General features: G+C 33.4%; 15 pseudogenes; all 15 read right to left on the bottom strand.

Annotated features, from left to right (window-relative positions):
- Positions 1-3,925: 3,925 nt before the first annotated feature.
- Positions 3,926-4,061, bottom strand: LOC146006168 (U2 spliceosomal RNA; annotated as a pseudogene).
- A 4,973-nt stretch (positions 4,062-9,034) lies between these two features.
- On the bottom strand, positions 9,035-9,170 carry LOC146006169 (U2 spliceosomal RNA; annotated as a pseudogene).
- Positions 9,171-13,549: 4,379 nt separating this feature from the next.
- Positions 13,550-13,685, bottom strand: LOC146005880 (U2 spliceosomal RNA; annotated as a pseudogene).
- Positions 13,686-18,327: 4,642 nt separating this feature from the next.
- On the bottom strand, positions 18,328-18,463 carry LOC146006140 (U2 spliceosomal RNA; annotated as a pseudogene).
- Positions 18,464-23,028: 4,565 nt separating this feature from the next.
- Positions 23,029-23,164, bottom strand: LOC146006122 (U2 spliceosomal RNA; annotated as a pseudogene).
- A 4,813-nt stretch (positions 23,165-27,977) lies between these two features.
- LOC146006170 (U2 spliceosomal RNA) lies at positions 27,978-28,113 on the bottom strand (annotated as a pseudogene).
- Positions 28,114-31,465: 3,352 nt separating this feature from the next.
- Positions 31,466-31,601, bottom strand: LOC146005841 (U2 spliceosomal RNA; annotated as a pseudogene).
- A 4,973-nt stretch (positions 31,602-36,574) lies between these two features.
- LOC146006171 (U2 spliceosomal RNA) lies at positions 36,575-36,710 on the bottom strand (annotated as a pseudogene).
- Positions 36,711-41,099: 4,389 nt separating this feature from the next.
- Positions 41,100-41,235, bottom strand: LOC146005882 (U2 spliceosomal RNA; annotated as a pseudogene).
- Positions 41,236-45,886: 4,651 nt separating this feature from the next.
- On the bottom strand, positions 45,887-46,022 carry LOC146006172 (U2 spliceosomal RNA; annotated as a pseudogene).
- A 4,380-nt stretch (positions 46,023-50,402) lies between these two features.
- On the bottom strand, positions 50,403-50,538 carry LOC146006173 (U2 spliceosomal RNA; annotated as a pseudogene).
- Positions 50,539-55,984: 5,446 nt separating this feature from the next.
- Positions 55,985-56,120, bottom strand: LOC146006127 (U2 spliceosomal RNA; annotated as a pseudogene).
- Positions 56,121-60,499: 4,379 nt separating this feature from the next.
- LOC146006174 (U2 spliceosomal RNA) lies at positions 60,500-60,635 on the bottom strand (annotated as a pseudogene).
- A 3,305-nt stretch (positions 60,636-63,940) lies between these two features.
- LOC146006175 (U2 spliceosomal RNA) lies at positions 63,941-64,076 on the bottom strand (annotated as a pseudogene).
- Positions 64,077-67,186: 3,110 nt separating this feature from the next.
- LOC146006141 (U2 spliceosomal RNA) lies at positions 67,187-67,322 on the bottom strand (annotated as a pseudogene).
- Positions 67,323-72,089: the final 4,767 nt, after the last annotated feature.

The raw sequence follows: 72,089 nt of genomic DNA on the forward strand, positions 1-72,089 counted from the left end.
AAGCAACACAAACAACATAAAAATATGAAACCACATAAATTATCATAAATTTACATAAATTAACATACATTAACATAAATTAACATAAATTGTAGGAAGTTTAATGAAAGCCAAAGGACCAACATAACACCACATAAAGCAAAATAAAACAACATTAGCAACATAAAACTACATAACCTGCATAAAAAAAACATAAATCAACACAAAAACCATAACAAAACATAAACAACATAAAAATTTGCAACCGCATAAATTATCATAAATTATCATAAATTAACATAAATTAACATAAATTATAGTAATTTCAATGAAAGCAAAATGACCTAAATAACACCACATAAAGTCACATAAGCAACATAAAACTACATAAACTGTATAAAAATACATGAAGCAACACAAAATAACATAAAGCAACACAAACAACATAAAAATCTGAAACCACATACATTATCATAAATTTACGTAAATTAACATACATTAACATAAATTAACAAAAATTGTAGGAAGTTTAATGAAAGCAAAAGGACCAACATAACACCACATAAAGCAAAATAAAACAACATTAGCAACATAAAACTACATAACCTGCATAAAAAAAACATAAATCAACACAAAAACCATAACACAACATAAACAACATAAAAGTCTTTAACCGCATAAATTATCATAAATTATCATAAATTAACATAAATGAACATAAATTATAGTAATTTCAATAAAAGCAAAATGACCTAAATAACACCACATAAAGTCACATAAGCAACATAAAACTACATAAACTGCATAAAAATACATAAAGCAACACAAAATAACATAAAGCAACACAAACAACATAAAAATCTGAAACCACATAAATTATCATAAATTTACATAAATTAACATACATTAACATAAATTAACATAAATTGTAGGAAGTTTAATGAAAGCCAAAGGACCAACATAACACCACATAAAGCAAAATAAAACAACATTAGCAACATAAAACTACATAACCTGCATAAAAAAACATAAATCAACACAAAAACCATAACAAAACATAAACAACATAAAAATCTGCAACCGCATAAATTATCATAAATTATCATAAATTAACATAAATTAACATAAATTAACATAAATTATAGTAATTTCAATGAAAGCAAAATGACCTAAATAACACCACATAAAGTCACATAAGCAACATAAAACTACGTAAACTGTATAAAAATACATGAAGCAACACAAAATAACATAAAGCAACACAAACAACATAAAAATCTGAAACCACATAAATTATCATAAATTTACGTAAATTAACATACATTAACATAAATTAACAAAAATTGTAGGAAGTTTAATGAAAGCAAAAGGACCAACATAACACCACATAAAGCAAAATAAAACAACATTAGCAACATAAAACTACATAACCTGCATAAAAAAAACATAAATCAACACAAAAACCATAACACAACATAAACAACATAAAAATCTGTTACCGAATAAATTATCACAAATTATCATAAATTAACATAAATTAACATAAATTAACATAAATTAACATAAATTATAGTAATTTCAATTAAAGCAAAATGACCTAAATAACACCACATAAAGTCACATAAGCAACATAAAACTACGTAAACTGCATAAAAATACATGAAGCAACACAAAATAACATAAAGCAACACAAACAACATAAAAATCTGAAACCACATAAATTATCATAAATTTACGTAAATTAACATACATTAACATAAATTAACAAAAATTGTAGGAAGTTTAATGAAAGCAAAAGGACCAACATAACACCACATAAAGCAAAATAAAACAACATTAGCAACATAAAACTACATAACCTGCATAAAAAAACATAAATCAACACAAAAACCATAACACAACATAAACAACATAAAAATCTGCAACCGAATAAATTATCACAAATTATCATAAATTAACATAAATTAACATAAATTAACATAAATTATAGTAATTTCAATTAAAGCAAAATGACCTAAATAACACCACATAAAGTCACATAAGCAACATAAAACTACGTAAACTGCATAAAAATACATGAAGCAACACAAAATAACATAAAGCAACACAAACAACATAAAAATCTGAAACCGCATTAATTATCACAAATTTACATAATTTTACATAAATTTACATAAATTTACATACATTAACATAGATTAACATAGATTAACATAGATTGTACTAGTTTTCTGAAAGCAAAAGGACCTAAATAACACCACATAAAGCCACATAAGCAACATAAAACTACATAAACTGCATAAAAACACATGAAGCTACACAAAATAACATAAAGCAACACAAACAACATAAAAATCGGAAACCGCATAGATGATCATAAATTTACATAAATTAACACAAATTAACATACATTAACATAAATTGTAGTAATTTTTCTGAAAGCAAAAGGACCAACATAACACCACATAAAGCAACATAAGCAACATAAACAACCTAAAACTACATAAACTGCATAAAAAAACTTGAAGCAACACAAAATAACATAAAGCAAAACAAACAACATAAAAATCTGAAACCGCATAAATTATCATAAATTAACATATATTATCATAAATTAACATACATAATAGTAACTTCAATGAAAGCAAAATGACCAAAATAACACCACAGAAAGCAACATAAAACAACATTAGCAACATAAAAATACATAACCTGCATAAAAAACATAAAGCAACACAAAGGCCCTTATTCAGATATTATCGCAGTACAAATTTGTTCTCAAAATAGGCAAAACCATATGCACTGCATGTGGGGCAGATGAGTTTGAAGAAACTCAGGAGACCGAGGTGTGCTCCCTACCACCAGTGCTGTGCCTAAACATGTGCAAAGGGGGCCGTGCTATCGAATGGGCTTATCTCCCGAAGGAGACGGGCCCCGTTTTTTCCTTAACCCCTCTCAACCATAAGGCCGAAGAGGGGAAAATAGGGAACGGTGGGTCCTCTTCACCGAAGCTTAGAGAGAACCTCTTTCCTCAACCCCCGGAAGGGTTAGGACGGTGGGTCCTCCGCACCCGAAGGTTTGGAGAGACCCTCAGTGGACTTCCTTCCACCTTGCGGCTCAGGGTCGGCCTCGGGGGGACCGCAGCTCTCCCCAAAAGGTGAGAGCTTTGGCACGTTGGGGAAATGGAAGGCCCGTAAGGGTCGACCACACAACCCAAAAAAACGTAACAAACTACAGAAAACAGAAAATGTGAAAAGTGCATGAACGTGAGAAGAAGAGAAATAAATAATAAAGAGGACCCCAGCCAGAAGGCCGGGGTGGGGGTGTGAAAAATTGTCCTACCCCATCCAAAATGACGAGGTAAGGACGTGAAGCACTAACCTAGAGGGAAGTTCGCAGTGCTAGTGCCATACTAGTGCATGGTGATTTTGGGATCACCCGTGCATGTTCGGCACCCCCGAGTTTCCCAGGGGGCACAGTGCAGCCTCGGACTCCAAGCAGCCGACCGATCAGCGTCCGACCAAGTCTTTCTCTGCTCCCATCATAGGGCACTTTCCAGCCCCTGGCATGGGAATGGGTACTCCACTGGGCTTTTCGAAAGACTCCCTTAGGGGCTGCACCCCCCTCAGAAGAGCAATCTACTCAGTCTCAGTGTTTCTCCGATCCCAAGCTGGGCCTTTCGCGGTCTCCCCATCAGAGGCTACGAACCTCTAGAACAGGAGCCATCTACTCAGTCCCAGCCTTTCTCCGCTCCTTGGGAATGGATACTAGACTGAGCCTTTCGCTAGCTCATCCTTCCGGGGCTACGAACCCCGTCAAGAGAGTCAAACTACTAGGCTTAGTGTTTCTCCCCCCTCTTACCAGTGGATTTAAGGAAACAACACCTCCTACCAAAGGCAGAGGTGAAGGTACTCAGCCAGACTTTTCACCACTCCCAGGCAAAAAAGAGGGGTCCCACACCCTCCGCCCATCAGAGCAGCTACTCAGTCCAGCCTTTCTCTATTCTCTGCCAGAGGCCAGTCCATACCCACTGATTAGAACAGATACTACACTTGATCTTAGCCAAAAGGCTGAGATAACATGTGCAGAGAGAGTTACATTTGGGTGGGGTGTGTTGAAACTGAAATCTAAATTGCAGTGTAAACATAATGCAGCCAGTATTTATCCTGCACAGAAACAAAATAACTCACACAAATCTAACTCTCTCTTTACAAGTTACATCTGCCCCACCTGCTGTGCACATGGTTTTTCCCATTTTGAGAACAAATTTGTACTGTGATCAGATCTGAATAAGGGCCAAAAAAACATACAGTAACACAAACAACATAAAAATCTGAAACCGCATAAATTATAATAAATTATCATAAATTGTCAGAAATTAACATAAATGAACATACATTAACATAAATTAACATAAATTAACATAAATTGTAGTAAGTTTAATGAAAGCAAAAGGAGCAACATAACACCACATAAAGCAACATAAAACAACATTAGCAACATAAAACTACATAACCTGCATAAAAAACATAAAGCAACACAAAAACCATAACACAACATAAACCACATAAAAATATGCAACCGCATAAATTATCATAAATTATCATAAATGATCATAAATTAACATAAATTATAGTAATTTCAATGAAAGCAAAATGACCTAAATAACACCACATAAAGTCACATAAGCAACATAAAACTACATAAACTGTATAAAAATACATGAAGCAACACAAAATAACATAAAGCAACACAAACAACATAAAAATCTGAAACCACATACATTATCATAAATTTACATAAATTAACATACATTAACATAAATTAACAGAAATTGTAGGAAGTTTAATGAAAGCAAAAGGACCAACATAACACCACATAAAGCAAAATAAAACAACATTAGCAACATAAAACTACATAACCTGCATAAAAAACATAAATCAACACAAAAACCATAACACAACATAAACAACATAAAAGTCTTTAACCGCATAAATTATCATAAATTATCATAAATTAACATAAATGAACATAAATTATAGTAATTTCAATGAAAGCAAAATGACCTAAATAACACCACATAAAGTCACATAAGCAACATAAAACTACATAAACTGCATAAAAATACATAAAGCAACACAAAATAACATAAAGCAACACAAACAACATAAAAATATGAAACCACATAAATTATCATAAATTTACATAAATTAACATACATTAACATAAATTAACATAAATTGTAGGAAGTTTAATGAAAGCCAAAGGACCAACATAACACCACATAAAGCAAAATAAAACAACATTAGCAACATAAAACTACATAACCTGCATAAAAAAAACATAAATCAACACAAAAACCATAACAAAACATAAACAACATAAAAATTTGCAACCGCATAAATTATCATAAATTATCATAAATTAACATAAATTAACATAAATTATAGTAATTTCAATGAAAGCAAAATGACCTAAATAACACCACATAAAGTCACATAAGCAACATAAAACTACATAAACTGTATAAAAATACATGAAGCAACACAAAATAACATAAAGCAACACAAACAACATAAAAATCTGAAACCACATACATTATCATAAATTTACGTAAATTAACATACATTAACATAAATTAACAAAAATTGTAGGAAGTTTAATGAAAGCAAAAGGACCAACATAACACCACATAAAGCAAAATAAAACAACATTAGCAACATAAAACTACATAACCTGCATAAAAAAAACATAAATCAACACAAAAACCATAACACAACATAAACAACATAAAAGTCTTTAACCGCATAAATTATCATAAATTATCATAAATTAACATAAATGAACATAAATTATAGTAATTTCAATAAAAGCAAAATGACCTAAATAACACCACATAAAGTCACATAAGCAACATAAAACTACATAAACTGCATAAAAATACATAAAGCAACACAAAATAACATAAAGCAACACAAACAACATAAAAATCTGAAACCACATAAATTATCGTAAATTTACATAAATTAACATACATTAACATAAATTAACATAAATTGTAGGAAGTTTAATGAAAGCCAAAGGACCAACATAACACCACATAAAGCAAAATAAAACAACATTAGCAACATAAAACTACATAACCTGCATAAAAAAACATAAATCAACACAAAAACCATAACAAAACATAAACAACATAAAAATCTGCAACCGCATAAATTATCATAAATTATCATAAATTAACATAAATTAACATAAATTATAGTAATTTCAATGAAAGCAAAATGACCTAAATAACACCACATAAAGTCACATAAGCAACATAAAACTACGTAAACTGTATAAAAATACATGAAGCAACACAAAATAACATAAAGCAACACAAACAACATAAAAATCTGAAACCACATAAATTATCATAAATTTACGTAAATTAACATACATTAACATAAATTAACAAAAATTGTAGGAAGTTTAATGAAAGCAAAAGGACCAACATAACACCACATAAAGCAAAATAAAACAACATTAGCAACATAAAACTACATAACCTGCATAAAAAAACATAAATCAACACAAAAACCATAACACAACATAAACAACATAAAAATCTGCAACCGAATAAATTATCACAAATTATCATAAATTAACATAAATTAACATAAATTAACATAAATTATAGTAATTTCAATTAAAGCAAAATGACCTAAATAACACCACATAAAGTCACATAAGCAACATAAAACTACGTAAACTGCATAAAAATACATGAAGCAACACAAAATAACATAAAGCAACACAAACAACATAAAAATCTGAAACCACATAAATTATCATAAATTTACGTAAATTAACATACATTAACTTAAATTAACAAAAATTGTAGGAAGTTTAATGAAAGCAAAAGGACCAACATAACACCACATAAAGCAAAATAAAACAACATTAGCAACATAAAACTACATAACCTGCATAAAAAAACATAAATCAACACAAAAACCATAACACAACATAAACAACATAAAAATCTGCAACCGAATAAATTATCACAAATTAACATAAATTAAAATAAATTAACATAAATTAACATAAATTATAGTAATTTCAATTAAAGCAAAATGACCTAAATAACACCACATAAAGTCACATAAGCAACATAAAACTACGTAAACTGCATAAAAATACATGAAGCAACACAAAATAACATAAAGCAACACAAACAACATAAAAATCTGAAACCGCATTAATTATCACAAATTTACATAATTTAACATAAATTTACATAAATTTACATAAATTAACATAGATTAACATAGATTAACATAGATTGTAGTAGTTTTCTGAAAGCAAAAGGACCTAAATAACACCACATAAAGCCACATAAGCAACATAAAACTACATAAACTGCATAAAAACACATGAAGCTACACAAAATAACATAAAGCAACACAAACAACATAAAAATCGGAAACCGCATAGATGATCATAAATTTACATAAATTAACACAAATTAACATACATTAACATAAATTGTAGTAATTTTTCTGAAAGCAAAAGGACCAACATAACACCACATAAAGCAACATAAGCAACATAAACAACCTAAAACTACATAAACTGCATAAAAAAACTTGAAGCAACACAAAATAACATAAAGCAAAACAAACAACATAAAAATCTGAAACCGCATAAATTATCATAAATTAACATATATTATCATAAATTAACATACATAATAGTAACTTCAATGAAAGCAAAATGACCAAAATAACACCACAGAAAGCAACATAAAACAACATTAGCAACATAAAAATACATAACCTGCATAAAAAACATAAAGCAACACAAAGGCCCTTATTCAGATATTATCGCAGTACAAATTTGTTCTCAAAATAGGCAAAACCATATGCACTGCATGTGGGGCAGATGAGTTTGAAGAAACTCAGGAGACCGAGGTGTGCTCCCTACCACCAGTGCTGTGCCGAAACATGTGCAAAGGGGGCCGTGCTATCGAATGGGCTTATCTCCCGAAGGAGACGGGCCCCGTTTTTTCCTTAACCCCTCTCAACCATAAGGCCGAAGAGGGGAAAATAGGGAACGGTGGGTCCTCTTCACCGAAGCTTAGAGAGAACCTCTTTCCTCAACCCCCGGAAGGGTTAGGACGGTGGGTCCTCCGCACCCGAAGGTTTGGAGAGACCCTCAGTGGACTTCCTTCCACCTTGCGGCTCAGGGTCGGCCTCGGGGGGACCGCAGCTCTCCCCAAAAGGCGAGAGCTTTGGCACGTTGGGGAAATGGAAGGCCCGTAAGGGTCGACCACACAACCCAAAAAAACGTAACAAACTACAGAAAACAGAAAACGTGAAAAGTGCATGAATGTGAGAAGAAGAGAAATAAATAATAAAGAGGACCCCAGCCAGATGGCCGGGGTGGGGGTGTGAAAAATTGTCCTACCCCATCCAAAATGACGAGGTAAGGATGTGAAGCACTAACCTAGAGGGAAGTGCGCAGTGCTAGTGCCATACTAGTGCATGGTGATTTTGGGATCACCCGTGCATGTTCGGCACCCCCGAGTTTCCCAGGGGGCACAGTGCAGCCTCGGACTCCAAGCAGCCGACCGATCAGCGTCCGACCAAGTCTTTCTCTGCTCCCATCATAGGGCACTTTCCAGCCCCTGGCATGGGAATGGGTACTCCACTGGGCTTTTCGAAAGACTCCCTTAGGGGCTGCACCCCCCTCAGAAGAGCAATCTACTCAGTCTCAGTGTTTCTCCGATCCCAAGCTGGGCCTTTCGCGGTCTCCCCATCAGAGGCTACGAACCTCTAGAACAGGAGCCATCTACTCAGTCCCAGCCTTTCTCCGCTCCTTGGGAATGGATACTAGACTGAGCCTTTCGCTAGCTCATCCTTCCGGGGCTACGAACACCGTCAAGAGAGTCAAACTACTAGGCTTAGTGTTTCTCCCCCCTCTTACCAGTGGATTTAAGGAAACAACACCTCCTACCAAAGGCAGAGGTGAAGGTACTCAGCCAGACTTTTCACCACTCCCAGGCAAAAAAGAGGGGTCCCACACCCTCCGCCCATCAGAGCAGCTACTCAGTCCAGCCTTTCTCTATTCTCTGCCAGAGGCCAGTCCATACCCACTGATTAGAACAGATACTACACTTGATCTTAGCCAAAAGGCTGAGATAACATGTGCAGAGAGAGTTACATTTGGGTGGGGTGTGTTGAAACTGAAATCTAAATTGCAGTGTAAACATAATGCAGCCAGTATTTATCCTGCACAGAAACAAAATAACTCACACAAATCTAACTCTCTCTTTACAAGTTACATCTGCCCCACCTGCTGTGCACATGGTTTTTCCCATTTTGAGAACAAATTTGTACTGTGATCAGATCTGAATAAGGGCCAAAAAAACATACAGTAACACAAACAACATAAAAATCTGAAACCGCATAAATTATAATAAATTATCATAAATTGTCATAAATTAACATAAATGAACATACATTAACATAAATTAACATAAATTAACATAAATTGTAGTAAGTTTAATGAAAGCAAAAGGACCAACATAACACCACATAAAGCAACATAAAACAACATTAGCAACATAAAACTACATAACCTGCATAAAAAACATAAAGCAACACAAAAACCATAACACAACATAAACCACATAAAAATCTGCAACCGCATAAATTATCATAAATTATCATAAATTATCATAAATTAACATAAATTATAGTAATTTCAATGAAAGCAAAATGACCTAAATAACACCACATAAAGTCACATAAGCAACATAAAACTACGTAAACTGTATAAAAATACATGAAGCAACACAAAATAACATAAAGCAACACAAACAACATAAAAATCTGAAACCACATAAATTATCATAAATTATCATAAATTATCATAAATTACCATAAATTAACATAAATTATAGTAATTTCAATGAAAGCAAAATGACCTAAATAACACCACATAAAGTCACATAAGCAACATAAAACTACATAAACTGCATAAAAATACATAAAGCAACACAAAATAACATAAAGCAACACAAACAACATAAAAATCTGAAACCACATAAAGTATCATAAATTTACATAAATTAACATACATTAACATAAATTGTAGGAAGTTTAATGAAAGCAAAAGGACCAACATAACACCACATAAAGCAAAATAAAACAACATTAGCAACATAAAACTACATAACCTGCATAAAAAACATAAATCAACACAAAAACCATAACACAACATAAACAACATAAAAGTCTTTAACTGCATAAATTATCATAAATTATCATACATTTTCATAAATTAACATAAATTAACATAAATTATAGTAATTTCAATGAAAGCAAAATGACCTAAATAACACCACATAAAGTCACATAAGCAACATAAAACTACGTAAACTGCATACAAATACATGAAGCAACACAAAATAACATAAAGCAACACAAACAACATAAAAATCTGAAACCGCATTAATTATCACAAATTTACATAATTTTACATAAATTTACATAAATTTACACACATTAACATAGATTAACATAGATTAACATAGATTGTAGTAGTTTTCTGAAAGCAAAAGGACCTAAATAACACCACATAAAGCCACATAAGCAACATAAAACTACATAAACTGCATAAAAACACATGAAGCTACACAAAATAACATAAAGCAACACAAACAACATAAAAATCGGAAACCACATAGATGATCATAAATTTACATAAATTAACACAAATTAACATACATTAACATAAATTGTAGTAATTTTTCTGAAAGCAAAAGGACCAACATAACACCACATAAAGCAACATAAGCAACATAAACAACCTAAAACTACATAAACTGCATAAAAAAACTTGAAGCAACACAAAATAACATAAAGCAACACAAACAACATAAAAATCTGAAACCACATAAATTATCATAAATTAACATAAATTTACATAAATTAACATACATTAACATAAATTGTAGGAAGTTTAATGAAAGCAAAAGGACCAACATAACACCACATAAAGCAAAATAAAACAACATTAGCAACATAAAACTACATAACCTGCATAAAAAACATAAATCAACACAAAAACCATAACACAACATAAACAACATAAAAGTCTTTAACCGCATAAATTATCATAAATTATCATAAATTAACATAAATGAACATAAATTATAGTAATTTCAATGAAAGCAAAATGACCTAAATAACACCACATAAAGTCACATAAGCAACATAAAACTACATAAACTGCATAAAAATACATAAAGCAACACAAAATAACATAAAGCAACACAAACAACATAAAAATCTGAAACCACATAAATTATCATAAATTTACATAAATTAACATACATTAACATAAATTAACATAAATTGTAGGAAGTTTAATGAAAGCCAAAGGACCAACATAACACCACATAAAGCAAAATAAAACAACATTAGCAACATAAAACTACATAACCTGCATAAAAAAACATAAATCAACACAAAAACCATAACACAACATAAACAACATAAAAATCTGCAACCGAATAAATTATCACAAATTATCATAAATTAACATAAATTAACATAAATTATAGTAATTTCAATTAAAGCAAAATGACCTAAATAACACCACATAAAGTCACATAAGCAACATAAAACTACGTAAACTGCATAAAAATACATGAAGCAACACAAAATAACATAAAGCAACACAAACAACATAAAAATCTGAAACCGCATTAATTATCACAAATTTACATAATTTTACATAAATTTACATAAATTTACATACATTAACATAGATTAACATAGATTAACATAGATTGTAGTAGTTTTCTGAAAGCAAAAGGACCTAAATAACACCACATAAAGCCACATAAGCAACATAAAACTACATAAACTGCATAAAAACACATGAACCTACACAAAATAACATAAAGCAACACAAACAACATAAAAATCGGAAACCGCATAGATGATCATAAATTTACATAAATTAACACAAATTAACATACATTAACATAAATTGTAGTAATTTTTCTGAAAGCAAAAGGACCAACATAACACCACATAAAGCAACATAAGCAACATAAACAACCTAAAACTACATAAACTGCATAAAAAAACTTGAAGCAACACAAAATAACATAAAGCAAAACAAACAACATAAAAATCTGAAACCGCATAAATTATCATAAATTAACATATATTATCATAAATTAACATACATAATAGTAACTTCAATGAAAGCAAAATGACCAAAATAACACCACAGAAAGCAACATAAAACAACATTAGCAACATAAAAATACATAACCTGCATAAAAAACATAAAGCAACACAAAGGCCCTTATTCAGATATTATCGCAGTACAAATTTGTTCTCAAAATAGGCAAAACCATATGCACTGCATGTGGGGCAGATGAGTTTGAAGAAACTCAGGAGACCGAGGTGTGCTCCCTACCACCAGTGCTGTGCCTAAACATGTGCAAAGGGGGCCGTGCTATCGAATGGGCTTATCTCCCGAAGGAGACGGGCCCCGTTTTTTCCTTAACCCCTCTCAACCATAAGGCCGAAGAGGGGAAAATAGGGAACGGTGGGTCCTCTTCACCGAAGCTTAGAGAGAACCTCTTTCCTCAACCCCCGGAAGGGTTAGGACGGTGGGTCCTCCGCACCCGAAGGTTTGGAGAGACCCTCAGTGGACTTCCTTCCACCTTACGGCTCAGGGTCGGCCTCGGGGGGACCGCAGCTCTCCCCAAAAGGTGAGAGCTTTGGCACGTTGGGGAAATGGAAGGCCCGTAAGGGTCGACCACACAACCCAAAAAAACGTAACAAACTACAGAAAACAGAAAACGTGAAAAGTGCATGAACGTGAGAAGAAGAGAAATAAATAATAAAGAGGACCCCAGCCAGAGGGCCGGGGTGGGGGTGTGAAAAATTGTCCTACCCCATCCAAAATGACGAGGTAAGGACGTGAAGCACTAACCTAGAGGGAAGTGCGCAGTGCTAGTGCCATACTAGTGCATGGTGATTTTGGGATCACCCGTGCATGTTCGGCACCCCCGAGTTTCCCAGGGGGCACAGTGCAGCCTCGGACTCCAAGCAGCCGACCGATCAGCGTCCGACCAAGTCTTTCTCTGCTCCCATCATAGGGCACTTTCCAGCCCCTGGCATGGGAATGGGTACTCCACTGGGCTTTTCGAAAGACTCCCTTAGGGGCTGCACCCCCCTCAGAAGAGCAATCTACTCAGTCTCAGTGTTTCTCCGATCCCAAGCTGGGCCTTTCGCGGTCTCCCCATCAGAGGCTACGAACCTCTAGAACAGGAGCCATCTACTCAGTCCCAGCCTTTCTCCGCTCCTTGGGAATGGATACTAGACTGAGCCTTTCGCTAGCTCATCCTTCCGGGGCTACGAACCCCGTCAAGAGAGTCAAACTACTAGGCTTAGTGTTTCTCCCCCCTCTTACCAGTGGATTTAAGGAAACAACACCTCCTACCAAAGGCAGAGGTGAAGGTACTCAGCCAGACTTTTCACCACTCCCAGGCAAAAAAGAGGGGTCCCACACCCTCCGCCCATCAGAGCAGCTACTCAGTCCAGCCTTTCTCTATTCTCTGCCAGAGGCCAGTCCATACCCACTGATTATAACAGATACTACACTTGATCTTAGCCAAAAGGCTGAGATAACATGTGCAGAGAGAGTTACATTTGGGTGGGGTGTGTTGAAACTGAAATCTAAATTGCAGTGTAAACATAATGCAGCCAGTATTTATCCTGCACAGAAACAAAATAACTCACACAAATCTAACTCTCTCTTTACAAGTTACATCTGCCCCACCTGCTGTGCACATGGTTTTTCCCATTTTGAGAACAAATTTGTACTGTGATCAGATCTGAATAAGGGCCAAAAAAACATACAGTAACACAAACAACATAAAAATCTGAAACCGCATAAATTATAATAAATTATCATAAATTGTCAGAAATTAACATAAATGAACATACATTAACATAAATTAACATAAATTAACATAAATTGTAGTAAGTTTAATGAAAGCAAAAGGAGCAACATAACACCACATAAAGCAACATAAAACAACATTAGCAACATAAAACTACATAACCTGCATAAAAAACATAAAGCAACACAAAAACCATAACACAACATAAACCACATAAAAATATGCAACCGCATAAATTATCAGAAATTATCATAAATTATCATAAATTAACATAAATTATAGTAATTTCAATGAAAGCAAAATGACCTAAATAACACCACATAAAGTCACATAAGCAACATAAAACTACATAAACTGTATAAAAATACATGAAGCAACACAAAATAACATAAAGCAACACAAACAACATAAAAATCTGAAACCACATACATTATCATAAATTTACATAAATTAACATACATTAACATAAATTAACAGAAATTGTAGGAAGTTTAATGAAAGCAAAAGGACCAACATAACACCACATAAAGCAAAATAAAACAACATTAGCAACATAAAACTACATAACCTGCATAAAAAAACATAAAGCAACACAAAGGCCCTTATTCGGATATTATCGCAGTACAAATTTGTTCTCAAAATAGGCAAAACCATATGCACTGCATGTGGGGCAGATGAGTTTGAAGAAACTCAGGAGCCCGAGGTGTGCTCCCTACCACCAGTGCTGTGCCTAAACACGTGCATAGTAATTTCAATGAAAGCAAAATGACCTTAATAACACCACATAAAGTCACATAAGCAACATAAAACTACATAAACTGCATAAAAATACATGAAGCAACACAAAATAACATAAAGCAACACAAACAACATAAAAATCTGAAACCGCATAAATTAGCATAAATTTACATAAATTAACATACATTAACATAAATTAACATACATTAACATAAATTGTAGGAAGTTTAATGAAAGCAAAAGGACCAACATAACACCACATAAAGCAAAATAAAACAACATTAGCAACATAAAACTACATAACCTGCATAAAAAACATAAATCAACACAAAAACCATAACACAACATAAACAACATAAAAGTCTTTAACCGCATAAATTATCATAAATTATCATAAATTAACATAAATGAACATAAATTATAGTAATTTCAATGAAAGCAAAATGACCTAAATAACACCACATAAAGTCACATAAGCAACATAAAACTACATAAACTGCATAAAAATACATAAAGCAACACAAAATAACATAAAGCAACACAAACAACATAAAAATATGAAACCACATAAATTATCATAAATTTACATAAATTAACATACATTAACATAAATTAACATAAATTGTAAAAAGTTTAATGAAAGCCAAAGGACCAACATAACACCACATAAAGCAAAATAAAACAACATTAGCAACATAAAACTACATAACCTGCATAAAAAAAACATAAATCAACACAAAAACCATAACAAAACATAAACAACATAAAAATCTGCAACCGCATAAATTATCATAAATTATCATAAATTAACATAAATTAACATAAATTAACATAAATTATAGTAATTTCAATGAAAGCAAAATGACCTAAATAACACCACATAAAGTCACATAAGCAACATAAAACTACGTAAACTGTATAAAAATACATGAAGCAACACAAAATAACATAAAGCAACACAAACAACATAAAAATCTGAAACCACATAAATTATCATAAATTTACGTAAATTAACATACATTAACATAAATTAACAAAAATTGTAGGAAGTTTAATGAAAGCAAAAGGACCAACATAACACCACATAAAGCAAAATAAAACAACATTAGCAACATAAAACTACATAACCTGCATAAAAAAACATAAATCAACACAAAAACCATAACACAACATAAACAACATAAAAATCTGCAACCGAATAAATTATCACAAATTATCATAAATTAACATAAATTAACATAAATTAACATAAATTATAGTAATTTCAATTAAAGCAAAATGACCTAAATAACACCACATAAAGTCACATAAGCAACATAAAACTACGTAAACTGCATAAAAATACATGAAGCAACACAAAATAACATAAAGCAACACAAACAACATAAAAATCTGAAACCACATAAATTATCATAAATTTACGTAAATTAACATACATTAACTTAAATTAACAAAAATTGTAGGAAGTTTAATGAAAGCAAAAGGACCAACATAACACCACATAAAGCAAAATAAAACAACATTAGCAACATAAAACTACATAACCTGCATAAAAAAACATAAATCAACACAAAAACCATAACACAACATAAACAACATAAAAATCTGCAACCGAATAAATTATCACAAATTAACATAAATTAACATAAATTAACATAAATTAACATAAATTATAGTAATTTCAATTAAAGCAAAATGACCTAAATAACACCACATAAAGTCACATAAGCAACATAAAACTACGTAAACTGCATAAAAATACATGAAGCAACACAAAATAACATAAAGCAACACAAACAACATAAAAATCTGAAACCGCATTAATTATCACAAATTTACATAATTTAACATAAATTTACATAAATTTACATAAATTAACATAGATTAACATAGATTAACATAGATTGTAGTAGTTTTCTGAAAGCAAAAGGACCTAAATAACACCACATAAAGCCACATAAGCAACATAAAACTACATAAACTGCATAAAAACACATGAAGCTACACAAAATAACATAAAGCAACACAAACAACATAAAAATCGGAAACCGCATAGATGATCATAAATTTACATAAATTAACACAAATTAACATACATTAACATAAATTGTAGTAATTTTTCTGAAAGCAAAAGGACCAACATAACACCACATAAAGCAACATAAGCAACATAAACAACCTAAAACTACATAAACTGCATAAAAAAACTTGAAGCAACACAAAATAACATAAAGCAAAACAAACAACATAAAAATCTGAAACCGCATAAATTATCATAAATTAACATATATTATCATAAATTAACATACATAATAGTAACTTCAATGAAAGCAAAATGACCAAAATAACACCACAGAAAGCAACATAAAACAACATTAGCAACATAAAAATACATAACCTGCATAAAAAACATAAAGCAACACAAAGGCCCTTATTCAGATATTATCGCAGTACAAATTTGTTCTCAAAATAGGCAAAACCATATGCACTGCATGTGGGGCAGATGAGTTTGAAGAAACTCAGGAGACCGAGGTGTGCTCCCTACCACCAGTGCTGTGCCTAAACATGTGCAAAGGGGGCCGTGCTATCGAATGGGCTTATCTCCCGAAGGAGACGGGCCCCGTTTTTTCCTTAACCCCTCTCAACCATAAGGCCGAAGAGGGGAAAATAGGGAACGGTGGGTCCTCTTCACCGAAGCTTAGAGAGAACCTCTTTCCTCAACCCCCGGAAGGGTTAGGACGGTGGGTCCTCCGCACCCGAAGGTTTGGAGAGACCCTCAGTGGACTTCCTTCCACCTTGCGGCTCAGGGTCGGCCTCGGGGGGACCGCAGCTCTCCCCAAAAGGTGAGAGCTTTGGCACGTTGGGGAAATGGAAGGCCCGTAAGGGTCGACCACACAACCCAAAAAAACGTAACAAACTACAGAAAACAGAAAATGTGAAAAGTGCATGAACGTGAGAAGAAGAGAAATAAATAATAAAGAGGACCCCAGCCAGAGGGCCGGGGTGGGGGTGTGAAAAATTGTCCTACCCCATCCAAAATGACGAGGTAAGGACGTGAAGCACTAACCTAGAGGGAAGTTCGCAGTGCTAGTGCCATACTAGTGCATGGTGATTTTGGGATCACCCGTGCATGTTCGGCACCCCCGAGTTTCCCAGGGGGCACAGTGCAGCCTCGGACTCCAAGCAGCCGACCGATCAGCGTCCGACCAAGTCTTTCTCTGCTCCCATCATAGGGCACTTTCCAGCCCCTGGCATGGGAATGGGTACTCCACTGGGCTTTTCGAAAGACTCCCTTAGGGGCTGCACCCCCCTCAGAAGAGCAATCTACTCAGTCTCAGTGTTTCTCCGATCCCAAGCTGGGCCTTTCGCGGTCTCCCCATCAGAGGCTACGAACCTCTAGAACAGGAGCCATCTACTCAGTCCCAGCCTTTCTCCGCTCCTTGGGAATGGATACTAGACTGAGCCTTTCGCTAGCTCATCCTTCCGGGGCTACGAACCCCGTCAAGAGAGTCAAACTACTAGGCTTAGTGTTTCTCCCCCCTCTTACCAGTGGATTTAAGGAAACAACACCTCCTACCAAAGGCAGAGGTGAAGGTACTCAGCCAGACTTTTCACCACTCCCAGGCAAAAAAGAGGGGTCCCACACCCTCCGCCCATCAGAGCAGCTACTCAGTCCAGCCTTTCTCTATTCTCTGCCAGAGGCCAGTCCATACCCACTGATTAGAACAGATACTACACTTGATCTTAGCCAAAAGGCTGAGATAACATGTGCAGAAAGAGTTACATTTGGGTGGGGTGTGTTGAAACTGAAATCTAAATTGCAGTGTAAACATAATGCAGCCAGTATTTATCCTGCACAGAAACAAAATAACTCACACAAATCTAACTCTCTCTTTACAAGTTACATCTGCCCCACCTGCTGTGCACATGGTTTTTCCCATTTTGAGAACAAATTTGTACTGTGATCAGATCTGAATAAGGGCCAAAAAAACATACAGTAACACAAACAACATAAAAATCTGAAACCGCATAAATTATAATAAATTAACATAAATTGTCAGAAATTAACATAAATGAACATACATTAACATAAATTAACATAAATTAACATAAATTGTAGTAAGTTTAATGAAAGCAAAAGGAGCAACATAACACCACATAAAGCAACATAAAACAACATTAGCAACATAAAACTACATAACCTGCATAAAAAACATAAAGCAACACAAAAACCATAACACAACATAAACCACATAAAAATATGCAACCGCATAAATTATCATAAATTATCATAAATGATCATAAATTAACATAAATTATAGTAATTTCAATGAAAGCAAAATGACCTAAATAACACCACATAAAGTCACATAAGCAACATAAAACTACATAAACTGTATAAAAATACATGAAGCAACACAAAATAACATAAAGCAACACAAACAACATAAAAATCTGAAACCACATACATTATCATAAATTTACATAAATTAACATACATTAACATAAATTAACAGAAATTGTAGGAAGTTTAATGAAAGCAAAAGGACCAACATAACACCACATAAAGCAAAATAAAACAACATTAGCAACATAAAACTACATAACCTGCATAAAAAACATAAATCAACACAAAAACCATAACACAACATAAACAACATAAAAGTCTTTAACCGCATAAATTATCATAAATTATCATAAATTAACATAAATTAACATAAATTATAGTAATTTCAATGAAAGCAAAATGACCTAAATAACACCACATAAAGTCACATAAGCAACATAAAACTACATAAACTGTATAAAAATACATGAAGCAACACAAAATAACATAAAGCAACACAAACAACATAAAAATCTGAAACCACATACATTATCATAAATTTACGTAAATTAACATACATTAACATAAATTAACAAAAATTGTAGGAAGTTTAATGAAAGCAAAAGGACCAACATAACACCACATAAAGCAAAATAAAACAACATTAGCAACATAAAACTACATAACCTGCATAAAAAAAACATAAATCAACACAAAAACCATAACACAACATAAACAACATAAAAGTCTTTAACCGCATAAATTATCATAAATTATCATAAATTAACATAAATGAACATAAATTATAGTAATTTCAATAAAAGCAAAATGACCTAAATAACACCACATAAAGTCACATAAGCAACATAAAACTACATAAACTGCATAAAAATACATAAAGCAACACAAAATAACATAAAGCAACACAAACAACATAAAAATCTGAAACCACATAAATTATCATAAATTTACATAAATTAACATACATTAACATAAATTAACATAAATTGTAGGAAGTTTAATGAAAGCCAAAGGACCAACATAACACCACATAAAGCAAAATAAAACAACATTAGCAACATAAAACTACATAACCTGCATAAAAAAACATAAATCAACACAAAAACCATAACAAAACATAAACAACATAAAAATCTGCAACCGCATAAATTATCATAAATTATCATAAATTAACATAAATTAACATAAATTATAGTAATTTCAATGAAAGCAAAATGACCTAAATAACACCACATAAAGTCACATAAGCAACATAAAACTACGTAAACTGTATAAAAATACATGAAGCAACACAAAATAACATAAAGCAACACAAACAACATAAAAATCTGAAACCACATAAATTATCATAAATTTACGTAAATTAACATACATTAACATAAATTAACAAAAATTGTAGGAAGTTTAATGAAAGCAAAAGGACCAACATAACACCACATAAAGCAAAATAAAACAACATTAGCAACATAAAACTACATAACCTGCATAAAAAAACATAAATCAACACAAAAACCATAACACAACATAAACAACATAAAAATCTGCAACCGAATAAATTATCACAAATTATCATAAATTAACATAAATTAACATAAATTAACATAAATTATAGTAATTTCAATTAAAGCAAAATGACCTAAATAACACCACATAAAGTCACATAAGCAACATAAAACTACGTAAACTGCATAAAAATACATGAAGCAACACAAAATAACATAAAGCAACACAAACAACATAAAAATCTGAAACCACATAAATTATCATAAATTTACGTAAATTAACATACATTAACTTAAATTAACAAAAATTGTAGGAAGTTTAATGAAAGCAAAAGGACCAACATAACACCACATAAAGCAAAATAAAACAACATTAGCAACATAAAACTACATAACCTGCATAAAAAAACATAAATCAACACAAAAACCATAACACAACATAAACAACATAAAAATCTGCAACCGAATAAATTATCACAAATTAACATAAATTAACATAAATTAACATAAATTAACATAAATTATAGTAATTTCAATTAAAGCAAAATGACCTAAATAACACCACATAAAGTCACATAAGCAACATAAAACTACGTAAACTGCATAAAAATACATGAAGCAACACAAAATAACATAAAGCAACACAAACAACATAAAAATCTGAAACCGCATTAATTATCACAAATTTACATAATTTAACATAAATTTACATAAATTTACATAAATTAACATAGATTAACATAGATTAACATAGATTGTAGTAGTTTTCTGAAAGCAAAAGGACCTAAATAACACCACATAAAGCCACATAAGCAACATAAAACTACATAAACTGCATAAAAACACATGAAGCTACACAAAATAACATAAAGCAACACAAACAACATAAAAATCGGAAACCGCATAGATGATCATAAATTTACATAAATTAACACAAATTAACATACATTAACATAAATTGTAGTAATTTTTCTGAAAGCAAAAGGACCAACATAACACCACATAAAGCAACATAAGCAACATAAACAACCTAAAACTACATAAACTGCATAAAAAAACTTGAAGCAACACAAAATAACATAAAGCAAAACAAACAACATAAAAATCTGAAACCGCATAAATTATCATAAATTAACATATATTATCATAAATTAACATACATAATAGTAACTTCAATGAAAGCAAAATGACCAAAATAACACCACAGAAAGCAACATAAAACAACATTAGCAACATAAAAATACATAACCTGCATAAAAAACATAAAGCAACACAAAGGCCCTTATTCAGATATTATCGCAGTACAAATTTGTTCTCAAAATAGGCAAAACCATATGCACTGCATGTGGGGCAGATGAGTTTGAAGAAACTCAGGAGACCGAGGTGTGCTCCCTACCACCAGTGCTGTGCCGAAACATGTGCAAAGGGGGCCGTGCTATCGAATGGGCTTATCTCCCGAAGGAGACGGGCCCCGTTTTTTCCTTAACCCCTCTCAACCATAAGGCCGAAGAGGGGAAAATAGGGAACGGTGGGTCCTCTTCACCGAAGCTTAGAGAGAACCTCTTTCCTCAACCCCCGGAAGGGTTAGGACGGTGGGTCCTCCGCACCCGAAGGTTTGGAGAGACCCTCAGTGGACTTCCTTCCACCTTGCGGCTCAGGGTCGGCCTCGGGGGGACCGCAGCTCTCCCCAAAAGGCGAGAGCTTTGGCACGTTGGGGAAATGGAAGGCCCGTAAGGGTCGACCACACAACCCAAAAAAACGTAACAAACTACAGAAAACAGAAAACGTGAAAAGTGCATGAATGTGAGAAGAAGAGAAATAAATAATAAAGAGGACCCCAGCCAGATGGCCGGGGTGGGGGTGTGAAAAATTGTCCTACCCCATCCAAAATGACGAGGTAAGGATGTGAAGCACTAACCTAGAGGGAAGTGCGCAGTGCTAGTGCCATACTAGTGCATGGTGATTTTGGGATCACCCGTGCATGTTCGGCACCCCCGAGTTTCCCAGGGGGCACAGTGCAGCCTCGGACTCCAAGCAGCCGACCGATCAGCGTCCGACCAAGTCTTTCTCTGCTCCCATCATAGGGCACTTTCCAGCCCCTGGCATGGGAATGGGTACTCCACTGGGCTTTTCGAAAGACTCCCTTAGGGGCTGCACCCCCCTCAGAAGAGCAATCTACTCAGTCTCAGTGTTTCTCCGATCCCAAGCTGGGCCTTTCGCGGTCTCCCCATCAGAGGCTACGAACCTCTAGAACAGGAGCCATCTACTCAGTCCCAGCCTTTCTCCGCTCCTTGGGAATGGATACTAGACTGAGCCTTTCGCTAGCTCATCCTTCCGGGGCTACGAACACCGTCAAGAGAGTCAAACTACTAGGCTTAGTGTTTCTCCCCCCTCTTACCAGTGGATTTAAGGAAACAACACCTCCTACCAAAGGCAGAGGTGAAGGTACTCAGCCAGACTTTTCACCACTCCCAGGCAAAAAAGAGGGGTCCCACACTCTCCGCCCATCAGAGCAGCTACTCAGTCCAGCCTTTCTCTATTCTCTGCCAGAGGCCAGTCCATACCCACTGATTAGAACAGATACTACACTTGATCTTAGCCAAAAGGCTGAGATAACATGTGCAGAGAGAGTTACATTTGGGTGGGGTGTGTTGAAACTGAAATCTAAATTGCAGTGTAAACATAATGCAGCCAGTATTTATCCTGCACAGAAACAAAATAACTCACACAAATCTAACTCTCTCTTTACAAGTTACATCTGCCCCACCTGCTGTGCACATGGTTTTTCCCATTTTGAGAACAAATTTGTACTGTGATCAGATCTGAATAAGGGCCAAAAAAACATACAGTAACACAAACAACATAAAAATCTGAAACCGCATAAATTATAATAAATTATCATAAATTGTCATAAATTAACATAAATGAACATACATTAACATAAATTAACATAAATTAACATAAATTGTAGTAAGTTTAATGAAAGCAAAAGGACCAACATAACACCACATAAAGCAACATAAAACAACATTAGCAACATAAAACTACATAACCTGCATAAAAAACATAAAGCAACACAAAAACCATAACACAACATAAACCACATAAAAATCTGCAACCGCATAAATTATCATAAATTATCATAAATTATCATAAATTAACATAAATTATAGTAATTTCAATGAAAGCAAAATGACCTAAATAACACCACATAAAGTCACATAAGCAACATAAAACTACGTAAACTGTATAAAAATACATGAAGCAACACAAAATAACATAAAGCAACACAAACAACATAAAAATCTGAAACCACATAAATTATCATAAATTATCATAAATTATCATAAATTACCATAAATTAACATAAATTATAGTAATTTCAATGAAAGCAAAATGACCTAAATAACACCACATAAAGTCACATAAGCAACATAAAACTACATAAACTGCATAAAAATACATAAAGCAACACAAAATAACATAAAGCAACACAAACAACATAAAAATCTGAAACCACATAAAGTATCATAAATTTACATAAATTAACATACATTAACATAAATTGTAGGAAGTTTAATGAAAGCAAAAGGACCAACATAACACCACATAAAGCAAAATAAAACAACATTAGCAACATAAAACTACATAACCTGCATAAAAAACATAAATCAACACAAAAACCATAACACAACATAAACAACATAAAAGTCTTTAACTGCATAAATTATCATAAATTATCATACATTTTCATAAATTAACATAAATTAACATAAATTATAGTAATTTCAATGAAAGCAAAATGACCTAAATAACACCACATAAAGTCACATAAGCAACATAAAACTACATAAACTGTATAAAAATACATGAAGCAACACAAAATAACATAAAGCAACACAAACAACATAAAAATCTGAAACCACATACATTATCATAAATTTACATAAATTAACATACATTAACATAAATTAACAGAAATTGTAGGAAGTTTAATGAAAGCAAAAGGACCAACATAACACCACATAAAGCAAAATAAAACAACATTAGCAACATAAAACTACATAACCTGCATAAAAAAACATAAAGCAACACAAAGGCCCTTATTCGGATATTATCGCAGTACAAATTTGTTCTCAAAATAGGCAAAACCATATGCACTGCATGTGGGGCAGATGAGTTTGAAGAAACTCAGGAGCCCGAGGTGTGCTCCCTACCACCAGTGCTGTGCCTAAACACGTGCATAGTAATTTCAATGAAAGCAAAATGACCTTAATAACACCACATAAAGTCACATAAGCAACATAAAACTACATAAACTGCATAAAAATACATAAAGCAACACAAAATAACATAAAGCAACACAAACAACATAAAAATCTGAAACCGCATAAATTAGCATAAATTTACATAAATTAACATACATTAACATAAATTAACAGAAATTGTAGGAAGTTTAATGAAAGCAAAAGGACCAACATAACCACATAAAGCAAAATAAAACAACATTAGCAACATAAAACTACATAACCTGCATAAAAAAAACATAAATCAACACAAAAACCATAACAAAACATAAACAACATAAAAATCTGCAACCGCATAAATTATCATAAATTATCATAAATTAACATACATGAACATAAATTATAGTAATTTCAATGAAAGCAAAATGACCTAAATAACACCAAATAAAGTCACATAAGCAACATAAAACTACATAAACTGCATAAAAATATATAAAGCAACACAAAATAACATAAAGCAACACAAACAACATAAAAATCTGAAACCACATAAATTATCATAAATTTACATAAATTAACATACATTAACATAAATTAACATAAATTGAAGGAAGTTTAATGAAAGCCAAAGGACCAACATAACACCACATAAAGCAAAATAAAACAACATTAGCAACATAAAACTACATAACCTGCATAAAAAAACATAAATCAACACAAAAACCATAACAAAACATAAACAACATAAAAATCTGCAACCGCATAAATTATCATAAATTATCATAAATTAACATAAATTAACATAAATTATAGTAATTTCAATGAAAGCAAAATGACCTAAATAACACCACATAAAGTCACATAAGCAACATAAAACTACGTAAACTGTATAAAAATACATGAAGCAACACAAAATAACATAAAGCAACACAAACAACATAAAAATCTGAAACCACATAAATTATCATAAATTTACGTAAATTAACATACATTAACATAAATTAACAAAAATTGTAGGAAGTTTAATGAAAGCAAAAGGACCAACATAACACCACATAAAGCAAAATAAAACAACATTAGCAACATAAAACTACATAACCTGCATAAAAAACATAAATCAACACAAAAACCATAACACAACATAAACAACATAAAAATCTGCAACCGAATTAATTATCACAAATTATCATAAATTAACATAAATTAACATAAATTAACATAAATTATAGTAATTTCGATTAAAGCAAAATGACCTAAATAACACCACATAAAGTCACATAAGCAACATAAAACTACGTAAACTGCATAAAAATACATGAAGCAACACAAAATAACATAAAGCAACACAAACAACATAAAAATCTGAAACCGCATTAATTATCACAAATTTACATAATTTTACATAAATTTACATAAATTTACATACATTAACATAGATTAACATAGATTAACATAGATTGTAGTAGTTTTCTGAAAGCAAAAGGACCTAAATAACACCACATAAAGCCACATAAGCAACATAAAACTACATAAACTGCATAAAAACACATGAAGCTACACAAAATAACATAAAGCAACACAAACAACATAAAAATCGGAAACCGCATAGATGATCATAAATTTACATAAATTAACACAAATTAACATACATTAACATAAATTGTAGTCATTTTTCTGAAAGCAAAAGGACCAACATAACACCACATAAAGCAACATAAGCAACATAAACAACCTAAAACTACATAAACTGCATAAAAAAACTTGAAGCAACACAAAATAACATAAAGCAAAACAAACAACATAAAAATCTGAAACCGCATAAATTATCATAAATTAACATATATTATCATAAATTAACATACATAATAGTAACTTCAATGAAAGCAAAATGACCAAAATAACACCACAGAAAGCAACATAAAACAACATTAGCAACATAAAAATACATAACCTGCATAAAAAACATAAAGCAACACAAAGGCCCTTATTCAGATATTATCGCAGTACAAATTTGTTCTCAAAATAGGCAAAACCATATGCACTGCATGTGGGGCAGATGAGTTTGAAGAAACTCAGGAGACCGAGGTGTGCTCCCTACCACCAGTGTTGTGCCTAAACATGTGCAAAGGGGGCCGTGCTATCGAATGGGCTTATCTCCCGAAGGAGACGGGCCCCGTTTTTCCCTTAACCCCTCTCAACCATAAGGCCGAAGAGGGGAAAATAGGGAACGGTGGGTCCTCTTCACCGAAGCTTAGAGAGAACCTCTTTCCTCAACCCCCGGAAGGGTTAGGACGGTGGGTCCTCCGCACCCGAAGGTTTGGAGAGACCCTCAGTGGACTTCCTTCCACCTTGCGGCTCAGGGTCGGCCTCGGGGGGACCGCAGCTCTCCCCAAAAGGCGAGAGCTTTGGCACGTTGGGGAAATGGAAGGCCCGTAAGGGTCGACCACACAACCCAAAAAAACGTAACAAACTACAGAAAACAGAAAACGTGAAAAGTGCATGAACGTGAGAAGAAGAGAAATAAATAATAAAGAGGACCCCAGCCAGAGGGCCGGGGTGGGGGTGTGAAAAATTGTCCTACCCCATCCAAAATGACGAGGTAAGGACGTGAAGCACTAACCTAGAGGGAAGTGCGCAGTGCTAGTGCCATACTAGTGCATGGTGATTTTGGGATCACCCGTGCATGTTCGGCACCCCCGAGTTTCCCAGGGGGCACAGTGCAGCCTCGGACTCCAAGCAGCCGACCGATCAAGGTCCGACCAAGTCTTTCTCTGCTCCCATCATAGGGCACTTTCCAGCCCCTGGCATGGGAATGGGTACTCCACTGGGCTTTTCGAAAGACTCCCTTAGGGGCTGCACCCCCCTCAGAAGAGCAATCTAGTCAGTCTCAGTGTTTCTCCGATCCCAAGCTGGGCCTTTCGCGGTCTCCCCATCAGAGGCTACGAACCTCTAGAACAGGAGCCATCTACTCAGTCCCAGCCTTTCTCCGCTCCTTGGGAATGGATACTAGACTGAGCCTTTCGCTGGCTCATCCTTCCGGGGCTACGAACCCCGTCAAGAGAGTCAAACTACTAGGCTTAGTGTTTCTCCCCCCTCTTACCAGTGGATTTAAGGAAACAACACCTCCTACCAAAGGCAGAGGTGAAGGTACTCAGCCAGACTTTTCACCACTCCCAGGCAAAAAAGAGGGGTCCCACACCCTCCGCCCATCAGAGCAGCTACTCAGTCCAGCCTTTCTCTATTCTCTGCCAGAGGCCAGTCCATACCCACTGATTAGAACAGATACTACACTTGATCTTAGCCAAAAGGCTGAGATAACATGTGCAGAGAGAGTTACATTTGGGTGGGGTGTGTTGAAACTGAAATCTAAATTGCAGTGTACACATAATGCAGCCAGTATTTATCCTGCACAGAAACAAAATAACTCACACAAATCTAACTCTCTCTTTACAAGTTACATCTGCCCCACCTGCTGTGCACATGGTTTTCCCATTTTGAGAACAAATTTGTACTGTGATCAGATCTGAATAAGGGCCAAAAAAAATACAGTAACACAAACAACATAAAAATCTGAAACCGCATAAATTATAATAAATTGTCATAAATTAACATAAATTAACATAAATTAACATAAATTAACATACATTGTAGTTTGTTTAATGAAAGCAAAAGGACCAACATAACACCACATAAAGCAACATAAAACAACATTAGCAACATAAATCTACATAACCTGCATAAAAAACATAAAGCAACACAAAAACCATAACACAACATAAACCACATAAAAATATGCAACCGCATAAATTATCATAAATTATCATAAATTATCATAAATTATCATAAATTAACATAAATTATAGTAATTTCAATGAAAGCAAAATGACCTAAATAACACCACATAAAGTCACATAAGCAACATAAAACTACATAAACTGCATAAAAATACATAAAGCAACACAAAATAACATAAAGCAACACAAACAACATAAAAATCTGAAACCACATAAATTATCATAAATTTACATAAATTAACATACATTAACATAAATTAACATAAATTGAAGGAAGTTTAATGAAAGCCAAAGGACCAACATAACACCACATAAAGCAAAATAAAACAACATTAGCAACATAAAACTACATAACCTGCATAAAAAAAACATAAATCAACACAAAAACCATAACAAAACATAAACAACATAAAAATCTGCAACCGCATAAATTATCATAAATTATCATAAATTAACATAAATTAACATAAATTAACATAAATTAACATAAATTATAGTAATTTCAATGAAAGCAAAATGACCTAAATAACACCACATAAAGTCACATAAGCAACATAAAACTACGTAAACTGTATAAAAATACATGAAGCAACACAAAATAACATAAAGCAACACAAACAACATAAAAATCTGAAACCACATAAATTATCATAAATTTACGTAAATTAACATACATTAACATAAATTAACAAAAATTGTAGGAAGTTTAATGAAAGCAAAAGGACCAACATAACACCACATAAAGCAAAATAAAACAACATTAGCAACATAAAACTACATAACCTGCATAAAAAACATAAATCAACACAAAAACCATAACACAACATAAACAACATAAAAATCTGCAACCGAATTAATTATAACAAATTATCATAAATTAACATAAATTAACATAAATTAACATAAATTAACATAAATTATAGTAATTTCGATTAAAGCAAAATGACCTAAATAACACCACATAAAGTCACATAAGCAACATAAAACTACGTAAACTGCATAAAAATACATGAAGCAACACAAAATAACATAAAGCAACACAAACAACATAAAAATCTGAAACCGCATTAATTATCACAAATTTACATAATTTTACATAAATTTACATAAATTTACATACATTAACATAGATTAACATAGATTAACATAGATTGTAGTAGTTTTCTGAAAGCAAAAGGACCTAAATAACACCACATAAAGCCACATAAGCAACATAAAACTACATAAACTGCATAAAAACACATGAAGCTACACAAAATAACATAAAGCAACACAAACAACATAAAAATCGGAAACCGCATAGATGATCATAAATTTACATAAATTAACACAAATTAACATACATTAACATAAATTGTAGTCATTTTTCTGAAAGCAAAAGGACCAACATAACACCACATAAAGCAACATAAGCAACATAAACAACCTAAAACTACATAAACTGCATAAAAAAACTTGAAGCAACACAAAATAACATAAAGCAAAACAAACAACATAAAAATCTGAAACCACATAAATTATCATAAATTAACATATATTATCATAAATTAACATACATAATAGTAACTTCAATGAAAGCAAAATGACCAAAATAACACCACAGAAAGCAACATAAAACAACATTAGCAACATAAAAATACATAACCTGCATAAAAAACATAAAGCAACACAAAGGCCCTTATTCAGATATTATCGCAGTACAAATTTGTTCTCAAAATAGGCAAAACCATATGCACTGCATGTGGGGCAGATGAGTTTGAAGAAACTCAGGAGACCGAGGTGTGCTCCCTACCACCAGTGCTGTGCCTAAACATGTGCAAAGGGGGCCATGCTATCGAATGGGCTTATCTCCCGAAGGAGACGGGCCCCGTTTTTCCCTTAACCCCTCTCAACCATAAGGCCGAAGAGGGGAAAATAGGGAACAGTGGGTCCTCTTTACCGAAGCTTAGAGAGAACCTCTTTCCTCAACCCCCGGAAGGGTTAGGACGGTGGGTCCTCCGCACCCGAAGGTTTGGAGAGACCCTCAGTGGACTTCCTTCCACCTTGCGGCTCAGGGTCGGCCTCGGGGGGACCGCAGCTCTCCCCAAAAGGCGAGAGCTTTGGCACGTTGGGGAAATGGAAGGCCCGTAAGGGTCGACCACACAACCCAAAAAAACGTAACAAACTACAGAAAACAGAAAACGTGAAAAGTGCATGAACGTGAGAAGAAGAGAAATAAATAATAAAGAGGACCCCAGCCAGAGGGCCGGGGTGGGGGTATGAAAAATTGTCCTACCCCATCCAAAATGACGAGGTAAGGACGTGAAGCACTAACCTAGAGGGAAGTGCGCAGTGCTAGTGCCATACTAGTGCATGGTGATTTTGGGATCACCCGTGCATGTTCGGCACCCCCGAGTTTCCCAGGGGGCACAGTGCAGCCTCGGACTCCAAGCAGCCGTCCGATCAGCGTCCGACCAAGTCTTTCTCTGCTCCCATCATAGGGCACTTTCCAGCCCCTGGCATGGGAATGGGTACTCCACTGGGCTTTTCGAAAGACTCCCTTAGGGGCTGCACCCCCCTCAGAAGAGCAATCTAGTCAGTCTCAGTGTTTCTCCGATCCCAAGCTGGGCCTTTCGCGGTCTCCCCATCAGAGGCTACGAACCTCTAGAACAGGAGCCATCTACTCAGTCCCAGCCTTTCTCCGCTCCTTGGGAATGGATACTAGACTGAGCCTTTCGCTGGCTCATCCTTCCGGGGCTACGAACCCCGTCAAGAGAGTCAAACTACTAGGCTTAGTGTTTCTCCCCCCTCTTACCAGTGGATTTAAGGAAACAACACCTCCTACCAAAGGCAGAGGTGAAGGTACTCAGCCAGACTTTTCACCACTCCCAGGCAAAAAAGAGGGGTCCCACACCCTCCGCCCATCAGAGCAGCTACTCAGTCCAGCCTTTCTCTATTCTCTGCCAGAGGCCAGTCCATACCCACTGATTAGAACAGATACTACACTTGATCTTAGCCAAAAGGCTAAGATAACATGTGCAGAGAGAGTTACATTTGGGTGGGGTGTGTTGAAACTGAAATCTAAATTGCAGTGTAAACATAATGCAGCCAGTATTTATCCTGCACAGAAACAAAATAACTCACACAAATCTAACTCTCTCTTTACAAGTTACATCTGCCCCACCTGCTGTGCACATGGTTTTTCCCATTTTGAGAACAAATTTGTACTGTGATCAGATCTGAATAAGGGCCAAAAAAACATACAGTAACACAAACAACATAAAAATATGAAACCGCATAAATTATAATAAATTATCATAAATTGTCAGAAATTAACATAAATGAACATACATTAACATAAATTAACATAAATTAACATAAATTGTAGTAAGTTTAATGAAAGCAAAAGGAGCAACATAACACCACATAAAGCAACATAAAACAACATTAGCAACATAAAACTACATAACCTGCATAAAAAACATAAAGCAACACAAAAACCATAACACAACATAAACCACATAAAAATATGCAACCGCATAAATTATCATAAATTATCATAAATGATCATAAATTAACATAAATTATAGTAATTTCAATGAAAGCAAAATGACCTAAATAACACCACATAAAGTCACATAAGCAACATAAAACTACATAAACTGTATAAAAATACATGAAGCAACACAAAATAACATAAAGCAACACAAACAACATAAAAATCTGAAACCACATACATTATCATAAATTTACATAAATTAACATACATTAACATAAATTAACAGAAATTGTAGGAAGTTTAATGAAAGCAAAAGGACCAACATAACACCACATAAAGCAAAATAAAACAACATTAGCAACATAAAACTACATAACCTGCATAAAAAACATAAATCAACACAAAAACCATAACACAACATAAACAACATAAAAGTCTTTAACCGCATAAATTATCATAAATTATCATAAATTAACATAAATGAACATAAATTATAGTAATTTCAATGAAAGCAAAATGACCTAAATAACACCACATAAAGTCACATAAGCAACATAAAACTACATAAACTGCATAAAAATACATAAAGCAACACAAAATAACATAAAGCAACACAAACAACATAAAAATATGAAACCACATAAATTATCATAAATTTACATAAATTAACATACATTAACATAAATTAACATAAATTGTAGGAAGTTTAATGAAAGCCAAAGGACCAACATAACACCACATAAAGCAAAATAAAACAACATTAGCAACATAAAACTACATAACCTGCATAAAAAAAACATAAATCAACACAAAAACCATAACAAAACATAAACAACATAAAAATTTGCAACCGCATAAATTATCATAAATTATCATAAATTAACATAAATTAACATAAATTATAGTAATTTCAATGAAAGCAAAATGACCTAAATAACACCACATAAAGTCACATAAGCAACATAAAACTACATAAACTGTATAAAAATACATGAAGCAACACAAAATAACATAAAGCAACACAAACAACATAAAAATCTGAAACCACATACATTATCATAAATTTACGTAAATTAACATACATTAACATAAATTAACAAAAATTGTAGGAAGTTTAATGAAAGCAAAAGGACCAACATAACACCACATAAAGCAAAATAAAACAACATTAGCAACATAAAACTACATAACCTGCATAAAAAAAACATAAATCAACACAAAAACCATAACACAACATAAACAACATAAAAGTCTTTAACCGCATAAATTATCATAAATTATCATAAATTAACATAAATGAACATAAATTATAGTAATTTCAATAAAAGCAAAATGACCTAAATAACACCACATAAAGTCACATAAGCAACATAAAACTACATAAACTGCATAAAAATACATAAAGCAACACAAAATAACATAAAGCAACACAAACAACATAAAAATCTGAAACCACATAAATTATCATAAATTTACATAAATTAACATACATTAACATAAATTAACATAAATTGTAGGAAGTTTAATGAAAGCCAAAGGACCAACATAACACCACATAAAGCAAAATAAAACAACATTAGCAACATAAAACTACATAACCTGCATAAAAAAACATAAATCAACACAAAAACCATAACAAAACATAAACAACATAAAAATCTGCAACCGCATAAATTATCATAAATTATCATAAATTAACATAAATTAACATAAATTATAGTAATTTCAATGAAAGCAAAATGACCTAAATAACACCACATAAAGTCACATAAGCAACATAAAACTACGTAAACTGTATAAAAATACATGAAGCAACACAAAATAACATAAAGCAACACAAACAACATAAAAATCTGAAACCACATAAATTATCATAAATTTACGTAAATTAACATACATTAACATAAATTAACAAAAATTGTAGGAAGTTTAATGAAAGCAAAAGGACCAACATAACACCACATAAAGCAAAATAAAACAACATTAGCAACATAAAACTACATAACCTGCATAAAAAAACATAAATCAACACAAAAACCATAACACAACATAAACAACATAAAAATCTGCAACCGAATAAATTATCACAAATTATCATAAATTAACATAAATTAACATAAATTAACATAAATTATAGTAATTTCAATTAAAGCAAAATGACCTAAATAACACCACATAAAGTCACATAAGCAACATAAAACTACGTAAACTGCATAAAAATACATGAAGCAACACAAAATAACATAAAGCAACACAAACAACATAAAAATCTGAAACCACATAAATTATCATAAATTTACGTAAATTAACATACATTAACTTAAATTAACAAAAATTGTAGGAAGTTTAATGAAAGCAAAAGGACCAACATAACACCACATAAAGCAAAATAAAACAACATTAGCAACATAAAACTACATAACCTGCATAAAAAAACATAAATCAACACAAAAACCATAACACAACATAAACAACATAAAAATCTGCAACCGAATAAATTATCACAAATTAACATAAATTAACATAAATTAACATAAATTAACATAAATTATAGTAATTTCAATTAAAGCAAAATGACCTAAATAACACCACATAAAGTCACATAAGCAACATAAAACTACGTAAACTGCATAAAAATACATGAAGCAACACAAAATAACATAAAGCAACACAAACAACATAAAAATCTGAAACCGCATTAATTATCACAAATTTACATAATTTAACATAAATTTACATAAATTTACATAAATTAACATAGATTAACATAGATTAACATAGATTGTAGTAGTTTTCTGAAAGCAAAAGGACCTAAATAACACCACATAAAGCCACATAAGCAACATAAAACTACATAAACTGCATAAAAACACATGAAGCTACACAAAATAACATAAAGCAACACAAACAACATAAAAATCGGAAACCGCATAGATGATCATAAATTTACATAAATTAACACAAATTAACATACATTAACATAAATTGTAGTAATTTTTCTGAAAGCAAAAGGACCAACATAACACCACATAAAGCAACATAAGCAACATAAACAACCTAAAACTACATAAACTGCATAAAAAAACTTGAAGCAACACAAAATAACATAAAGCAAAACAAACAACATAAAAATCTGAAACCGCATAAATTATCATAAATTAACATATATTATCATAAATTAACATACATAATAGTAACTTCAATGAAAGCAAAATGACCAAAATAACACCACAGAAAGCAACATAAAACAACATTAGCAACATAAAAATACATAACCTGCATAAAAAACATAAAGCAACACAAAGGCCCTTATTCAGATATTATCGCAGTACAAATTTGTTCTCAAAATAGGCAAAACCATATGCACTGCATGTGGGGCAGATGAGTTTGAAGAAACTCAGGAGACCGAGGTGTGCTCCCTACCACCAGTGCTGTGCCGAAACATGTGCAAAGGGGGCCGTGCTATCGAATGGGCTTATCTCCCGAAGGAGACGGGCCCCGTTTTTTCCTTAACCCCTCTCAACCATAAGGCCGAAGAGGGGAAAATAGGGAACGGTGGGTCCTCTTCACCGAAGCTTAGAGAGAACCTCTTTCCTCAACCCCCGGAAGGGTTAGGACGGTGGGTCCTCCGCACCCGAAGGTTTGGAGAGACCCTCAGTGGACTTCCTTCCACCTTGCGGCTCAGGGTCGGCCTCGGGGGGACCGCAGCTCTCCCCAAAAGGCGAGAGCTTTGGCACGTTGGGGAAATGGAAGGCCCGTAAGGGTCGACCACACAACCCAAAAAAACGTAACAAACTACAGAAAACAGAAAACGTGAAAAGTGCATGAATGTGAGAAGAAGAGAAATAAATAATAAAGAGGACCCCAGCCAGATGGCCGGGGTGGGGGTGTGAAAAATTGTCCTACCCCATCCAAAATGACGAGGTAAGGATGTGAAGCACTAACCTAGAGGGAAGTGCGCAGTGCTAGTGCCATACTAGTGCATGGTGATTTTGGGATCACCCGTGCATGTTCGGCACCCCCGAGTTTCCCAGGGGGCACAGTGCAGCCTCGGACTCCAAGCAGCCGACCGATCAGCGTCCGACCAAGTCTTTCTCTGCTCCCATCATAGGGCACTTTCCAGCCCCTGGCATGGGAATGGGTACTCCACTGGGCTTTTCGAAAGACTCCCTTAGGGGCTGCACCCCCCTCAGAAGAGCAATCTACTCAGTCTCAGTGTTTCTCCGATCCCAAGCTGGGCCTTTCGCGGTCTCCCCATCAGAGGCTACGAACCTCTAGAACAGGAGCCATCTACTCAGTCCCAGCCTTTCTCCGCTCCTTGGGAATGGATACTAGACTGAGCCTTTCGCTAGCTCATCCTTCCGGGGCTACGAACACCGTCAAGAGAGTCAAACTACTAGGCTTAGTGTTTCTCCCCCCTCTTACCAGTGGATTTAAGGAAACAACACCTCCTACCAAAGGCAGAGGTGAAGGTACTCAGCCAGACTTTTCACCACTCCCAGGCAAAAAAGAGGGGTCCCACACCCTCCGCCCATCAGAGCAGCTACTCAGTCCAGCCTTTCTCTATTCTCTGCCAGAGGCCAGTCCATACCCACTGATTAGAACAGATACTACACTTGATCTTAGCCAAAAGGCTGAGATAACATGTGCAGAGAGAGTTACATTTGGGTGGGGTGTGTTGAAACTGAAATCTAAATTGCAGTGTAAACATAATGCAGCCAGTATTTATCCTGCACAGAAACAAAATAACTCACACAAATCTAACTCTCTCTTTACAAGTTACATCTGCCCCACCTGCTGTGCACATGGTTTTTCCCATTTTGAGAACAAATTTGTACTGTGATCAGATCTGAATAAGGGCCAAAAAAACATACAGTAACACAAACAACATAAAAATCTGAAACCGCATAAATTATAATAAATTATCATAAATTGTCATAAATTAACATAAATGAACATACATTAACATAAATTAACATAAATTAACATAAATTGTAGTAAGTTTAATGAAAGCAAAAGGACCAACATAACACCACATAAAGCAACATAAAACAACATTAGCAACATAAAACTACATAACCTGCATAAAAAACATAAAGCAACACAAAAACCATAACACAACATAAACCACATAAAAATCTGCAACCGCATAAATTATCATAAATTATCATAAATTATCATAAATTAACATAAATTATAGTAATTTCAATGAAAGCAAAATGACCTAAATAACACCACATAAAGTCACATAAGCAACATAAAACTACGTAAACTGTATAAAAATACATGAAGCAACACAAAATAACATAAAGCAACACAAACAACATAAAAATCTGAAACCACATAAATTATCATAAATTATCATAAATTATCATAAATTACCATAAATTAACATAAATTATAGTAATTTCAATGAAAGCAAAATGACCTAAATAACACCACATAAAGTCACATAAGCAACATAAAACTACATAAACTGCATAAAAATACATAAAGCAACACAAAATAACATAAAGCAACACAAACAACATAAAAATCTGAAACCACATAAAGTATCATAAATTTACATAAATTAACATACATTAACATAAATTGTAGGAAGTTTAATGAAAGCAAAAGGACCAACATAACACCACATAAAGCAAAATAAAACAACATTAGCAACATAAAACTACATAACCTGCATAAAAAACATAAATCAACACAAAAACCATAACACAACATAAACAACATAAAAGTCTTTAACTGCATAAATTATCATAAATTATCATACATTTTCATAAATTAACATAAATTAACATAAATTATAGTAATTTCAATGAAAGCAAAATGACCTAAATAACACCACATAAAGTCACATAAGCAACATAAAACTACGTAAACTGCATACAAATACATGAAGCAACACAAAATAACATAAAGCAACACAAACAACATAAAAATCTGAAACCGCATTAATTATCACAAATTTACATAATTTTACATAAATTTACATAAATTTACACACATTAACATAGATTAACATAGATTAACATAGATTGTAGTAGTTTTCTGAAAGCAAAAGGACCTAAATAACACCACATAAAGCCACATAAGCAACATAAAACTACATAAACTGCATAAAAACACATGAAGCTACACAAAATAACATAAAGCAACACAAACAACATAAAAATCGGAAACCACATAGATGATCATAAATTTACATAAATTAACACAAATTAACATACATTAACATAAATTGTAGTAATTTTTCTGAAAGCAAAAGGACCAACATAACACCACATAAAGCAACATAAGCAACATAAACAACCTAAAACTACATAAACTGCATAAAAAAACTTGAAGCAACACAAAATAACATAAAGCAACACAAACAACATAAAAATCTGAAACCACATAAATTATCATAAATTAACATAAATTTACATAAATTAACATACATTAACATAAATTGTAGGAAGATTAATGAAAGCAAAAGGACCAACATAACACCACATAAAGCAAAATAAAACAACATTAGCAACATAAAACTACATAACCTGCATAAAAAACATAAATCAACACAAAAACCATAACACAACATAAACAACATAAAAGTCTTTAACCGCATAAATTATCATAAATTATCATAAATTAACATAAATGAACATAAATTATAGTAATTTCAATGAAAGCAAAATGACCTAAATAACACCACATAAAGTCACATAAGCAACATAAAACTACATAAACTGCATAAAAATACATAAAGCAACACAAAATAACATAAAGCAACACAAACAACATAAAAATCTGAAACCACATAAATTATCATAAATTTACATAAATTAACATACATTAACATAAATTAACATAAATTGTAGGAAGTTTAATGAAAGCCAAAGGACCAACATAACACCACATAAAGCAAAATAAAACAACATTAGCAACATAAAACTACATAACCTGCATAAAAAAACATAAATCAACACAAAAACCATAACACAACATAAACAACATAAAAATCTGCAACCGAATAAATTATCACAAATTATCATAAATTAACATAAATTAACATAAATTAACATAAATTATAGTAATTTCAATTAAAGCAAAATGACCTAAATAACACCACATAAAGTCACATAAGCAACATAAAACTACGTAAACTGCATAAAAATACATGAAGCAACACAAAATAACATAAAGCAACACAAACAACATAAAAATCTGAAACCGCATTAATTATCACAAATTTACATAATTTTACATAAATTTACATAAATTTACATACATTAACATAGATTAACATAGATTAACATAGATTGTAGTAGTTTTCTGAAAGCAAAAGGACCTAAATAACACCACATAAAGCCACATAAGCAACATAAAACTACATAAACTGCATAAAAACACATGAACCTACACAAAATAACATAAAGCAACACAAACAACATAAAAATCGGAAACCGCATAGATGATCATAAATTTACATAAATTAACACAAATTAACATACATTAACATAAATTGTAGTAATTTTTCTGAAAGCAAAAGGACCAACATAACACCACATAAAGCAACATAAGCAACATAAACAACCTAAAACTACATAAACTGCATAAAAAAACTTGAAGCAACACAAAATAACATAAAGCAAAACAAACAACATAAAAATCTGAAACCGCATAAATTATCATAAATTAACATATATTATCATAAATTAACATACATAATAGTAACTTCAATGAAAGCAAAATGACCAAAATAACACCACAGAAAGCAACATAAAACAACATTAGCAACATAAAAATACATAACCTGCATAAAAAACATAAAGCAACACAAAGGCCCTTATTCAGATATTATCGCAGTACAAATTTGTTCTCAAAATAGGCAAAACCATATGCACTGCATGTGGGGCAGATGAGTTTGAAGAAACTCAGGAGACCGAGGTGTGCTCCCTACCACCAGTGCTGTGCCTAAACATGTGCAAAGGGGGCCGTGCTATCGAATGGGCTTATCTCCCGAAGGAGACGGGCCCCGTTTTTTCCTTAACCCCTCTCAACCATAAGGCCGAAGAGGGGAAAATAGGGAACGGTGGGTCCTCTTCACCGAAGCTTAGAGAGAACCTCTTTCCTCAACCCCCGGAAGGGTTAGGACGGTGGGTCCTCCGCACCCGAAGGTTTGGAGAGACCCTCAGTGGACTTCCTTCCACCTTACGGCTCAGGGTCGGCCTCGGGGGGACCGCAGCTCTCCCCAAAAGGTGAGAGCTTTGGCACGTTGGGGAAATGGAAGGCCCGTAAGGGTCGACCACACAACCCAAAAAAACGTAACAAACTACAGAAAACAGAAAACGTGAAAAGTGCATGAACGTGAGAAGAAGAGAAATAAATAATAAAGAGGACCCCAGCCAGAGGGCCGGGGTGGGGGTGTGAAAAATTGTCCTACCCCATCCAAAATGACGAGGTAAGGACGTGAAGCACTAACCTAGAGGGAAGTGCGCAGTGCTAGTGCCATACTAGTGCATGGTGATTTTGGGATCACCCGTGCATGTTCGGCACCCCCGAGTTTCCCAGGGGGCACAGTGCAGCCTCGGACTCCAAGCAGCCGACCGATCAGCGTCCGACCAAGTCTTTCTCTGCTCCCATCATAGGGCACTTTCCAGCCCCTGGCATGGGAATGGGTACTCCACTGGGCTTTTCGAAAGACTCCCTTAGGGGCTGCACCCCCCTCAGAAGAGCAATCTACTCAGTCTCAGTGTTTCTCCGATACCAAGCTGGGCCTTTCGCGGTCTCCCCATCAGAGGCTACGAACCTCTAGAACAGGAGCCATCTACTCAGTCCCAGCCTTTCTCCGCTCCTTGGGAATGGATACTAGACTGAGCCTTTCGCTAGCTCATCCTTCCGGGGCTACGAACCCCGTCAAGAGAGTCAAACTACTAGGCTTAATGTTTCTCCCCCCTCTTACCAGTGGATTTAAGGAAACAACACCTCCTACCAAAGGCAGAGGTGAAGGTACTCAGCCAGACTTTTCACCACTCCCAGGCAAAAAAGAGGGGTCCCACACCCTCCGCCCATCAGAGCAGCTACTCAGTCCAGCCTTTCTCTATTCTCTGCCAGAGGCCAGTCCATACCCACTGATTATAACAGATACTACACTTGATCTTAGCCAAAAGGCTGAGATAACATGTGCAGAGAGAGTTACATTTGGGTGGGGTGTGTTGAAACTGAAATCTAAATTGCAGTGTAAACATAATGCAGCCAGTATTTATCCTGCACAGAAACAAAATAACTCACACAAATCTAACTCTCTCTTTACAAGTTACATCTGCCCCACCTGCTGTGCACATGGTTTTTCCCATTTTGAGAACAAATTTGTACTGTGATCAGATCTGAATAAGGGCCAAAAAACATACAGTAACACAAACAACATAAAAATCTGAAACCGCATAAATTATAATAAATTATCATAAATTGTCAGAAATTAACATAAATGAACATACATTAACATAAATTAACATAAATTAACATAAATTGTAGTAAGTTTAATGAAAGCAAAAGGAGCAACATAACACCACATAAAGCAACATAAAACAACATTAGCAACATAAAACTACATAACCTGCATAAAAAACATAAAGCAACACAAAAACCATAACACAACATAAACCACATAAAAATATGCAACCGCATAAATTATCAGAAATTATCATAAATTATCATAAATTAACATAAATTATAGTAATTTCAATGAAAGCAAAATGACCTAAATAACACCACATAAAGTCACATAAGCAACATAAAACTACATAAACTGTATAAAAATACATGAAGCAACACAAAATAACATAAAGCAACACAAACAACATAAAAATCTGAAACCACATACATTATCATAAATTTACATAAATTAACATACATTAACATAAATTAACAGAAATTGTAGGAAGTTTAATGAAAGCAAAAGGACCAACATAACACCACATAAAGCAAAATAAAACAACATTAGCAACATAAAACTACATAACCTGCATAAAAAAACATAAAGCAACACAAAGGCCCTTATTCGGATATTATCGCAGTACAAATTTGTTCTCAAAATAGGCAAAACCATATGCACTGCATGTGGGGCAGATGAGTTTGAAGAAACTCAGGAGCCCGAGGTGTGCTCCCTACCACCAGTGCTGTGCCTAAACACGTGCATAGTAATTTCAATGAAAGCAAAATGACCTTAATAACACCACATAAAGTCACATAAGCAACATAAAACTACATAAACTGCATAAAAATACATGAAGCAACACAAAATAACATAAAGCAACACAAACAACATAAAAATCTGAAACCGCATAAATTAGCATAAATTTACATAAATTAACATACATTAACATAAATTAACATACATTAACATAAATTGTAGGAAGTTTAATGAAAGCAAAAGGACCAACATAACACCACATAAAGCAAAATAAAACAACATTAGCAACATAAAACTACATAACCTGCATAAAAAACATAAATCAACACAAAAACCATAACACAACATAAACAACATAAAAGTCTTTAACCGCATAAATTATCATAAATTATCATAAATTAACATAAATGAACATAAATTATAGTAATTTCAATGAAAGCAAAATGACCTAAATAACACCACATAAAGTCACATAAGCAACATAAAACTACATAAACTGCATAAAAATACATAAAGCAACACAAAATAACATAAAGCAACACAAACAACATAAAAATATGAAACCACATAAATTATCATAAATTTACATAAATTAACATACATTAACATAAATTAACATAAATTGTAATAAGTTTAATGAAAGCCAAAGGACCAACATAACACCACATAAAGCAAAATAAAACAACATTAGCAACATAAAACTACATAACCTGCATAAAAAAAACATAAATCAACACAAAAACCATAACAAAACATAAACAACATAAAAATCTGCAACCGCATAAATTATCATAAATTATCATAAATTAACATAAATTAACATAAATTAACATAAATTATAGTAATTTCAATGAAAGCAAAATGACCTAAATAACACCACATAAAGTCACATAGGCAACATAAAACTACGTAAACTGTATAAAAATACATGAAGCAACACAAAATAACATAAAGCAACACAAACAACATAAAAATCTGAAACCACATAAATTATCATAAATTTACGTAAATTAACATACATTAACATAAATTAACAAAAATTGTAGGAAGTTTAATGAAAGCAAAAGGACCAACATAACACCACATAAAGCAAAATAAAACAACATTAGCAACATAAAACTACATAACCTGCATAAAAAAACATAAATCAACACAAAAACCATAACACAACATAAACAACATAAAAATCTGCAACCGAATAAATTATCACAAATTATCATAAATTAACATAAATTAACATAAATTAACATAAATTAACATAAATTATAGTAATTTCAATTAAAGCAAAATGACCTAAATAACACCACATAAAGTCACATAAGCAACATAAAACTACGTAAACTGCATAAAAATACATGAAGCAACACAAAATAACATAAAGCAACACAAACAACATAAAAATCTGAAACCACATAAATTATCATAAATTTACGTAAATTAACATACATTAACTTAAATTAACAAAAATTGTAGGAAGTTTAATGAAAGCAAAAGGACCAACATAACACCACATAAAGCAAAATAAAACAACATTAGCAACATAAAACTACATAACCTGCATAAAAAAACATAAATCAACACAAAAACCATAACACAACATAAACAACATAAAAATCTGCAACCGAATAAATTATCACAAATTAACATAAATTAACATAAATTAACATAAATTAACATAAATTATAGTAATTTCAATTAAAGCAAAATGACCTAAATAACACCACATAAAGTCACATAAGCAACATAAAACTACGTAAACTGCATAAAAATACATGAAGCAACACAAAATAACATAAAGCAACACAAACAACATAAAAATCTGAAACCGCATTAATTATCACAAATTTACATAATTTAACATAAATTTACATAAATTTACATAAATTAACATAGATTAACATAGATTAACATAGATTGTAGTAGTTTTCTGAAAGCAAAAGGACCTAAATAACACCACATAAAGCCACATAAGCAACATAAAACTACATAAACTGCATAAAAACACATGAAGCTACACAAAATAACATAAAGCAACACAAACAACATAAAAATCGGAAACCGCATAGATGATCATAAATTTACATAAATTAACACAAATTAACATACATTAACATAAATTGTAGTAATTTTTCTGAAAGCAAAAGGACCAACATAACACCACATAAAGCAACATAAGCAACATAAACAACCTAAAACTACATAAACTGCATAAAAAAACTTGAAGCAACACAAAATAACATAAAGCAAAACAAACAACATAAAAATCTGAAACCGCATAAATTATCATAAATTAACATATATTATCATAAATTAACATACATAATAGTAACTTCAATGAAAGCAAAATGACCAAAATAACACCACAGAAAGCAACATAAAACAACATTAGCAACATAAAAATACATAACCTGCATAAAAAACATAAAGCAACACAAAGGCCCTTATTCAGATATTATCGCAGTACAAATTTGTTCTCAAAATAGGCAAAACCATATGCACTGCATGTGGGGCAGATGAGTTTGAAGAAACTCAGGAGACCGAGGTGTGCTCCCTACCACCAGTGCTGTGCCGAAACATGTGCAAAGGGGGCCGTGCTATCGAATGGGCTTATCTCCCGAAGGAGACGGGCCCCGTTTTTTCCTTAACCCCTCTCAACCATAAGGCCGAAGAGGGGAAAATAGGGAACGGTGGGTCCTCTTCACCGAAGCTTAGAGAGAACCTCTTTCCTCAACCCCCGGAAGGGTTAGGACGGTGGGTCCTCCGCACCCGAAGGTTTGGAGAGACCCTCAGTGGACTTCCTTCCACCTTGCGGCTCAGGGTCGGCCTCGGGGGGACCGCAGCTCTCCCCAAAAGGCGAGAGCTTTGGCACGTTGGGGAAATGGAAGGCCCGTAAGGGTCGACCACACAACCCAAAAAAACGTAACAAACTACAGAAAACAGAAAACGTGAAAAGTGCATGAATGTGAGAAGAAGAGAAATAAATAATAAAGAGGACCCCAGCCAGATGGCCGGGGTGGGGGTGTGAAAAATTGTCCTACCCCATCCAAAATGACGAGGTAAGGATGTGAAGCACTAACCTAGAGGGAAGTGCGCAGTGCTAGTGCCATACTAGTGCATGGTGATTTTGGGATCACCCGTGCATGTTCAGCACCCCCGAGTTTCCCAGGGGGCACAGTGCAGCCTCGGACTCCAAGCAGCCGACCGATCAGCGTCCGACCAAGTCTTTCTCTGCTCCCATCATAGGGCACTTTCCAGCCCCTGGCATGGGAATGGGTACTCCACTGGGCTTTTCGAAAGACTCCCTTAGGGGCTGCACCCCCCTCAGAAGAGCAATCTACTCAGTCTCAGTGTTTCTCCGATCCCAAGCTGGGCCTTTCGCGGTCTCCCCATCAGAGGCTACGAACCTCTAGAACAGGAGCCATCTACTCAGTCCCAGCCTTTCTCCGCTCCTTGGGAATGGATACTAGACTGAGCCTTTCGCTAGCTCATCCTTCCGGGGCTACGAACACCGTCAAGAGAGTCAAACTACTAGGCTTAGTGTTTCTCCCCCCTCTTACCAGTGGATTTAAGGAAACAACACCTCCTACCAAAGGCAGAGGTGAAGGTACTCAGCCAGACTTTTCACCACTCCCAGGCAAAAAAGAGGGGTCCCACACCCTCCGCCCATCAGAGCAGCTACTCAGTCCAGCCTTTCTCTATTCTCTGCCAGAGGCCAGTCCATACCCACTGATTAGAACAGATACTACACTTGATCTTAGCCAAAAGGCTGAGATAACATGTGCAGAGAGAGTTACATTTGGGTGGGGTGTGTTGAAACTGAAATCTAAATTGCAGTGTAAACATAATGCAGCCAGTATTTATCCTGCACAGAAACAAAATAACTCACACAAATCTAACTCTCTCTTTACAAGTTACATCTGCCCCACCTGCTGTGCACATGGTTTTTCCCATTTTGAGAACAAATTTGTACTGTGATCAGATCTGAATAAGGGCCAAAAAAACATACAGTAACACAAACAACATAAAAATCTGAAACCGCATAAATTATAATAAATTATCATAAATTGTCATAAATTAACATAAATGAACATACATTAACATAAATTAACATAAATTAACATAAATTGTAGTAAGTTTAATGAAAGCAAAAGGACCAACATAACACCACATAAAGCAACATAAAACAACATTAGCAACATAAAACTACATAACCTGCATAAAAAACATAAAGCAACACAAAAACCATAACACAACATAAACCACATAAAAATCTGCAACCGCATAAATTATCATAAATTATCATAAATTATCATAAATTAACATAAATTATAGTAATTTCAATGAAAGCAAAATGACCTAAATAACACCACATAAAGTCACATAAGCAACATAAAACTACGTAAACTGTATAAAAATACATGAAGCAACACAAAATAACATAAAGCAACACAAACAACATAAAAATCTGAAACCACATAAATTATCATAAATTATCATAAATTATCATAAATTACCATAAATTAACATAAATTATAGTAATTTCAATGAAAGCAAAATGACCTAAATAACACCACATAAAGTCACATAAGCAACATAAAACTACATAAACTGCATAAAAATACATAAAGCAACACAAAATAACATAAAGCAACACAAACAACATAAAAATCTGAAACCACATAAAGTATAATAAATTTACATAAATTAACATACATTAACATAAATTGTAGGAAGTTTAATGAAAGCAAAAGGACCAACATAACACCACATAAAGCAAAATAAAACAACATTAGCAACATAAAACTACATAACCTGCATAAAAAACATAAATCAACACAAAAACCATAACACAACATAAACAACATAAAAGTCTTTAACTGCATAAATTATCATAAATTATCATACATTTTCATAAATTAACATAAATTAACATAAATTATAGTAATTTCAATGAAAGCAAAATGACCTAAATAACACCACATAAAGTCACATAAGCAACATAAAACTACGTAAACTGCATAAAAATACATGAAGCAACACAAAATAACATAAAGCAACACAAACAACATAAAAATCTGAAACCGCATTAATTATCACAAATTTACATAATTTTTACATAAATTTACATAAATTTACATACATTAACATAGATTAACATAGATTAACATAGATTGTAGTAGTTTTCTGAAAGCAAAAGGACCTAAATAACACCACATAAAGCCACATAAGCAACATAAAACTACATAAACTGCATAAAAACACATGAAGCTACACAAAATAACATAAAGCAACACAAACAACATAAAAATCGGAAACCGCATAGATGATCATAAATTTACATAAATTAACACAAATTAACATACATTAACATAAATTGTAGTAATTTTTCTGAAAGCAAAAGGACCAACATAACACCACATAAAGCAACATAAGCAACATAAACAACCTAAAACTACATAAACTGCATAAAAAAACTTGAAGCAACACAAAATAACATAAAGCAACACAAACAACATAAAAATCTGAAACCACATAAATTATCATAAATTAACATAAATTTACATAAATTAACATACATTAACATAAATTGTAGGAAGTTTAATGAAAGCAAAAGGACCAACATAACACCACATAAAGCAAAATAAAACAACATTAGCAACATAAAACTACATAACCTGCATAAAAAACATAAATCAACACAAAAACCATAACACAACATAAACAACATAAAAGTCTTTAACTGCATAAATTATCATAAATTATCATAAATTAACATAAATGAACATAAATTATAGTAATTTCAATGAAAGCAAAATGACCTAAATAACACCACATAAAGTCACATAAGCAACATAAAACTACATAAACTGCATAAAAATACATAAAGCAACACAAAATAACATAAAGCAACACAAACAACATAAAAATCTGAAACCACATAAATTATCATAAATTTACGTAAATTAACATACATTAACATAAATTAACAAAAATTGTAGGAAGTTTAATGAAAGCAAAAGGACCAACATAACACCACATAAAGCAAAATAAAACAACATTAGCAACATAAAACTACATAACCTGCATAAAAAAACATAAATCAACACAAAAACCATAACACAACATAAACAACATAAAAATCTGCAACCGAATAAATTATCACAAATTATCATAAATTAACATAAATTAACATAAATTATAGTAATTTCAATTAAAGCAAAATGACCTAAATAACACCACATAAAGTCACATAAGCAACATAAAACTACGTAAACTGCATAAAAATACATGAAGCAACACAAAATAACATAAAGCAACACAAACAACATAAAAATCTGAAACCGCATTAATTATCACAAATTTACATAATTTTACATAAATTTACATAAATTTACATACATTTACATAGATTAACATAGATTAACATAGATTGTAGTAGTTTTCTGAAAGCAAAAGGACCTAAATAACACCACATAAAGCCACATAAGCAACATAAAACTACATAAACTGCATAAAAACACATGAACCTACACAAAATAACATAAAGCAACACAAACAACATAAAAATCGGAAACCGCATAGATGATCATAAATTTACATAAATTAACACAAATTAACATACATTAACATAAATTGTAGTAATTTTTCTGAAAGCAAAAGGACCAACATAACACCACATAAAGCAACATAAGCAACATAAACAACCTAAAACTACATAAACTGCATAAAAAAACTTGAAGCAACACAAAATAACATAAAGCAAAACAAACAACATAAAAATCTGAAACCGCATAAATTATCATAAATTAACATATATTATCATAAATTAACATACATAATAGTAACTTCAATGAAAGCAAAATGACCAAAATAACACCACAGAAAGCAACATAAAACAACATTAGCAACATAAAAATACATAACCTGCATAAAAAACATAAAGCAACACAAAGGCCCTTATTCAGATATTATCGCAGTACAAATTTGTTCTCAAAATAGGCAAAACCATATGCACTGCATGTGGGGCAGATGAGTTTGAAGAAACTCAGGAGACCGAGGTGTGCTCCCTACCACCAGTGCTGTGCCTAAACATGTGCAAAGGGGGCCGTGCTATCGAATGGGCTTATCTCCCGAAGGAGACGGGCCCCGTTTTTTCCTTAACCCCTCTCAACCATAAGGCCGAAGAGGGGAAAATAGGGAATGGTGGGTCCTCTTCACCGAAGCTTAGAGAGAACCTCTTTCCTCAACCCCCGGAAGGGTTAGGACGGTGGGTCCTCCGCACCCGAAGGTTTGGAGAGACCCTCAGTGGACTTCCTTCCACCTTGCGGCTCAGGGTCGGCCTCGGGGGGACCGCAGCTCTCCCCAAAAGGTGAGAGCTTTGGCACGTTGGGGAAATGGAAGGCCCGTAAGGGTCGACCACACAACCCAAAAAAACGTAACAAACTACAGAAAACAGAAAACGTGAAAAGTGCATGAACGTGAGAAGAAGAGAAATAAATAATAAAGAGGACCCCAGCCAGAGGGCCGGGGTGGGGGTGTGAAAAATTGTCCTACCCCATCCAAAATGACGAGGTAAGGACGTGAAGCACTAACCTAGAGGGAAGTGCGCAGTGCTAGTGCCATACTAGTGCATGGTGATTTTGGGATCACCCGTGCATGTTCGGCACCCCCGAGTTTCCCAGGGGGCACAGTGCAGCCTCGGACTCCAAGCAGCCGACCGATCAGCGTCCGACCAAGTCTTTCTCTGCTCGCATCATAGGGCACTATCCAGCCCCTGGCATGGGAATGGGTACTCCACTGGGCTTTTCGAAAGACTCCCTTAGGGGCTGCACCCCCCTCAGAAGAGCAATCTACTCAGTCTCAGTGTTTCTCCGATCCCAAGCTGGGCCTTTCACGGTCTCCCCATCAGAGGCTACGAACCTCTAGAACAGGAGCCATCTACTCAGTCCCAGCCTTTCTCCGCTCCTTGGGAATGGATACTAGACTGAGCCTTTCGCTAGCTCATCCTTCCGGGGCTACGAACACCGTCAAGAGAGTCAAACTACTAGGCTTAGTGTTTCTCCCCCCTCTTACCAGTGGATTTAAGGAAACAACACCTCCTACCAAAGGCAGAGGTGAAGGTACTCAGCCAGACTTTTCACCACTCCCAGGCAAAAAAGAGGGGTCCCACACCCTCCGCCCATCAGAGCAGCTACTCAGTCCAGCCTTTCTCTATTCTCTGCCAGAGGCCAGTCCATACCCACTGATTAGAACAGATACTACACTTGATCTTAGCCAAAAGGCTGAGATAACATGTGCAGAGAGAGTTACATTTGGGTGGGGTGTGTTGAAACTGAAATCTAAATTGCAGTGTAAACATAATGCAGCCAGTATTTATCCTGCACAGAAACAAAATAACTCACACAAATCTAACTCTCTCTTTACAAGTTACATCTGCCCCACCTGCTGTGCACATGGTTTTTCCCATTTTGAGAACAAATTTGTACTGTGATCAGATCTGAATAAGGGCCAAAAAAACATACAGTAACACAAACAACATAAAAATCTGAAACCGCATAAATTATAATAAATTATCATAAATTGTCATAAATTAACATAAATGAACATACATTAACATAAATTAACATAAATTGTAGTAAGTTTAATGAAAGCAAAAGGACCAACATAACACCACATAAAGCAACATAAAACAACATTAGCAACATAAAACTACATAACCTGCATAAAAAACATAAAGCAACACAAAAACCATAACACAACATAAACCACATAAAAATCTGCAACCGCATAAATTATCATAAATTATCATAAATTAACATAAATGAACATAAATTATAGTAATTTCAATGAAAGCAAAATGACCTAAATAACACCACATAAAGTCACATAAGCAACATAAAACTACATAAACTGCATAAAAATACATAAAGCAACACAAAATAACATAAAGCAACACAAACAACATAAAAATCTGAAACCACATAAATTATCATAAATTTACATAAATTAACATACATTAACATAAATTAACATAAATTGTAGGAAGTTTAATGAAAGCCAAAGGACCAACATAACACCACATAAAGCAAAATAAAACAACATTAGCAACATAAAACTACATAACCTGCATAAAAAAAACATAAATCAACACAAAAACCATAACAAAACATAAACAACATAAAAATCTGCAACCGCATAAATTATCATAAATTATCATAAATTAACATAAATTAACATAAATTATAGTAATTTCAATGAAAGCAAAATGACCTAAATAACACCACATAAAGTCACATAAGCAACATAAAACTACGTAAACTGTATAAAAATACATGAAGCAACACAAAATAACATAAAGCAACACAAACAACATAAAAATCTGAAACCACATAAATTATCATAAATTTACGTAAATTAACATACATTAACATAAATTAACAAAAATTGTAGGAAGTTTAATGAAAGCAAAAGGACCAACATAACACCACATAAAGCAAAATAAAACAACATTAGCAACATAAAACTACATAACCTGCATAAAAAACATAAAGCAACACAAAAACCATAACACAACATAAACCACATAAAAATATGCAACCGCATAAATTATCAGAAATTATCATAAATTATCATAAATTAACATAAATTATAGTAATTTCAATGAAAGCAAAATGACCTAAATAACACCACATAAAGTCACATAAGCAACATAAAACTACATAAACTGTATAAAAATACATGAAGCAACACAAAATAACATAAAGCAACACAAACAACATAAAAATCTGAAACCACATACATTATCATAAATTTACATAAATTAACATACATTAACATAAATTAACAGAAATTGTAGGAAGTTTAATGAAAGCAAAAGGACCAACATAACACCACATAAAGCAAAATAAAACAACATTAGCAACATAAAACTACATAACCTGCATAAAAAAACATAAAGCAACACAAAGGCCCTTATTCGGATATTATCGCAGTACAAATTTGTTCTCAAAATAGGCAAAACCATATGCACTGCATGTGGGGCAGATGAGTTTGAAGAAACTCAGGAGCCCGAGGTGTGCTCCCTACCACCAGTGCTGTGCCTAAACACGTGCATAGTAATTTCAATGAAAGCAAAATGACCTTAATAACACCACATAAAGTCACATAAGCAACATAAAACTACATAAACTGCATAAAAATACATGAAGCAACACAAAATAACATAAAGCAACACAAACAACATAAAAATCTGAAACCGCATAAATTAGCATAAATTTACATAAATTAACATACATTAACATAAATTAACATACATTAACATAAATTGTAGGAAGTTTAATGAAAGCAAAAGGACCAACATAACACCACATAAAGCAAAATAAAACAACATTAGCAACATAAAACTACATAACCTGCATAAAAAACATAAATCAACACAAAAACCATAACACAACATAAACAACATAAAAGTCTTTAACCGCATAAATTATCATAAATTATCATAAATTAACATAAATGAACATAAATTATAGTAATTTCAATGAAAGCAAAATGACCTAAATAACACCACATAAAGTCACATAAGCAACATAAAACTACATAAACTGCATAAAAATACATAAAGCAACACAAAATAACATAAAGCAACACAAACAACATAAAAATATGAAACCACATAAATTATCATAAATTTACATAAATTAACATACATTAACATAAATTAACATAAATTGTAATAAGTTTAATGAAAGCCAAAGGACCAACATAACACCACATAAAGCAAAATAAAACAACATTAGCAACATAAAACTACATAACCTGCATAAAAAAAACATAAATCAACACAAAAACCATAACAAAACATAAACAACATAAAAATCTGCAACCGCATAAATTATCATAAATTATCATAAATTAACATAAATTAACATAAATTAACATAAATTATAGTAATTTCAATGAAAGCAAAATGACCTAAATAACACCACATAAAGTCACATAGGCAACATAAAACTACGTAAACTGTATAAAAATACATGAAGCAACACAAAATAACATAAAGCAACACAAACAACATAAAAATCTGAAACCACATAAATTATCATAAATTTACGTAAATTAACATACATTAACATAAATTAACAAAAATTGTAGGAAGTTTAATGAAAGCAAAAGGACCAACATAACACCACATAAAGCAAAATAAAACAACATTAGCAACATAAAACTACATAACCTGCATAAAAAAACATAAATCAACACAAAAACCATAACACAACATAAACAACATAAAAATCTGCAACCGAATAAATTATCACAAATTATCATAAATTAACATAAATTAACATAAATTAACATAAATTATAGTAATTTCAATTAAAGCAAAATGACCTAAATAACACCACATAAAGTCACATAAGCAACATAAAACTACGTAAACTGCATAAAAATACATGAAGCAACACAAAATAACATAAAGCAACACAAACAACATAAAAATCTGAAACCACATAAATTATCATAAATTTACGTAAATTAACATACATTAACTTAAATTAACAAAAATTGTAGGAAGTTTAATGAAAGCAAAAGGACCAACATAACACCACATAAAGCAAAATAAAACAACATTAGCAACATAAAACTACATAACCTGCATAAAAAAACATAAATCAACACAAAAACCATAACACAACATAAACAACATAAAAATCTGCAACCGAATAAATTATCACAAATTAACATAAATTAACATAAATTAACATAAATTAACATAAATTATAGTAATTTCAATTAAAGCAAAATGACCTAAATAACACCACATAAAGTCACATAAGCAACATAAAACTACGTAAACTGCATAAAAATACATGAAGCAACACAAAATAACATAAAGCAACACAAACAACATAAAAATCTGAAACCGCATTAATTATCACAAATTTACATAATTTAACATAAATTTACATAAATTTACATAAATTAACATAGATTAACATAGATTAACATAGATTGTAGTAGTTTTCTGAAAGCAAAAGGACCTAAATAACACCACATAAAGCCACATAAGCAACATAAAACTACATAAACTGCATAAAAACACATGAAGCTACACAAAATAACATAAAGCAACACAAACAACATAAAAATCGGAAACCGCATAGATGATCATAAATTTACATAAATTAACACAAATTAACATACATTAACATAAATTGTAGTAATTTTTCTGAAAGCAAAAGGACCAACATAACACCACATAAAGCAACATAAGCAACATAAACAACCTAAAACTACATAAACTGCATAAAAAAACTTGAAGCAACACAAAATAACATAAAGCAAAACAAACAACATAAAAATCTGAAACCGCATAAATTATCATAAATTAACATATATTATCATAAATTAACATACATAATAGTAACTTCAATGAAAGCAAAATGACCAAAATAACACCACAGAAAGCAACATAAAACAACATTAGCAACATAAAAATACATAACCTGCATAAAAAACATAAAGCAACACAAAGGCCCTTATTCAGATATTATCGCAGTACAAATTTGTTCTCAAAATAGGCAAAACCATATGCACTGCATGTGGGGCAGATGAGTTTGAAGAAACTCAGGAGACCGAGGTGTGCTCCCTACCACCAGTGCTGTGCCGAAACATGTGCAAAGGGGGCCGTGCTATCGAATGGGCTTATCTCCCGAAGGAGACGGGCCCCGTTTTTTCCTTAACCCCTCTCAACCATAAGGCCGAAGAGGGGAAAATAGGGAACGGTGGGTCCTCTTCACCGAAGCTTAGAGAGAACCTCTTTCCTCAACCCCCGGAAGGGTTAGGACGGTGGGTCCTCCGCACCCGAAGGTTTGGAGAGACCCTCAGTGGACTTCCTTCCACCTTGCGGCTCAGGGTCGGCCTCGGGGGGACCGCAGCTCTCCCCAAAAGGCGAGAGCTTTGGCACGTTGGGGAAATGGAAGGCCCGTAAGGGTCGACCACACAACCCAAAAAAACGTAACAAACTACAGAAAACAGAAAACGTGAAAAGTGCATGAATGTGAGAAGAAGAGAAATAAATAATAAAGAGGACCCCAGCCAGATGGCCGGGGTGGGGGTGTGAAAAATTGTCCTACCCCATCCAAAATGACGAGGTAAGGATGTGAAGCACTAACCTAGAGGGAAGTGCGCAGTGCTAGTGCCATACTAGTGCATGGTGATTTTGGGATCACCCGTGCATGTTCAGCACCCCCGAGTTTCCCAGGGGGCACAGTGCAGCCTCGGACTCCAAGCAGCCGACCGATCAGCGTCCGACCAAGTCTTTCTCTGCTCCCATCATAGGGCACTTTCCAGCCCCTGGCATGGGAATGGGTACTCCACTGGGCTTTTCGAAAGACTCCCTTAGGGGCTGCACCCCCCTCAGAAGAGCAATCTACTCAGTCTCAGTGTTTCTCCGATCCCAAGCTGGGCCTTTCGCGGTCTCCCCATCAGAGGCTACGAACCTCTAGAACAGGAGCCATCTACTCAGTCCCAGCCTTTCTCCGCTCCTTGGGAATGGATACTAGACTGAGCCTTTCGCTAGCTCATCCTTCCGGGGCTACGAACACCGTCAAGAGAGTCAAACTACTAGGCTTAGTGTTTCTCCCCCCTCTTACCAGTGGATTTAAGGAAACAACACCTCCTACCAAAGGCAGAGGTGAAGGTACTCAGCCAGACTTTTCACCACTCCCAGGCAAAAAAGAGGGGTCCCACACCCTCCGCCCATCAGAGCAGCTACTCAGTCCAGCCTTTCTCTATTCTCTGCCAGAGGCCAGTCTATACCCACTGATTAGAACAGATACTACACTTGATCTTAGCCAAAAGGCTGAGATAACATGTGCAGAGAGAGTTACATTTGGGTGGGGTGTGTTGAAACTGAAATCTAAATTGCAGTGTAAACATAATGCAGCCAGTATTTATCCTGCACAGAAACAAAATAACTCACACAAATCTAACTCTCTCTTTACAAGTTACATCTGCCCCACCTGCTGTGCACATGGTTTTTCCCATTTTGAGAACAAATTTGTACTGTGATCAGATCTGAATAAGGGCCAAAAAAACATACAGTAACACAAACAACATAAAAATCTGAAACCGCATAAATTATAATAAATTATCATAAATTGTCATAAATTAACATAAATGAACATACATTAACATAAATTAACATAAATTAACATAAATTGTAGTAAGTTTAATGAAAGCAAAAGGACCAACATAACACCACATAAAGCAACATAAAACAACATTAGCAACATAAAACTACATAACCTGCATAAAAAACATAAAGCAACACAAAAACCATAACACAACATAAACCACATAAAAATCTGCAACCGCATAAATTATCATAAATTATCATAAATTATCATAAATTAACATAAATTATAGTAATTTCAATGAAAGCAAAATGACCTAAATAACACCACATAAAGTCACATAAGCAACATAAAACTACGTAAACTGTATAAAAATACATGAAGCAACACAAAATAACATAAAGCAACACAAACAACATAAAAATCTGAAACCACATAAATTATCATAAATTATCATAAATTATCATAAATTACCATAAATTAACATAAATTATAGTAATTTCAATGAAAGCAAAATGACCTAAATAACACCACATAAAGTCACATAAGCAACATAAAACTACATAAACTGCATAAAAATACATAAAGCAACACAAAATAACATAAAGCAACACAAACAACATAAAAATCTGAAACCACATAAAGTATAATAAATTTACATAAATTAACATACATTAACATAAATTGTAGGAAGTTTAATGAAAGCAAAAGGACCAACATAACACCACATAAAGCAAAATAAAACAACATTAGCAACATAAAACTACATAACCTGCATAAAAAACATAAATCAACACAAAAACCATAACACAACATAAACAACATAAAAGTCTTTAACTGCATAAATTATCATAAATTATCATACATTTTCATAAATTAACATAAATTAACATAAATTATAGTAATTTCAATGAAAGCAAAATGACCTAAATAACACCACATAAAGTCACATAAGCAACATAAAACTACGTAAACTGCATAAAAATACATGAAGCAACACAAAATAACATAAAGCAACACAAACAACATAAAAATCTGAAACCGCATTAATTATCACAAATTTACATAATTTTACATAAATTTACATAAATTTACATACATTAACATAGATTAACATAGATTAACATAGATTGTAGTAGTTTTCTGAAAGCAAAAGGACCTAAATAACACCACATAAAGCCACATAAGCAACATAAAACTACATAAACTGCATAAAAACACATGAAGCTACACAAAATAACATAAAGCAACACAAACAACATAAAAATCGGAAACCGCATAGATGATCATAAATTTACATAAATTAACACAAATTAACATACATTAACATAAATTGTAGTAATTTTTCTGAAAGCAAAAGGACCAACATAACACCACATAAAGCAACATAAGCAACATAAACAACCTAAAACTACATAAACTGCATAAAAAAACTTGAAGCAACACAAAATAACATAAAGCAACACAAACAACATAAAAATCTGAAACCACATAAATTATCATAAATTAACATAAATTTACATAAATTAACATACATTAACATAAATTGTAGGAAGTTTAATGAAAGCAAAAGGACCAACATAACACCACATAAAGCAAAATAAAACAACATTAGCAACATAAAACTACATAACCTGCATAAAAAACATAAATCAACACAAAAACCATAACACAACATAAACAACATAAAAGTCTTTAACTGCATAAATTATCATAAATTATCATAAATTAACATAAATGAACATAAATTATAGTAATTTCAATGAAAGCAAAATGACCTAAATAACACCACATAAAGTCACATAAGCAACATAAAACTACATAAACTGCATAAAAATACATAAAGCAACACAAAATAACATAAAGCAACACAAACAACATAAAAATCTGAAACCACATAAATTATCATAAATTTACGTAAATTAACATACATTAACATAAATTAACAAAAATTGTAGGAAGTTTAATGAAAGCAAAAGGACCAACATAACACCACATAAAGCAAAATAAAACAACATTAGCAACATAAAACTACATAACCTGCATAAAAAAACATAAATCAACACAAAAACCATAACACAACATAAACAACATAAAAATCTGCAACCGAATAAATTATCACAAATTATCATAAATTAACATAAATTAACATAAATTATAGTAATTTCAATTAAAGCAAAATGACCTAAATAACACCACATAAAGTCACATAAGCAACATAAAACTACGTAAACTGCATAAAAATACATGAAGCAACACAAAATAACATAAAGCAACACAAACAACATAAAAATCTGAAACCGCATTAATTATCACAAATTTACATAATTTTACATAAATTTACATAAATTTACATACATTTACATAGATTAACATAGATTAACATAGATTGTAGTAGTTTTCTGAAAGCAAAAGGACCTAAATAACACCACATAAAGCCACATAAGCAACATAAAACTACATAAACTGCATAAAAACACATGAACCTACACAAAATAACATAAAGCAACACAAACAACATAAAAATCGGAAACCGCATAGATGATCATAAATTTACATAAATTAACACAAATTAACATACATTAACATAAATTGTAGTAATTTTTCTGAAAGCAAAAGGACCAACATAACACCACATAAAGCAACATAAGCAACATAAACAACCTAAAACTACATAAACTGCATAAAAAAACTTGAAGCAACACAAAATAACATAAAGCAAAACAAACAACATAAAAATCTGAAACCGCATAAATTATCATAAATTAACATATATTATCATAAATTAACATACATAATAGTAACTTCAATGAAAGCAAAATGACCAAAATAACACCACAGAAAGCAACATAAAACAACATTAGCAACATAAAAATACATAACCTGCATAAAAAACATAAAGCAACACAAAGGCCCTTATTCAGATATTATCGCAGTACAAATTTGTTCTCAAAATAGGCAAAACCATATGCACTGCATGTGGGGCAGATGAGTTTGAAGAAACTCAGGAGACCGAGGTGTGCTCCCTACCACCAGTGCTGTGCCTAAACATGTGCAAAGGGGGCCGTGCTATCGAATGGGCTTATCTCCCGAAGGAGACGGGCCCCGTTTTTTCCTTAACCCCTCTCAACCATAAGGCCGAAGAGGGGAAAATAGGGAATGGTGGGTCCTCTTCACCGAAGCTTAGAGAGAACCTCTTTCCTCAACCCCCGGAAGGGTTAGGACGGTGGGTCCTCCGCACCCGAAGGTTTGGAGAGACCCTCAGTGGACTTCCTTCCACCTTGCGGCTCAGGGTCGGCCTCGGGGGGACCGCAGCTCTCCCCAAAAGGTGAGAGCTTTGGCACGTTGGGGAAATGGAAGGCCCGTAAGGGTCGACCACACAACCCAAAAAAACGTAACAAACTACAGAAAACAGAAAACGTGAAAAGTGCATGAACGTGAGAAGAAGAGAAATAAATAATAAAGAGGACCCCAGCCAGAGGGCCGGGGTGGGGGTGTGAAAAATTGTCCTACCCCATCCAAAATGACGAGGTAAGGACGTGAAGCACTAACCTAGAGGGAAGTGCGCAGTGCTAGTGCCATACTAGTGCATGGTGATTTTGGGATCACCCGTGCATGTTCGGCACCCCCGAGTTTCCCAGGGGGCACAGTGCAGCCTCGGACTCCAAGCAGCCGACCGATCAGCGTCCGACCAAGTCTTTCTCTGCTCGCATCATAGGGCACTATCCAGCCCCTGGCATGGGAATGGGTACTCCACTGGGCTTTTCGAAAGACTCCCTTAGGGGCTGCACCCCCCTCAGAAGAGCAATCTACTCAGTCTCAGTGTTTCTCCGATCCCAAGCTGGGCCTTTCACGGTCTCCCCATCAGAGGCTACGAACCTCTAGAACAGGAGCCATCTACTCAGTCCCAGCCTTTCTCCGCTCCTTGGGAATGGATACTAGACTGAGCCTTTCGCTAGCTCATCCTTCCGGGGCTACGAACACCGTCAAGAGAGTCAAACTACTAGGCTTAGTGTTTCTCCCCCCTCTTACCAGTGGATTTAAGGAAACAACACCTCCTACCAAAGGCAGAGGTGAAGGTACTCAGCCAGACTTTTCACCACTCCCAGGCAAAAAAGAGGGGTCCCACACCCTCCGCCCATCAGAGCAGCTACTCAGTCCAGCCTTTCTCTATTCTCTGCCAGAGGCCAGTCCATACCCACTGATTAGAACAGATACTACACTTGATCTTAGCCAAAAGGCTGAGATAACATGTGCAGAGAGAGTTACATTTGGGTGGGGTGTGTTGAAACTGAAATCTAAATTGCAGTGTAAACATAATGCAGCCAGTATTTATCCTGCACAGAAACAAAATAACTCACACAAATCTAACTCTCTCTTTACAAGTTACATCTGCCCCACCTGCTGTGCACATGGTTTTTCCCATTTTGAGAACAAATTTGTACTGTGATCAGATCTGAATAAGGGCCAAAAAAACATACAGTAACACAAACAACATAAAAATCTGAAACCGCATAAATTATAATAAATTATCATAAATTGTCATAAATTAACATAAATGAACATACATTAACATAAATTAACATAAATTGTAGTAAGTTTAATGAAAGCAAAAGGACCAACATAACACCACATAAAGCAACATAAAACAACATTAGCAACATAAAACTACATAACCTGCATAAAAAACATAAAGCAACACAAAAACCATAACACAACATAAACCACATAAAAATCTGCAACCGCATAAATTATCATAAATTATCATAAATTAACATAAATGAACATAAATTATAGTAATTTCAATGAAAGCAAAATGACCTAAATAACACCACATAAAGTCACATAAGCAACATAAAACTACATAAACTGCATAAAAATACATAAAGCAACACAAAATAACATAAAGCAACACAAACAACATAAAAATCTGAAACCACATAAATTATCATAAATTTACATAAATTAACATACATTAACATAAATTAACATAAATTGTAGGAAGTTTAATGAAAGCCAAAGGACCAACATAACACCACATAAAGCAAAATAAAACAACATTAGCAACATAAAACTACATAACCTGCATAAAAAAAACATAAATCAACACAAAAACCATAACAAAACATAAACAACATAAAAATCTGCAACCGCATAAATTATCATAAATTATCATAAATTAACATAAATTAACATAAATTATAGTAATTTCAATGAAAGCAAAATGACCTAAATAACACCACATAAAGTCACATAAGCAACATAAAACTACGTAAACTGTATAAAAATACATGAAGCAACACAAAATAACATAAAGCAACACAAACAACATAAAAATCTGAAACCACATAAATTATCATAAATTTACGTAAATTAACATACATTAACATAAATTAACAAAAATTGTAGGAAGTTTAATGAAAGCAAAAGGACCAACATAACACCACATAAAGCAAAATAAAACAACATTAGCAACATAAAACTACATAACCTGCATAAAAAAACATAAATCAACACAAAAACCATAACACAACATAAACAACATAAAAATCTGCAACCGAATAAATTATCACAAATTATCATAAATTAACATAAATTAACATAAATTATAGTAATTTCAATTAAAGCAAAATGACCTAAATAACACCACATAAAGTCACATAAGCAACATAAAACTACGTAAACTGCATAAAAATACATGAAGCAACACAAAATAACATAAAGCAACACAAACAACATAAAAATCTGAAACCGCATTAATTATCACAAATTTACATAATTTTACATAAATTTACATACATTAACATAGATTAACATAGATTAACATAGATTGTAGTAGTTTTCTGAAAGCAAAAGGACCTAAATAACACCACATAAAGCCACATAAGCAACATAAAACTACATAAACTGCATAAAAACACATGAACCTACACAAAATAACATAAAGCAACACAAACAACATAAAAATCGGAAACCGCATAGATGATCATAAATTTACATAAATTAACACAAATTAACATACATTAACATAAATTGTAGTAATTTTTCTGAAAGCAAAAGGACCAACATAACACCACATAAAGCAACATAAGCAACATAAACAACCTAAAACTACATAAACTGCATAAAAAAACTTGAAGCAACACAAAATAACATAAAGCAAAACAAACAACATAAAAATCTGAAACCGCATAAATTATCATAAATTAACATATATTATCATAAATTAACATACATAATAGTAACTTCAATGAAAGCAAAATGACCAAAATAACACCACAGAAAGCAACATAAAACAACATTAGCAACATAAAAATACATAACCTGCATAAAAAACATAAAGCAACACAAAGGCCCTTATTCAGATATTATCGCAGTACAAATTTGTTCTCAAAATAGGCAAAACCATATGCACTGCATGTGGGGCAGATGAGTTTGAAGAAACTCAGGAGACCGAGGTGTGCTCCCTACCACCAGTGCTGTGCCTAAACATGTGCAAAGGGGGCCGTGCTATCGAATGGGCTTATCTCCCGAAGGAGACGGGCCCCGTTTTTTCCTTAACCCCTCTCAACCATAAGGCCGAAGAGGGGAAAATAGGGAACGGTGGGTCCTCTTCACCGAAGCTTAGAGAGAACCTCTTTCCTCAACCCCCGGAAGGGTTAGGACGGTGGGTCCTCCGCACCCGAAGGTTTGGAGAGACCCTCAGTGGACTTCCTTCCACCTTGCGGCTCAGGGTCGACCTCGGGGGGACCGCAGCTCTCCCCAAAAGGTGAGAGCTTTGGCACGTTGGGGAAATGGAAGGCCCGTAAGGGTCGACCACACAACCCAAAAAAACGTAACAAACTACAGAAAACAGAAAACGTGAAAAGTGCATGAACGTGAGAAGAAGAGAAATAAATAATAAAGAGGACCCCAGCCAGAGGGCCGGGGTGGGGGTGTGAAAAATTGTCCTACCCCATCCAAAATGACGAGGTAAGGACGTGAAGCACTAACCTAGAGGGAAGTGCGCAGTGCTAGTGCCATACTAGTGCATGGTGATTTTGGGATCACCCGTGCATGTTCGGCACCCCCGAGTTTCCCAGGGGGCACAGTGCAGCCTCGGACTCCAAGCAGCCGACCGATCAGCGTCCGACCAAGTCTTTCTCTGCTCCCATCATAGGGCACTTTCCAGCCCCTGGCATGGGAATGGGTACTCCACTGGGCTTTTCGAAAGACTCCCTTAGGGGCTGCACCCCCCTCAGAAGAGCAATCTACTCAGTCTCAGTGTTTCTCCGATCCCAAGCTGGGCCTTTCACGGTCTCCCCATCAGAGGCTACGAACCTCTAGAACAGGAGCCATCTACTCAGTCCCAGCCTTTCTCCGCTCCTTGGGAATGGATACTAGACTGAGCCTTTCGCTAGCTCATCCTTCCGGGGCTACGAACACCGTCAAGAGAGTCAAACTACTAGGCTTAGTGTTTCTCCCCCCTCTTACCAGTGGATTTAAGGAAACAACACCTCCTACCAAAGGCAGAGGTGAAGGTACTCAGCCAGACTTTTCACCACTCCCAGGCAAAAAAGAGGGGTCCCACACCCTCCGCCCATCAGAGCAGCTACTCAGTCCAGCCTTTCTCTATTCTCTGCCAGAGGCCAGTCCATACCCACTGATTAGAACAGATACTACACTTGATCTTAGCCAAAAGGCTGAGATAACATGTGCAGAGAGAGTTACATTTGGGTGGGGTGTGTTGAAACTGAAATCTAAATTGCAGTGTAAACATAATGCAGCCAGTATTTATCCTGCACAGAAACAAAATAACTCACACAAATCTAACTCTCTCTTTACAAGTTACATCTGCCCCACCTGCTGTGCACATGGTTTTTCCCATTTTGAGAACAAATTTGTACTGTGATCAGATCTGAATAAGGGCCAAAAAAACATACAGTAACACAAACAACATAAAAATCTGAAACCGCATAAATTATAATAAATTATCATAAATTGTCATAAATTAACATAAATGAACATACATTAACATAAATTAACATAAATTGTAGTAAGTTTAATGAAAGCAAAAGGACCAACATAACACCACATAAAGCAACATAAAACAACATTAGCAACATAAAACTACATAACCTGCATAAAAAACATAAAGCAACACAAAAACCATAACACAACATAAACCACATAAAAATCTGCAACCGCATAAATTATCATAAATTATCATAAATTATCATAAATTAACATAAATTATAGTAATTTCAATGAAAGCAAAATGACCTAAATAACACCACATAAAGTCACATAAGCAACATAAAACTACGTAAACTGTATAAAAATACATGAAGCAACACAAAATAACATAAAGCAACACAAACAACATAAAAATCTGAAACCACATAAATTATCATAAATTATCATAAATTATCATAAATTACCATAAATTAACATAAATTATAGTAATTTCAATGAAAGCAAAATGACCTAAATAACACCACATAAAGTCACATAAGCAACATAAAACTACATAAACTGCATAAAAATACATAAAGCAACACAAAATAACATAAAGCAACACAAACAACATAAAAATCTGAAACCACATAAAGTATCATAAATTTACATAAATTAACATACATTAACATAAATTGTAGGAAGTTTAATGAAAGCAAAAGGACCAACATAACACCACATAAAGCAAAATAAAACAACATTAGCAACATAAAACTACATAACCTGCATAAAAAACATAAATCAACACAAAAACCATAACACAACATAAACAACATAAAAGTCTTTAACTGCATAAATTATCATAAATTATCATACATTTTCATAAATTAACATAAATTAACATAAATTATAGTAATTTCAATGAAAGCAAAATGACCTAAATAACACCACATAAAGTCACATAAGCAACATAAAACTACGTAAACTGCATACAAATACATGAAGCAACACAAAATAACATAAAGCAACACAAACAACATAAAAATCTGAAACCGCATTAATTATCACAAATTTACATAATTTTACATAAATTTACATAAATTTACACACATTAACATAGATTAACATAGATTAACATAGATTGTAGTAGTTTTCTGAAAGCAAAAGGACCTAAATAACACCACATAAAGCCACATAAGCAACATAAAACTACATAAACTGCATAAAAACACATGAAGCTACACAAAATAACATAAAGCAACACAAACAACATAAAAATCGGAAACCACATAGATGATCATAAATTTACATAAATTAACACAAATTAACATACATTAACATAAATTGTAGTAATTTTTCTGAAAGCAAAAGGACCAACATAACACCACATAAAGCAACATAAGCAACATAAACAACCTAAAACTACATAAACTGCATAAAAAAACTTGAAGCAACACAAAATAACATAAAGCAACCCAAACAACATAAAAATCTGAAACCGCATAAATTATCATAAATTAACATATATTATCATAAATTAACATACATAATAGTAACTTCAATGAAAGCAAAATGACCAAAATAACACCACAGAAAGCAACATAAAACAACATTAGCAACATAAAAATACATAACCTGCATAAAAAACATAAAGCAACACAAAGGCCCTTATTCAGATATTATCGCAGTACAAATTTGTTCTCAAAATAGGCAAAACCATATGCACTGCATGTGGGGCAGATGAGTTTGAAGAAACTCAGGAGACCGAGGTGTGCTCCCTACCACCAGTGTTGTGCCTAAACATGTGCAAAGGGGGCCGTGCTATTGAATGGGCTTATCTCCCGAAGGAGACGGGCCCCGTTTTTCCCTTAACCCCTCTCAACCATAAGGCCGAAGAGGGGAAAATAGGGAACGGTGGGTCCTCTTCACCGAAGCTTAGAGAGAACCTCTTTCCTCAACCCCCGGAAGAGTTAGGACGGTGGGTCCTCCGCACCCGAAGGTTTGGAGAGACCCTCAGTGGACTTCCTTCCACCTTGCGGCTCAGGGTCGGCCTCGGGGGGACCGCAGCTCTCCCCAAAAGGCGAGAGCTTTGGCACATTGGGGAAATGGAAGGCCCGTAAGGGTCGACCACACAACCCAAAAAAACGTAACAAACTACAGAAAACAGAAAACGTGAAAAGTGCATGAACGTGAGAAGAAGAGAAATAAATAATAAAGAGGACCCCAGCCAGAGGGCCGGGGTGGGGGTGTGAAAAATTGTCCTACCCCATCCAAAATGACGAGGTAAGGACGTGAAGCACTAACCTAGAGGGAAGTGCGCAGTGCTAGTGCCATACTAGTGCATGGTGATTTTGGGATCACCCGTGCATGTTCGGCACCCCCGAGTTTCCCAGGGGGCACAGTGCAGCCTTGGACTCCAAGCAGCCGACCGATCAGCGTCCGACCAAGTCTTTCTCTGCTCCCATCATAGGGCACTTTCCAGCCCCTGGCATGGGAATGGGTACTCCACTGGGCTTTTCGAAAGACTCCCTTAGGGGCTGCACCCCCCTCAGAAGAGCAATCTAGTCAGTCTCAGTGTTTCTCCGATCCCAAGCTGGGCCTTTCGCGGTCTCCCCATCAGAGGCTACGAACCTCTAGAACAGGAGCCATCTACTCAGTCCCAGCCTTTCTCCGCTCCTTGGGAATGGATACTAGACTGAGCCTTTCGCTGGCTCATCCTTCCGGGGCTACGAACCCCGTCAAGAGAGTCAAACTACTAGGCTTAGTGTTTCTCCCCCCTCTTACCAGTGGATTTAAGGAAACAACACCTCCTACCAAAGGCAGAGGTGAAGGTACTCAGCCAGACTTTTCACCACTCCCAGGCAAAAAAGAGGGGTCCCACACCCTCCGCCCATCAGAGCAGCTACTCAGTCCAGCCTTTCTCTATTCTCTGCCAGAGGCCAGTCCATACCCACTGATTAGAACAGATACTACACTTGATCTTAGCCAAAAGGCTGAGATAACATGTGCAGAGAGAGTTACATTTGGGTGGGGTGTGTTGAAACTGAAATCTAAATTGCAGTGTACACATAATGCAGCCAGTATTTATCCTGCACAGAAACAAAATAACTCACACAAATCTAACTCTCTCTTTACAAGTTACATCTGCCCCACCTGCTGTGCACATGGTTTTCCCATTTTGAGAACAAATTTGTACTGTGATCAGATCTGAATAAGGGCCAAAAAAAATACAGTAACACAAACAACATAAAAATCTGAAACCGCATAAATTATAATAAATTGTCATAAATTGTCATAAATTAACATAAATTAACATAAATTAACACAAATTAACATAAATTGTAGTAAGTTTAATGAAAGCAAAAGGACCAACATAACACCACATAAAGCAACATAAAACAACATTAGCAACATAAATCTACATAACCTGCATAAAAAACATAAAGCAACACAAAAACCATAACACAACATAAACCACATAAAAATATGCAACCGCATAAATTATCATAAATTATCATAAATTATCATAAATTATCATAAATTAACATAAATTATAGTAATTTCAATGAAAGCAAAATGACCTAAATAACACCACATAAAGTCACATAAGCAACATAAAACTACATAAACTGCATACAAATATATAAAGCAACACAAAATAACATAAAGCAACACAAACAACATAAAAATCTGAAACCACATACATTATCATAAATTTACATAAATTAACATACATTAACATAAATTAACAGAAATTGTAGGAAGTTTAATGAAAGCAAAAGGACCAACATAACACCACATAAAGCAAAATAAAACAACATTAGCAACATAAAACTACATAACCTGCATAAAAAAACATAAAGCAACACAAAGGCCCTTATTCGGATATTATCGCAGTACAAATTTGTTCTCAAAATAGGCAAAACCATATGCACTGCATGTGGGGCAGATGAGTTTGAAGAAACTCAGGAGCCCGAGGTGTGCTCCCTACCACCAGTGCTGTGCCTAAACACGTGCATAGTAATTTCAATGAAAGCAAAATGACCTTAATAACACCACATAAAGTCACATAAGCAACATAAAACTACATAAACTGCATAAAAATACATGAAGCAACACAAAATAACATAAAGCAACACAAACAACATAAAAATCTGAATCCGCATAAATTAGCATACATTTACATAAATTAACATATATTAACATAAATTAACATATATTAACATAAATTAACAGAAATTGTAGGAAGTTTAATGAAAGCAAAAGGACCAACATAACACCACATAAAGCAAAATAAAACAACATTAGCAACATAAAACTACATAACCTGCATAAAAAAAACATAAATCAACACAAAAACCATAACAAAACATAAACAACATAAAAATCTGCAACCGCATAAATTATCATAAATTATCATAAATTAACATAAATGAACATAAATTATAGTAATTTCAATGAAAGCAAAATGACCTAAATAACACCACATAAAGTCACATAAGCAACATAAAACTACATAAACTGCATAAAAATACATAAAGCAACACAAAATAACATAAAGCAACACAAACAACATAAAAATCTGAAACCACATACATTATCATAAATTTACATAAATTAACATACATTAACATAAATTAACAGAAATTGTAGGAAGTTTAATGAAAGCAAAAGGACCAACATAACACCACATAAAGCAAAATAAAACAACATTAGCAACATAAAACTACATAACCTGCATAAAAAAACATAAAGCAACACAAAGGCCCTTATTCGGATATTATCGCAGTACAAATTTGTTCTCAAAATAGGCAAAACCATATGCACTGCATGTGGGGCAGATGAGTTTGAAGAAACTCAGGAGCCCAAGGTGTGCTCCCTACCACCAGTGCTGTGCCTAAACACGTGCATAGTAATTTCAATGAAAGCAAAATGACCTTAATAACACCACATAAAGTCACATAAGCAACATAAAACTACATAAACTGCATAAAAATACATGAAGCAACACAAAATAACATAAAGCAACACAAACAACATAAAAATCTGAAACCGCATAAATTAGCATACATTTACATAAATTAACATATATTAACATAAATTAACAGAAATTGTAGGAAGTTTAATGAAAGCAAAAGGACCAACATAACACCACATAAAGCAAAATAAAACAACATTAGCAACATAAAACTACATAACCTGCATAAAAAACATAAAGCAACACAAAAACCATAACACAACATAAACCACATAAAAATCTGCAACCGCATAAATTATCATAAATTATCATAAATTAACATAAATTAACATAAATTAACATAAATTATAGTAATTTCAATGAAAGCAAAATGACCTAAATAACACCACATAAAGTCACATAAGCAACATAAAACTACGTAAACTGTATAAAAATACATGAAGCAACACAAAATAACATAAAGCAACACAAACAACATAAAAATCTGAAACCACATAAAGTATCATAAATTTACATAAATTAACATACATTAACATAAATTGTAGGAAGTTTAATGAAAGCAAAAGGACCAACATAACACCACATGAAGCAAAATAAAACAACATTAGCAACATAAAACTACATAACCTGCATAAAAAACATAAATCAACACAAAAACCATAACACAACATAAACAACATAAAAGTCTTTAACCGCATAAATTATCATAAATTATCATAAATTTTCATAAATTAACATAAATTAACATAAAGTAACATAAATTATAGTAATTTCAATGAAAGCAAAATGACCTAAATAACACCACATAAAGTCACATAAGCAACATAAAACTACGTAAACTGCATAAAAATACATGAAGCAACACAAAATAACATAAAGCAACACAAACAACATAAAAATCTGAAACCGCATTAATTATCACAAATTTACATAATTTTACATAAATTTACATAAATTTACATACATTAACATAGATTAACATAGATTAACATAGATTGTAGTAGTTTTCTGAAAGCAAAAGGACCTAAATAACACCACATAAAGCCACATAAGCAACATAAAACTACATAAACTGCATAAAAACACATGAAGCTACACAAAATAACATAAAGCAACACAAACAACATAAAAATCGGAAACCGCATAGATGATCATAAATTTACATAAATTAACACAAATTAACATACATTAACATAAATTGTAGTAATTTTTCTGAAAGCAAAAGGACCAACATAACACCACATAAAGCAACATAAGCAACATAAACAACCTAAAACTACATAAACTGCATAAAAAAACTTGAAGCAACACAAAATAACATAAAGCAACACAAACAACATAAAAATCTGAAACCACATAAATTATCATAAATTAACATAAATTTACATAAATTAACATACATTAACATAAATTGTAGGAAGTTTAATGAAAGCAAAAGGACCAACATAACACCACATAAAGCAAAATAAAACAACATTAGCAACATAAAACTACATAACCTGCATAAAAAACATAAATCAACACAAAAACCATAACACAACATAAACAACATAAAAGTCTTTAACCGCATAAATTATCATAAATTATCATAAATTAACATAAATGAACATAAATTATAGTAATTTCAATGAAAGCAAAATGACCTAAATAACACCACATAAAGTCACATAAGCAACATAAAACTACATAAACTGCATAAAAATACATAAAGCAACACAAAATAACATAAAGCAACACAAACAACATAAAAATCTGAAACCACATAAATTATCATAAATTTACATAAATTAACATACATTAACATAAATTAACATAAATTGTAGGAAGTTTAATGAAAGCCAAAGGACCAACATAACACCACATAAAGCAAAATAAAACAACATTAGCAACATAAAACTACATAACCTGCATAAAAAAACATAAATCAACACAAAAACCATAACAAAACATAAACAACATAAAAATCTGCAACCGCATAAATTATCATAAATTATCATAAATTATCATAAATTAACATAAATTAACATAAATTATAGTAATTTCAATGAAAGCAAAATGACCTAAATAACACCACATAAAGTCACATAAGCAACATAAAACTACGTAAACTGTATAAAAATACATGAAGCAACACAAAATAACATAAAGCAACACAAACAACATAAAAATCTGAAACCACATAAATTATCATAAATTTACGTAAATTAACATACATTAACATAAATTAACAAAAATTGTAGGAAGTTTAATGAAAGCAAAAGGACCAACATAACACCACATAAAGCAAAATAAAACAACATTAGCAACATAAAACTACATAACCTGCATAAAAAAACATAAATCAACACAAAAACCATAACACAACATAAACAACATAAAAATCTGCAACCGAATAAATTATCACAAATTATCATAAATTAACATAAATTAACATAAATTAACATAAATTATAGTAATTTCAATTAAAGCAAAATGACCTAAATAACACCACATAAAGTCACATAAGCAACATAAAACTACGTAAACTGCATAAAAATACATGAAGCAACACAAAATAACATAAAGCAACACAAACAACATAAAAATCTGAAACCGCATTAATTATCACAAATTTACATAATTTTACATAAATTTACATAAATTTACATACATTAACATAGATTAACATAGATTAACATAGATTGTAGTAGTTTTCTGAAAGCAAAAGGACCTAAATAACACCACATAAAGCCACATAAGCAACATAAAACTACATAAACTGCATAAAAACACATGAAGCTACACAAAATAACAT

The sequence above is a fragment of the Crinia signifera genome, chromosome 5 (genome assembly GCF_055691185.1).
Source record: "Crinia signifera chromosome 5, ASM5569118v1, whole genome shotgun sequence".
NCBI lineage: Eukaryota > Metazoa > Chordata > Amphibia > Anura > Myobatrachidae > Crinia > Crinia signifera.